Source organism: Salvia splendens, chromosome 19 (assembly GCF_004379255.2).
Source record: "Salvia splendens isolate huo1 chromosome 19, SspV2, whole genome shotgun sequence".
In the NCBI taxonomy this organism is placed as follows: Eukaryota; Viridiplantae; Streptophyta; class Magnoliopsida; order Lamiales; family Lamiaceae; genus Salvia; species Salvia splendens.
Genome location: NC_056050.1, coordinates 4,729,983 through 4,796,143, shown reverse-complemented (window position 1 = coordinate 4,796,143; position 66,161 = coordinate 4,729,983). Strand labels below are relative to the sequence as shown.

The following is a 66,161-nucleotide window of genomic DNA, read 5'->3' as shown; positions in this document are numbered from 1 at the left end:
CAAGAAGAACATTGGGAGGCAGTATTGAGAATAATACGCTACTTGAAGGGTACCCCGGGTCATGGAGTATTGTTCAAAAAACATGGGCACTTGGAAATACACGGTTATACTGATGCAGATTGGGCAGGGAATCCAAACGACAGGAAGTCGACAGCAGGATACTTCACCTTTGTAGGGGGGAACTTGGTAACTTGGAGGAGTAAGAAACAAAAAGTGGTAGCACTGTCAAGTGCAGAGGCAGAATTTAGAGGGATTAAGAGTGGATTGACAGAAGTTCTATGGCTCAGAAAATTGATGACCGAACTTGAACTTAAGTCCACACAACCAAGCCGATTGTTGTGTGATAACAAGGCTGCCATTAGTATCTCAGAAAATCCAGTCCAACATGATCGGACTAAGCATGTGGAGGTAGATCGACACTTCATAAAAGACACAATTGATGCAAAAATAGTGGAATTACCCTATGTCAAGTCAGAGGATCAACTGGCGGACATCTTGACAAAGGCAGTAAACTCAAACTCTTTTCGAGGTGTATTGAACAAGTTAAGTATTGGGGATCCCATCACTTAACTTGAGGGGGAGTGTTGGAAGGAAAAGATTGTGGAAGATCAAGATACCGATTTCCTACAATCAAAATAAATAGGAGATTAGCAAATTGATTCTTACCATGTATATGAAATTAGGGTTAGGGCAATAGAACTTACCTTATGTGTATTACTCTTGGGAGCCTATATAAAGGCGTGTATACTTGCATCATTGTGAATAAGATCGACTGGAATCAATTCCCAAAACCTTTGTCTTAACCTATTTTATCAGAATGCACTTGGCTCTGGCAGAGCTTTTGAAACTGAAGAGCCTATGCAAGGGAACAGCAGCCATTATTTGCAACTCCATTGAATCTATCTCCATAAAACAATGCCCAAGATTGATGAAGAAACTTCCTGTGGTTGTGGATTTGCCTGTACCTCGATGCTATAAGATAGAGTTGAACCCAGAATTGTGGGAATCATTGGAGTCGGACGATCACCACTTCTGTCGCTTCTTCTGTAGTACTACCCAAGGCTGATCCCGACCTCTCTCCTTACTATTACTATCATCAAACAAGAAGCTTTTGCAATATGCAAATTGAGGGGTAACCACTCATACAAATTGTTTCATCGTTGTTTCATTTGCGTTTCATTTTAATAGGTATATTAAAATGTCATTATTAACCTTATGCCTACATGATGTTACAAAATAATGAAACAACGCCCATCCACTTCCTCATTCCACCCCCCAAAGAAGAAGAAGAAGAAGATGCGATGTGAAACAAAACCAATAGCAATGCAACGTGAGCCTACACTTCAAACCTATAAATTTTTTTGTGTGTGGATAGTTATTTCTTGAATATCTGAACTTAAATACCTTGTGTGCAAATTGGGCATTGTTTCTATACTTTCTTGTGTGGAAATTGTTTCATTTCGCTTTGGTTTCTCATAGTCAAGTTTAGAGTTTTGAATCTTTTTGCTTTTAATTTTTAATCAAATACTAATATATTACTAATTTTTATAATTTTAAATTTGTCGCTGTATTTGAAGTCTAAGTTATGAGTTTTGAGTATTTTCACTTATAATATTTAATCAAATGCTAGTGTTTACAATTTTCAAGTTATATTTGAAGTCAAGTTTGGAGTTAAATCTTTTTACTTATAGTTTTTAATCAAATATTACTCTCCCCCTCCCTTTAAAATTTGTCATGCGTACGGATTTTAAGAAAATGTAATAAAAAGTTAGTTGAAAAAAGTTAATGGAATGTGTGTCCTATTTTTATATATTATTAGTTTTATAATAAAATATTAGTGAGAATGAGATAGTGAAATTTGGAGCCACTACCACAAATTGTAAAAGTGAAATGTGACAAACTTTGTAGGACGGACGGGTATGGAAATAAATGATAAATTTTCAGGGACTGCGGAGTAATATATTAGTTTTCATAAAATTGTCATTATATTTTAGATATTACGATAAATATATGTATATTAAATGGGGTCCTCTTATATTACTTATAGCATCTAATCCAAAATTAAGACCAAATCTACACCTTATATTTTAAAATAAATGGATGAGATTAAACCCCAAATAGTAAACAAAATATCAACAAAGGGGTAAGATCGTCATTTAGTTAACATATTATAATTTTCGTTGTTTTTTTTATATCAACATTGTATATTACAAATATCAACTCTATGACATGAAAATCTCAATACAAGTATCAGAAAATATCAACACAGTTTTATTGATATTGTACATGTATTATATTGATATTGTACCTGCATTATATTGAGATTGTTTAATGCATTTATAAAAATCTGTTTATCAACGTATATAAAAACTGAAATAAAAATTATCAAATTTCATTATTCGAACGTCGTCGGAACGTATGCAATTGAGATCTCGTTAGAATCCTTATAAAATTATCTTTAATTTGATATATTTTTTTGCGAAAAATTATTTCAATCGAGAAAGTTACGTAAATTTAAAGTTTTGAGATGATTTTGAATAGAGAGATAGAAGTTAGTTTTAACTACAATATTTATGAATTGACTTTAATACCCTTTGACTTTATTTAATTATTATTTAAATTTATATTATAATCCACTTCGCATTATTTCAACCACTAGATCTCTTCATCTAACGATTAGAAATTGGTTCAATTTTGAATTAGTAATTAGTTAGCAGTTGATCAGTACCCTTATATATGATATATGAACTTATGACTTATCTATGAACTTGTAGATTTGCTAATTTTTTACTTCCTCTGTCCCTAAAGAGTATGCACTATTTCCTTTTTTTCGTCCGTCCCCAAAGAGTATGAACTTTCAATTTTGAAAACTATTTTCTATCTAATGAGGTGAGACTTATTCTCCATTAACAATACTTCAAAAAAATTCTCTATCTATCTCTCTCTTACTTTATCAATAATGCATTAAAACTCGTGTTGAACCCAAAGTTCATACTCTTTGGGGGCGGAGGGAGTATGTTATTAAGATTTTAAAGTTTTGTTTTAAATAGTTTTGTTTATTATCCATTTAATTTTGATTAATGTTTTATATTATACAATGGCGGATCTAGAAAATAAAATCTGTGGGGTCGGATATAATAAAAAATAATACTCTCTTCGTCCCACAAAAGATGTCACACTTGTAGAACGGCACGAGATTTTAGGTGGTTTTGTTTTGTATGTTAACTGGAGAGAGAAAATATAATATTTATATTAATGTGAGAGATAACTTTTTCAAAAAAATGGAAGTGTGACATCTTTAATGAGACAAACTAAAAAGGAAAGTATGACATCTTTTATGAGACGGAGGGAGTACTAATATAGTATAATATTTAAATAATTATTTAAAAATCATTATATTTTAATTAGTCATGAAATAACTTTATATGCAACATCAATTCAAAAAATATAGCACCAAATATTTTAATAATGTTTTAAAAATTTAGTAAGTAAAATATAAATATAATGAAATTGTAATTGATGAAACAAGAAAATTATAATATGCTTAACTAATCCACAAATGAGGCAACATATTTAAATAAAGTAAGCCCAAAGAATTTCACTCATTTACACTATTCTTTCCAACATCATTCTGTGCGACTCTTCCCTTCCAATAGTTTTATATCTCTCCTATATTTTATTTTTCCCTCCATCCCAATTAAGTTGAGACATAACTTTTGGAATAAAGTATGAAAGATAAAGAGAGAGTAAAGTAGGTGATGGAATAAAGTAAGAGTGATTAGATGTTTTATTTTTTGTCAAAAGGAGAAATGACTCAACTTAGTTGGGAGATCCTAAAAAGGAATGCGACTCGACTTAGTTGGGACGGAGGGAGTAGTATCGTTCCTCTATCCTCTTACTTTTTTGAAAAAGGCTGAAAGTTTAGGGTGAAATTGAAGCTGTCGTGGGGTCGGAGGCGGAGCTGCATCAGATCAAATGTCAAAGATGATGTTTTCCGGCAGCGCTCGGTGGACCGCTTGTAGGGTCGGCCGACCCCACAAGCGGTCCCACCTGGGTCCGCAGCTGATATTATATACTAATGATTATTAGGGTGACACCATATTTAGAGTGACACCATAACAATAATCATGGCCCTTAGATCTATAAAATGGATGTCTAGGATTGAATTGATGAAATAGAGTTTGGATTGCAGTCTTATGTGTTGGATATTGCAAGGGTGGGTATTTTAGTCAATTCACAAAAATTTAAATCAGAAACGGATTTGGCATATCCCACATTTTAGCCGCATTCTTGAAATTGAAGGAAGACTGCAGTTTTAGCCACATTTTTAGAAATTGACTAAACTACCCACGCATGCAATATTCAACACATAAGATTGTAATCTGAACTCTATTTCATCAATTCAATCCTAGATGTCCATCTTATAGATCTAAGGGCTAAGGGCTGTGAGTAGTGTTATGGTGTCACTTTAAACATGATGTCACCTCAATACACCCCTATATATTTATAAAACTGACTGAAATCTAAGCGTATATCCCTTTCATTTTTATTAAACAGAGAAAGTAATAAAAATCCTAAAAATGAGAAAAATAATGTAATTTCTTGCATTCTTATTTCATAGCTTTGTTAAGTATTCCTCCGTCCAACAAAAAATAGAATAGTTTTACTATTTTGTATCGTCCCCAAAATTAGACCAAGTCTAAATATCATAAAGTTTTCAACAAATAATAATTCTCCGCATCATTTATAATGTGAACCTCACAATCCACCAACACTTTTTCCACTACCTTTTCCCTCCATTGCTCTTACTTTTTCTCATCTCTCTCATACTTTATCAATTTTAAATTAAATTTTATGTCATTTACAAGTTTGTCTATAATTTAAGACGAATGGAGTATTTTTTTCTTGGTTTTAGGCTTCTTAGCATTTAGATATTTAATAGTATTATCTCCGTCTACAAAAAATAGACTAATTTTACTATTTTGGACCATCCATCAAAATTAGACTAATTCTAAATATGAAAAGTTTAAAATATATACCTTACACATCATTCTAAATATTGATCCCACAATCCACTAACACTACTTACACCATATTTTCTCTTCCTCTTTCTTACTTTACCAATTGCGCATTAAAACTCATATCATTTACAACTTTGCCTATTTTTTATGGACGGAGATAGTGTTATACTTCCTCTGTTCATGAATAGGAGTCTTGTTTTCTCATTTTAGTCCGTCCGCGAATAGAATTCCCGGTTCATAATTACCATAAATGGTAAAGAAGGCCCTTATTATTCCACTCACATATCATTTAAAACTAATATATACAAGTGAAACTCATATTCCACTAACTTTCTTCCACCCACTTTTCTTAACATTTCTTAAAACTCGTGCCCGAAAGAAATGAGACTCATATTCGCGGACGAAGGGAGTATTTTATTTTATACAAGTATACTAATAATCATTATGATATTTATTTTTATAATGAATATTATGATTATTATTATTATGATTTATATTATTAATTAATGAAAAAATCTTTATATAGTATTTTAAATTACAAATAATATTTTATTATAATAATAATAACTATAAAGATATTTTTCTTAAAAATTAGATACTTTCGGTGAATGTGGTGTGATAAATTGCTAACTCACCCCTTAATTGCTAACTACAACTAATTTAAGATTATGAGATTTAGAGATTCAATGGTTTATAAATTCTCATGTCTAATTTCGTTTTTCATTTTTCAATATTAAAAAGATAAAAGTAACTAGCAAATTTAGAGTTTTGGATCGCGTGTCAATATAGTATATTAAAATATCAACACAATGGCTTGAATATATCAACACAATTTAATATTGATATTATACATATTGTGTTGAAAGAGGAATGATATGTTACATACTTACGTGAGCTCCTTATGTAAGCATTACTCTCATTTGACGCACGTTTAGTGTTGTTCGTTTCGATTTATATATTTTGTTTGATTACAATACATTAGAAAATGTTATTGAAATTTTTAATTTCACAAAATTCATAAACTCAAAGCTTGATTTGTAATTTTATTAATTTATTTGAAATCATAGAGAAAACGAGCACAAATTACTTTGAGAGATTTTTTCATAAAAAAATATATTCCCTCCGTTCATGAAAAAGAATATAATTTTGTCATTTTAGAATGTCCACAAAAATAGTCTCATTTTTAAAAGTGAAAGGTTTATATCTCATACTTTATTTACTTTTCTTCTCTTCTCTCTTATTTTATTAATTTCTCATTAAATTTTGTGTCATACAAATGGGACTATTTATTTTTGGACAAAGAGTACTCTATTTTATTATTAGAAAAATGCAAGACTAAGTCCAAGTCAACTTCATATACTATTGTGAATCTCTCTTTCGCTTCCTCGTTTTCTCTTTCTAGATCTACAAATCTATTCAATTCAATCTCAGCTCAGACTTTTACATCTCTCAGGTAACAATTCTCATACTTATTACATCTCTGCTTTTATTTGTTCGTTTAGAATTTAACAAGATCTTGCTATTGTTACCGCAAGGCTTGGAAATGAAATTTTTAGTTTCTTGTACATGTAAAATGAAGGAAATTTTGAATAATTATATTAAACTCTAACAAATTTTGCTTGTAGATTGCTAGCGCTTAGCATCATGTTCGTATTTTCAGCATATATTGGATTTATACTTTATTCATTACTTGCAAATTCATTTCGGACTGGATAGATGCTCGCTAGAAAAATGAGATTGTAGCTATTTTTCTCATCGAATAATTCTTGTTTTTGTTTTATGTTTACTCTGGAAAACCAAAGTGGTGAAAATGTTAAGCCGGATTTTAGAGTCGATTTTGACAAAGCTGGGAGAGTCATTTGTGTCAAAGTTGGTGGATCAAACGGCAGATAATGCACACAACAATGTGAAAAGTATAAAGGACTTTGAGCTCATTCTAAAAGCTCTGCAGAAAAAGTTGAAGGCATTGGGTGCTAAGGCATTTGATGTTGAGGAGGAAATCAAGAACTCAGAGCTTTCTGGTCAAAAGAAAAGGAAGCGCGAAGTTGAGGAGTGGTTGGAAGAAGTCAGGTCCATCGAAATGCAAGTTGTTGAGTTGGGGATTCAAGTGGAATCCGAAGGATTTATTACGAGATTGATGGATGGAGGGTTACCAGCTAAACTAATTGATGAGGTTGACACACTTGTTGAGCAAAGTCGGAATTTCGGTGAACTTGTCCTTGATGTTTGTGGAAGTAGGGGAGATAAGTTGTTGACAAATGGAATGGTTGGTGAAGCTTTTAATGAAAATTTGGAAATGGTTTTGAAACTATTAGAGAGTGGGGAAGTGTCCAGCATTGGTGTTTATGGCATGGGTGGTGTGGGCAAAACGACACTGGCAAAGCACATTCACAATCGACTCCTCCAACACTCTCAGGGACGTGTGATTTGGGTTACAGTCTCTCAAGACTTTAGTGTAACGAGTTTACAAGATAAAATAGCTCGTTTAATAGGTGTGTACTTTCTGGGTGAGGATAATGAAGTTATAAGGGCGGCAAGACTCAATACAGCCTTGTCTCAGATGAAGAATTCAGTGCTGATATTAGATGATGTGTGGGAAAATATTGATCTATTAAAGGTTGGATGTCCCATTTCTGTTGAGTGTTGTAGGCTGATTATAACTACTCGCTCCTTAGAACTGTGTCGTCAAATTTGTTGCCAAAAAAAGATTCAAGTGCAAAATCTAGAAAATGATGAGGCATGGGAATTGTTCAAGGAAACTCTAAGAAATGAGAGAGAGCTTGATTTTTCAGCAGAAGAGAATGCCAGATCTATGGCAAAATTGTGTGGTGGTCTGCCCCTAGCAATTGTTACAGTGGCTGGAAGCATGAGGGGCGAGAGAGCCATTCATACATGGAAAAATGCTTATGAAGAACTAAGAGAACGTGTCTCAGGGAATGATGGCATGGGAGATGGTGAGGTTTATAAAGTATTGAAATATAGTTTTGATCGGTTGAATAGGAATCATCATAGTCTGAGTAATGAGTTCAATACATTGCAACATTGTTTTCTGCATTGCGCGTTATATCCAGAAGATTATAAAATAATGAGAGAGCATTTGGTTAGAGAGTTCATTTCAGGAGGGTTGGTAGTAGAAAGAAAGACAAGGAGAGCGCAAGTTGAGCAAGGACATTCCATATTGGATAAATTAGTAAATGTGTGCCTGTTGGAAAGTTGTGCTGTTCCCGGTAGGTTTGATCCTACGGAATGCGTGAAGATGCATGATCTGGTAAGAGGTATGGCACTGAAGATATGTGAGGGGAAATATATGGTAAGAGCAGGTGATAAGTCTTTGAAGGAAATTCCCAAAGAAGAAGAATGGGCAAAGGATCTGGAGAAGGTGTCCTTAGTGGACAATGGCATAAGGAGAATTGAAGAAGGAATGTCTCCTAATTGTCCTAAGCTCTCAACATTGCTTTTATGGGGTAATTATTGGTTGGAGTTTATCCCAGATTCATTCTTTCCTAAAATGCAAGGACTATGCACTCTTGATTTGAGCCGTGCTAGCATAACAAAGCTGCCAAACTCAATCCGTGCCATGAAGAACCTCAAGGCATTGATCCTTGAGTCATGTTATAAGCTAAAAGATGTTCCATACTTGGGAGGGATGAAAAAACTCAGGGAGTTAAACCTCTCGCATACAGCCATCAAGAAAGTCCCTCGGGGAGTTGAGGAATTATTCAATCTCAAATTCCTAGCAATGGATGCGGATAACTTGAGGATGATTCGAAGCGGATTGTTTACTAAACTTGGTAATCTTCAGCACTTAGAATTACCATTCCGTATACAAGTAGTATTTGAAGAAATTGAGAATCTGGAAATGCTAGAGGAGTTTAGTGGAAGAGTGAAAAATGTGAATGATTTTAATTCTTTTATTACAAGCTTGGGAAGTCGGGTGCATAACACTTACTACAAAATAGGAGTAGGATCATATGATAAAGGTATCTATGCAACAAGAGGAGTATGTTATAATAAAGAGCTGTTCCTGTCCAAATGCAACCTTAAAGATGAGAGAGTATTAGCAGAGCGAATTGTGCAGCTAACAATTAGTGAATGTGAGGGCCTGAGCGTATGCTTTGTGGATGGATTGAAGAGATTGACAATTCAATACTGTGGAGGAATAGAGTACATTTTGAAGAAATGTCAAATGTCTACTCTTGAAGAAATTGAACTGGTTAAGGTGGATGCTATGAAGGGGTTGATCAACAAGGGGGAAATAGGAGCATCATCTGCACTTGCACAACCTGTGTTTTCCTCTCTGACAAAGTTAACAATTGAAAAGTGTAACAAGATGAGGATACCACTATCAGGAGTTCCTAACCTTGAAGTTATTGATATAAGCAGGTGTGAAGAAATAGAAGAGATATTTGAAGATGAAGGAACAAGTTCCCTCACCCTCCCTAAATTAAAATCCTTATGGTTACGTAATCTGCAAAGACTGAGGAAGGTGGGGATACTATCAGGAGTTCCCAGCCTTGAAGTTATTGATATAAGAGAGTGTGAAGAAATAGAAGTGATATTTGAAGATAAAGTGTTGGTAGATTGTGATAGCTTCGGTTTTTGAGCTCGGTGATGGTGTTCGGTGTCAGAGCTCGGTGTTACGAGCTTAATCGAGTTCGGTGTTAGAGTTCGGTAGTTCGGCACCAAGTTCGGTAGCTCGGCAGCTCCGTGGTCTGGAGAGAACGATCAAAACATGAAGAAGAGTTCGGCTGTTATAACAACTCGTTTCAACAGCCGTTGGATGTACTTAGTTAGTCATGTTTAATCCTGACCGTTAGATGGAAAATAGCCGTTAGTTAGTTTTGAGCTTTTAATAGTTTGTTATTCTGCTTTATTCAGTAATTTTTCATCTTCCGTTTCTGGTGAATAAAATTCTCTTTCGATTTCCAAGTCTTGATTTTTCCTCTCCCAACATTCGACAATCTGTAGCTAGGATTAACAATTGGCGCCGACTGTGGGAAAGAGGTGAAAGGAGGTTGGTTTGCGGACGATTCAAACGATCTCGATGGCGACAAGGCTTGAGGCTGAGAAATTCACAGGCAAGAATGATTACGGTCTGTGGAAGATGAAAATGAAAGCGATTCTGATCGATCGTGGTTTGGCGGCGGTTTTGGCTCCGGTAGATAAGGAGAATGCGCCAGTTCTTGATGAGAAAGCACAGGCGAAGTTCGATGAAATGATACAGCGAGCTCACAGTGCGGTTATTCTTTGTCTCAGTGATAAAGTTCTGAGGGAGGTTCAAGAAGCGACCACGGCGGTTGAGGTGCTAGCGAAGTTAGATGAGGTCTATTTGGCAAAATCCCTGGCCAATAGGCTCTATATGAAGAAGAGACTGTATTCGTACAATTTTGTAGCCGAAAAATCGATCGTCGAACAATTGGAAGATTTTAATAAGATCATTGATGATCTTGGGTCCGTGGATGTGAAGATCACGGATGAAGACAAGGCTATACTGGTCTTGAATGCGTTGCCAAGTTCGTATGATCAGCTAAGCGATGCAATAATCTACGGCAGAGATAAGCCAATCACATATGCCGAGGTTCATGCTGCGTTGATGGCGAAAGAGATGCTGCGATTGACAGGTGGGAAGGCATTGGAGACACAGGCTGAGAGTCTCAATGTCAAGAAATTCAAGAATAAGAGTTTCAAGAAAAACCAATATAATGAGTTTAAGCCTTCAAGCTCGGAGGGGAGAGAAACTCGGTCCTGCCACTGGTGCAAGAAACCAGGGCACCTCAAAAAGGACTGCTTCGTGTGGAAGAAAAAGCAAGCGGTTGAGGGAGGAAAAGCTGTCAACACAGCAGAATATTGCGAAGAGGATGAAGTTTCTGTTGCTTTGAATGTGATGGAGGAAAAGGGAAAGGAATCTTGGATAATGGATTCAGGGTGTAGCTTCCACATGAGCCCGAATCTGGACTGGTTCGAAGACATTAAAGAGTCAACAGGAACTGTCATTCTAGGCAACAACCAAGTGTGCTTGATAAAAGGCATAGGTACCATCAAGTTGAAGATGGAGAATGGGTGTATGGTGACTCTGAGTGATGTTAGGTATATTCCTGATGTTAAAAGGAATCTAATATCCTTAGGCTCTCTTGAAAGAAAGGGATGCAGATTTGTCTCTGAAGGTGGGCAGATGGTTGTTAGTAAGGCAGGAAGATCTATCTTGAAGGCAACTAGAAAAGGCAGTCTATATTACATGATGGCTGCTGTTCAGAGAAGAGACTCAGGGCATGCACACAATGTGGTTGGTGATTCTTTGAGTCTGTGGCATACCAGATTGGGGCACCCAGCAATTGGTAGTATAAAGGAACTGGTCAAGAAGGGTGTATTGCAATGCTCAGATCAGACTGATACAACTCAATGTGAGGAGTGTGTGTTAGGGAAAGCCAAGAAGTTGCCATATCCCAACAGCACACATTCTTCAACAATGCCTCTAGATTATGCCCATAGTGATCTTTGGGGGCCTGCACAGGAGAATTCAATTGGAGGTGGCAGATACTACATGAGCATCATAGATGATTTCAGTAGAAAGGTCTGGATTTACATATTGAAGCAGAAGTCAGAGGCTTTCAGCTGTTTCAAAACATGGTGCAGTGAGGTTGAGGCAGAGAAAAGGCTGAGTTTGAAATGCTTGAGGACAGATAACGGGTTGGAGTTTCTGTCCAAAGAGTTTGATGAGTTTTGCAAATCAAAAGGCATCAAAAGACACAAAACAGTTCCATTAAATCCGCAACAAAATGGAGTGGCCGAGAGGGTAAACCGCACTATCCTTGAGAGAGTTAGATGCATGATCTTGGCTGCTGGGATGAAGAAGCGGTTCTGGGCAGAGGCTGCATCCACAGCTGTTAAACTGATCAATAAATGTCCTTCTTCCAGCATTGGAGGGGACACACCAGATTTCAGATGGTATGGGAAGCATAGTGGCTATGATGGCTTGAGGACTTTCGGTTGTAAAGCTTTTGCTCATGTGAAGCAAGGTAAATTGGAAGCAAGGGCCCTAAAATGTGTTATGATTGGATACCAATCGGGTGTGAAGGGCTATCGGTTGTGGTGTGTGGAGCCAGGAAATGAAAGAGTTGTGATAAGTAGGGATGTAACTTTCTGGGAAGGTGAGCTGCCTTTTAAGAAAAATTCAGAGACTGCAGTAGATAGTTCTGGATTTGAGGTGGAGATTGGGGGAGTTCAACAGGAGCAGCAGGATGAAGATGAAAGAGAATCTGAGTTTCCTGATGCCTCTGATCTTGGACAACCAACTCAGACGGCAGCAACACCAAATGAGCCAGGAAGCTATAAGCTGGTTAGAGACCGAGGTAAAAGGATCAGAAAGCCACCAGAGAGATACTCTGATGCTGAGTTCCTGTTTTATGCATTACTAGTAGCTGAGGAAATAGAGTTCTCAGAGCCAAGCACTTATGAAGAGGCTATGGACAGTAAAGATGCAGAAAAATGGATGCAAGCCATGATTGAGGAGATTGATTCACTGCTTAGAAATGGGACTTGGGTGCTGGTGGAAAGGCCCAATGGTAGAAGGGTAGTGAGTTGCAAATGGATTTTCAAACAGAAGCTGGAAGGAGCTGATGGTAAAAGTGTCAGATTTAAAGCAAGGTTGGTTGCTAGGGGTTTCACACAAGAACATGGTATTGACTATGATGAAGTGTTTTCACCTGTTGTGAAACACACTAGTATCAGAATCTTGTTGGCTATTGTTGCAAGAAGAGATTGGGAGCTTGAACAACTTGATGTCAAGACAGCCTTCTTGCATGGAGACTTGAAAGAAACCATCTATATGGCACAACCAAAAGGCTTTGAGAGGCCAGGTGATGAGGGAAAGGTGTGCTTGTTGAAAAGGAGCATATATGGTCTGAAACAAGCAAGTAGGCAGTGGCATAAGAAGTTTGATGATCACATGGTTAAGAGTGGTTTTCTGAAATCAAGCTATGATGAGTGTGTCTACATTAAGAGTGTAGGTGGAGCTGCTGTGGCATACTTACTCTTATATGTGGATGATATGCTCTTGGCTGGAGCAAGTTTGAAAGAAATTCAGAAAGTTAAGGCTGATCTCAGTAATGCTTTTGAGATGAAGGATTTAGGCTCTGCAAAACGAATTCTGGGTATGTCTATTTTCAGAGATAGAAAGAAGAGAGAGATTGTGTTGTCTCAAACTGATTATGTGCAGAGAATACTCAAGAGGTTCCAGATGAGTAACATCAAGGAAGTCTCAGTTCCTATGAGCCAACATTATAAATTGTCTGCAGACCAGAAACCAAAATGTAAGGCTGAGGAAGATGAGATGAGACAGATCCCTTATGCTAGCATCATTGGTAGCATCATGTATGCTATGATTAGCACAAGGCCGGATGTGGCACAAGCTATTTCAGTAACAAGTAGATATATGTCCAACCATGGTAAGGAGCATTGGGCTGCTCTGAAGTGGTTGATGAGATACTTGAAAGGAGCATCGGATGTTGGTATTCTGTTCAAGGGAGGAGAAGACCATGAAGGGGATGCTTTGGTTGGCTGGTGTGACTCTGATTTTGCTGGTAACTTAGACACCAGGAGATCTCAGTCTGGGTTCCTATTTACTTTGTATGGATCCGTCATCAGCTGGAAAAGCAGCTTGCAGGGAGTGGTTGCATTATCAACCACAGAGGCTGAGTTCATGGCTATGACATCTGCTGTGAAAGAAAGCAAGTGGCTAAAGGGGATTTTGGAGGATTTTGGTGTAAAGCAATGTAGTGTGAGCATTGGTTGTGACAACAACAGTGCATTGAGCTTGGCTAAGCATCAAGTGTATCACGAGAGGAGTAAGCACATAGACGTGAGGTTGCACTTCATTAGGGAGGAGATTGAAAGAGGCAATGTGAAAGTCTTCAAAGTTCACACTTCAGAAAACCCGGCAGATATGTTGACTAAGCCATTACCTAAGGAAAAGTTTCTGCTATGTTTGAAACTGGTGGGACTGGAGAGGAGGAGTTCTGGTTGGTGACTCCGCTATCACAGGTGGAGTTTGTTGGTAGATTGTGATAGCTTCGGTTTTTGAGCTCGGTGATGGTGTTCGGTGTCAGAGCTCGGTGTTACGAGCTTAATCGAGTTCGGTGTTAGAGTTCGGTAGTTCGGCACCAAGTTCGGTGGCTCGGCAGCTCCGTGGTCTGGAGAGAACGATCAAAACATGAAGAAGAGTTCGGCTGTTATAACAACTCGTTTCAACAGCCGTTGGATGTACTTAGTTAGTCATGTTTAATCCTGACCGTTAGATGGAAAATAGCCGTTAGTTAGTTTTGAGCTTTTAATAGTTTGTTATTCTGCTTTATTCAGTAATTTTTCATCTTCCGTTTCTGGTGAATAAAATTCTCTTTCGATTTCCAAGTCTTGATTTTTCCTCTCCCAACATTCGACAATCTGTAGCTAGGATTAACATAAAGGAACAAATTCCCTCACCCTCCCTAAATTACAATCCTTATCCTTATATGAGCTGCCAAGACTGAGCAAGGTTGGAATACTATCAGGAGTTCCCAATCTTGAAGTCATTAATGTGAGAAAGTGTCTAGAAATAGAAGATGTGTTCGTTGATGAAGGAAGTGATAGCCCCATCCTCCCCAAATTAAAAGAGTTGAATTTGGATGAGCTTCCAAAACTGAAGAGCTTATGCAAGGGAACAGCAGCCATCATTTGCAACTCCATTGAATCTATCTTCATAGAAGAGTGCCCAAGTTTGATGAAGAAACTTCCTGTGGTTGTGGATTTGGCTGTGCCTCGACATTGTGAGATAAAGTTGAACCCAGCATTGTGGGAATCATTGAAGTCGGACGATCCCAACCTTTCTCCTATCTTCTGTTCTACCCGTTACCCAAGGCTGTTCATGTTTTAATGTAAGTTTTCTGTATAGATATTTTGCAATAACACGATATATATCCTTTGCTTATGCGTCTAAACATCCATATTTCCACAAGTTCAGAAATTGATATAGACAATAATGACTTGTGCTCATCTATCATCATATAAGAAGCTTTTGAATATGAAAATTGAGGGTAATTACACCAATTCATACAAAAAATATTTCTTCATTGTTTCATATTGATATAAAAATTGGAAGTTTAAGGAAAAATAGGGAAGCTTTTGAATATGAAAATTGCTCCCTTGAAGTTATTTTCAATGTGAAAATAACTAATTCAACGAGAGCATTTTAGATAATTGGATCTTCTCTTGAAGTTATCCAGTTTTAAAACGCTTTTAATTATTGTCATTACTATTCTATTACATTGAAGTGTAGGTTAAAAGAAAATCAAATGCACCCAAAATAATGATAGCAACTCATATTACTCAGGAGAAGATGTTATTATCACTGTACTCATTCAAGAGTTGTATATTAAAGGAAATCAATCTGAACTATTTTACTTAATAATATATTCAAGACTTCCATAATGACCTTTTGTTTGTCTGAAGAAAATTCGAGATATATATGCCTAGTTTTCAATCAGAATGCATATCAACATATATGCCTATTCGAATCGAGTTGTTAACAAAGCAATGTTAAAATAAGATTAGATCTATGATCTGGGTTTCCTCATAAACTAATTTTCTTAAAAATTAAACAATGAAATAAGAATCTAGTAGATTCAGCAATAACGTTAAGTAAAAAGTGATATCAAATGGTAATCCATACCCAAAGTGCATATCGATGATCTTATAATAAAAGATGGCATACAAAATAGAGTAAACTATCAGCATGGAAGGAGTCATCCAAAGCATGCTGAAAATCTATACTGCCAAATAATAAGAACCATCTAATTTTGCACTCGGCACTAGCAGGATATAATACTAGCCAAATCGACAAAGAACCATCCACTTCCCGCACAAATTTTAGAGCAAAACCTCGACAAAACCATGTTTAAAGCGTTCAAGGTTCGTTATAATTAAAGGTAAAAGCCGAAGCTTGGGTCGCACGAGATCAGGAACTGGATGAAGTGGAGCACGTCAAAAGATGAGATTTGAACTTATCCAGCTCAGCTATCACCTCCTCTTCTGGTCGATAAATTAGGTCAATCATCCGCCAAATCTAAACCACCACCAAGCAGAAGATCAGATGGACGGACAGTGTATTCAAATTGCGCTTGTAATGTATAAAGCATGTGCATATATTGCTGATTTGTAAAACAAAAAAAAAACAATCATAGATATAAAACACAAAGCGATATGAAACTAAGTGAAGTTTTCATGTGAACTAATGATGGAAATGCAAATCGGTTTGAAAAGCAAGTAAACTTCATATTACCTGCAGTGTGCCTCCCCCACCAGTCTTTTCTCCATCCTCAGACACGCTAACAATAGTCCACGGATCTGCTGCATTCCAGTGAAAATCAACCACCTTGTCCCTGTCATATGTTTGAGTAAATATTATTTGAAGTTGAAGGCAAAGATAGCAATGACATTTTTTGGTAACACCAATGCAAAGGAATGGTGATTATACACGAACCTGTGACCAGCATGTTTAAAAAATAAGCCAGGGGGATAGCTTGAATCTCCTGATCCAACATCATTTCCTGCCTTTCCGATCTGCATAGTACGCAAAATTTTCAGAATGCAAAAGACCAATAGTACTTTTAGGTGGTGTTCGGTTTCCTAGATAAAATAGTACCAAGATACAATCTAGGATTGAGTTGTGAGACTATTTTAGTTGGAGGGGATTGCCTATGACTAGTTATCCCATGATTATCCATCTAGGATTGAGTTGTGGGACTCAATCCCATGATCCAAACACACTACATATTTAATCTCAAGATAGAATCTTGCAAACCGAACAACCACTACTAAATAATTCATACAATTCTAGTCAATGGTTATATGCCAAAAGAAGGTAAGGCAGCAGCATTTTTCACACTCATGGAATTTTAGAAAGGGAAAATATATGAATGGCCACTATGGACAACAAAAGTATTACGGTTCACTAGAGAGTTCCATTCCTTTGTTTGGACAAGTCTTTTGAAGGATTAGTGTTTGGGCTTGGGCAACCAAGGTTGCACAACAAATAAACATTTTCGTATGTTTGGTTTGTAGCAGTTAACTAAATCAACTATTGTATGTTTATGTGTAGCAGGTCACACGAACCAAGACTCATCCTTTCAAACATACACCTATTAAGTACCACTTCTTCCATCTGCCTTTAATTTTTCATGCTTCTGATGATAAAAAAAAGTTGGAAGGTTGTGATGTTTGTTTTAGGAAGAAAAGGACAGAGATAGGAGAACAGAAGACAAACTTTGAAAGTTGTGGCTGTTATTTAAGTTGGTTCACAGAGAACAATCATGTTGCACGGAGAGTAAGTGTCATGGTGCATGGAGAGTAAGTAAACCAATTGAAATAACTTGAGATTTCTCACCTTTGCATGATCCCATATATTTAAGATGCCATCCTCTGCAGCACTGCCGAAGACAGATGCTTTAGCCGGAGACCACTAAAAAATTATATGTCAGTCATCTTTGCTAGTTAAAATAGATCTAAAGTGTCCTGGGAAAAGAATATATAGAAAAGGAAGAAAAAACAGACATAATAACTAGAACTCAAAAGGTGGCTTGTAATCAGGCTCCAATACCTGGACACAAAGCACCGCAGCAGAATGGCCTTCAAAAATATGAACAGGGGCTCCGACTCCCCCAGACGTAAGATTTCGGCGATCATACATGTGAACAGTATTATCAGCAGACCTGAAAAGGACATGGGATATCCATCCCCTCGGTCATTGATGCGTGATTAAATGTTTTTGGTGGATTGGAAGTGAACAATTACCCTGTCAAAATCAGATTCACGTCATTGGGATTCCAATCAACACAGTGAAGGTCGGCATTGTGGGCTTTTTCAACCTGTCCGTGAAAAATCAAAATCAAGAAAATTACCTTTTGTATAAATTGAAAGAGATAAAAGGTATTAGTGAATGTAATGTTACGTAATAAGGAACAAAACAACAAGCAAACCACACCAGAATAGGTTACACGGATGTCTGGCAGTGTTGTTAGGGTCGCGGGTCGGTCCGGGGCGCTGAGGCTGGACCCCGGGTCGCGGGGCGATGGGGCGCTGGGGCGAGGGACCCACGAATCGGGGCGCAAAATTATTTATTATTTATATATTAGTAATAATAATGATTAAATATAATTCACTAATATATAAATAATTATACTTACATAATAGGAAGAAAAAAAATTAAATTTCAAAGTTTATATTGGCTAAAAAATAATTATTAAAGGAATTACAGTCTATTTAGTTGTTTTGATAATTAAAATGAATTTTATAATTAATTCATTTTGAGGAAAGCTGAAAAGTTGGCAATAATAATAAATTAATATTATAGAAAATTGAAAAAGTAAAAGCTGAACGATTGTTGGTAAAAAGAGGCGGTGGTGTGTGCCTAGGTTTTATCAAATGAAGTTACATTGTATTAAAATATTAATAAAAAGAAAGGATCAGCTTCCTCTCTCTTCCTCTCTCTTTACACAGAAATTTCGTCGCTCCACCGTCGCCTCAGCCGCCCCAACCGCCCCGGCTCGCCCCAGCCCGCCCCAGTCGCGCCCCAGCCCGCCCCATGAATATCGTTCGGCCCAGGGTGGCTGGGGCGACTACAGCCGCGCCCTGACCGCCCCACGCCCCAAGCGCGCCCCAAGCGCGATTTTCACAACACTGATGTCTGGGGCGGCTATCAAGCCGGTGATTTTTCACTATATATTTCAGAAACAATTACAGGAAGGAAGCTATTTATACAGGGAAGAATTGCCCAAATCTTACCTTAATTAGGATTCTTTCAAACTGACTAAAACCACTACGTCAACCAAACAATCCCAAAAGTTAAAATGTAACAGCACAAGAGAGCTAATTGTATATGTAATATACTAACCGAGAGGGAAAAGAGTAGGTAATTCAAGCAAATTTTGTGTGTGTGGGGCCTAGCTGGAGACAGGTGTCAAGTTCGAATCCACCGTGGCTGTGGCGCGGTCTTGTGAAATTTAATGTCGCAATTATAAAAGAAGGGAAAATTGCAAAATAAATTGTTATTGTAAAAATGAACAATTATCAGAATCGAGTTGAATATGTCAATATTACTTTGATATAATCCCTCCATCCACAACCAATAGTTCTATATTTCCATTTTGGTTTGTCCACAAAAATTTGTCCCCTTCCATTTATTGTAAGTTTCTCTCTCAAATGAGATGGGCCTCATTCTCCAGTCTCCACTAATAATGCTCCAACCATCTTTTCTCTCTATCTCTCTCCTACAGTCCTACTTTACCAATTTTCCATTAAACCCCGTGTTGTCCACTACAGTCCACTACCAAGTCTATTGGTAGTGGACGGAGGGAGTATTGGTCAGGCAGGCCAATACTTTCCATGAAACCTTCAATTTATACACAGATCTTAACAGAGATGAATTTTTTGTCATATTTTACAGCTTGTGCAGATTAACACATTCGGGCATTCATGTAAAAGTGATAACAATAAAATAAAAACAAGAGAATTTCTGTGAAAATTTTGTAAAGCACTCTAGAAATTGATGAAATCTCAAGATACAAAATTACCTTGACAACAGGAGAAGAGCCAGTTCTTGCATCCCACAGAATCAGGCAAGAATCATCACCAACACTGCAGAACTCCTGTGCACTATATGAAGAGTTGATAAAAAACTATTGTAAATCATTTATACTACTACAGATGCTTCATAAACCAGATGAACTTTTAGTAAAACATGACAATAATTCGTGACATCAGAGATGGAATTTCAATCATGACAAGAAATCGCATGAGAAATGACTTTTATATATTACTTACTTTCCCTACCAAAGTCAATATCAGGTTTTGATTTTTAAATAGAGTACATCACTACCTTGATGGGTTAAATTGGACATCTTCGACAGTGTCCCCATGCCCCTGAAATATGCCACGTGCTTCAACAGCTGTTCCATCACCAGCTTTGCCATTAGATAAATTACCCTTAGAACCTGGAGATTTATGAGCCCCCTGATCTGCAGCCAAAGAAGATATATGGTCGTGGATGCTCCACAACACCACGGACTTGTCCTTGCCTGTCACAAATGTTACATTTATTTTCAATGACATGATGAACTAGGAAATTTTTGCACAAGCGAAGTAAAACAGATGGGGGGAAAAAGCTAAAGAAAGAGGTACTAGAACAAATTTTGCTAAGATATCTACCGACTAATACTATTTACCACATTTTATAAAGATAAGATGGTTTCCTAAAGTCAGCAACTTTGTCACATTGTCCCCAGTAAATTGCTATTGAATCCCACTACTACTTTGCAAAATGTACTAACTATTTATATAAGATGAACCTGTACCAATTACCAATAGCTGATTTATGTGGATAGCTGAAGATTTTTAGCATGCAAAACCAATTGAGTCTAAAAGATCTTGGTCATAACAAGCCTCGACACTAATTAAGTCAAAATCCATTGTATTGATTTGTTCAGTTCTTTCAATAACCTATCTTGTTTGCCATATATATACGGGATAGTATTGCTAGAAAAATGAACATCAACCAAAAACAAGTATGGGCAGACATTATGCTTAGGCATGAAAGAGTGATTTGGTATTGATGTCGAGCATCTTCTATATCTAGATGATAATGAGTACTTCTTGGAGCAGGAGGACAAAGCTAAGTACAGATGAGTTGTACCAAGCTGGACATGATCAATATGCTCTCCAGTTTGAGGTGAGTATTGTAGAATATCCTTTGTATCAAGGTGTTCCTTATTTATTAGTAGTTGTTATTTATAACACTAGCAATACAAGTATTGCAGGCATATAGGAAACTCTCTTCCCATGACAATTTATTCTTTTCTCCAATCAATGTTATCAAATAGCGGATATGGCAGCGCCATGGCGCTATGGCATGGCGTTCCGTGGTGGAAACGCCATAGCACCGCCATATCCGACATTTGACAACATTGCGTGTGTACTGCATTTAGGAATAGGGCATTATGCAAGAGACATGGTGGTTAGAGTGGTATATTATGCTTTATTAATTGTTTAAAGTATTTTAGATGTTATATTTTTAATATTTTTTAATTTTTGAATTATATATAAATATATAAGTATTATTTTATTTATTTAATTTTTGACCGCCATATCCCTGTGGCGGTTTTTAGGCAAACCGCCATAAGCCGCCATACGAGATTGATAACATTGTCTCCAATATGGCTCTATACTTTAGAACATTACAAGTATTGCAGGCATATACGATGAAATCTGAAAGTATAATTACAGGAACATGGATGCGCGGCACACATGCAGACACATAGAGGTATGAGAGTCTTAACCTCCAGAGAGCACAAATGGTTCTGTAGGACACATGGCTAGAGCAAATTCAGCATTATCTTGATGTCCAGTCAGTATCTGCAAGAATGGGAACAATGTATAAAACACCATTATGAACTGAATCAGAAAATAATTATATCAACAACGGGTGCATTTTCTTTGGTTGCAAATTTATCATAGGAAAATGAGGGATATAGAAAATCATCTTCCTTCACTCTTCTTATTCATCTTTTTCACTCCTATGGGACTTGATAAAGAAGAATAAGAAAGGCTGCAATTCTTTTTTTAATAAAAAAATTGGGAAAAGAAAGGAGAAATTTAAATGGAGAGAATGTTCTTATCTCTTATTTTCTCATGATAATTTTGCAACCAAAGAGAATGCACCCTAAAAGTCTAAAACTATCAGGTCACTACATGGAGAAAACAATAGAAAACTATAAGATTCCTATGCAAACCTACACATTTAACCATTATCAACAGTGGTACAAGATAGAATTGGATTCAGTGGCCAGATTACATACAAGCAAGATAACCAATATCGCAATTATAAGATCCAACTTCTTACCAAATCAGGGCGTGATGGTGTGGCACCTAAAACGGGTTGACGATTAGGCTGACTTTCGACATCCCAAATGAGAACCTAACCCCAATTCAAGATTAGTTCATATAACTGTTCTCTGAATTTAATGTCAAGTCAAGCAAAGAGAAGAAATGTAACATATTACTACAGAAAATTGGCAAAAATAAAAACTATTCAAACTAAAGCTTACATCGGGACTATCGGTGTGAGTTGCCACAATATTGCTATTCTGTGGCAGTTCCCTGATTCGATTCACCTACAATAAAAAACATCATTGCACCTTTTTTTTCTTTTTGGGCTTTTCTTGTTTCTTTTGAATTCAAATCAAGAAGTTTTAAAATATACAATTTGATAATGACATGTTAGATGTTACACAAATTCTGACACAAATTACAAACAAATGATGACTTTGTGAGTAGGGGTAGGGTATTGGGGACACTTAAGTTATAAACGAAATCCAGTAGAACATAAATAGCTGCTTGTTATAAGCGGACATCCCACCTAGTAAATTAAGCTATTTGAGAGGACTAACAATTTTAATATATTTAATGTAACTATCACATCCCCTCAGATGCAGAGGGAAGCTATAGCTATTACAAAGGAGAACTAACATTTTAGCATTTATTGAATATCTTCAGCGGTATGATTCTCAGCTCACTGAAATTGAGGTACCCTCATTCAGACAAAAAGGACGAACTATGGAGTGGGTAGATACAGCCCATAAACCAAAAATAAAAGCAGTGACGCTAAACATGTAGGACAATTTGCTGTATGATGCTTAGACAACAGTATGTAAGATACCTCGCCAGGATGAATGATGGTCTTGCTCTTCTTCACAAAAGGTGATCGTGATTCTTCATTAAACTGAAACATTGGTGAGTATTTAAAATGAAGGATCTCAGTGAGTCACAAGCTTCAATTAAGCTGGAAATTTCTGAAGCTGATTGTATATAATTGCATGAACACTTATACATTTACATATGTAAACTGTTAGAGTTTCATGCATTCAACTCTTTAACAAATTCATCACCTGTGATATGTGCTCTGCAGCAGCAACCCTAGCTTTTACAACTTCAACATTTGCTATGACTAGCGTGTTTGGAACGCTGCCATCTGTCTACAAGAGGAAAGAATCATGGGAGGGGGGGAAAGTTAAAATTAGATATTAACAAGATTAGACAATTGATGAACGGCATGATCCAATACAACTAAATTCAAACTTGACTTTTACAAACAATGATACATGTCCTAAAAAATGACATGAGAGGAATAATTCACGAAGTATACATAATAAATATTTATATACAGAATGAAAATAAGAATGAGATGGTCATAATACATATTTATATACAGAATGAAAATAAGAATGTGATGGTCAAAAGGATGTGAACCTCACCTGTTCCGAAAGATATAGCCTTTGACGATTCTTGTATGTTGCTTGCTCTATTTGAGGTCCCCAACTGCAATGGTGATGGAAATATAAATCATGAATTTTTTCTATCTTAGCAACCAAAAGTGGGAGCACCTTTACAGAAAGTGAAATCCCTGCTTAATTTTCACTACTTAAAGAAAGGCTATAAATCAAGATTCTCTGAAAAAGATACAAGCATGTAGGTATACAGAACATGTCTTATTGTTGGGTAGTAACTAGTAAGAAGACACTATAAATTGTAGCTAAAACTACAACTACAGGTAGCAAATCAGCTCATCACACATTAATGAATTAAAATCTCTCCACACTTTCTACTATCTCCAGATAGAATCCCCATAAGACTCAGCATAACATTAATAGCCCAACTTATACGAACTAATCTTAATATCAATACTGTGAATTGTTATCTGAAGAATAGTTGGTATAACATGAAGGTTCTACGGAGCACATTCTCAATCCAAGCTCATTTCATCATCCTCCGATCCCTTTTTAACAAGTTGTATTGTTGTGTATCAATGGATATTACTATTGTTACTATTAAAAATCTATATGTAGCATACCAGGTCATCGTACATAAAAGAATTAAAAGCTCTCCGCAATTTGTACAAGTCTTATGTCCTGTAGTTAACGGATACTGCAATTGTATGATTAATAATCAACTGTTACAGGTAGCAACCAGATCATCACACATTAATGAATTAAAAGCACTTCACAATTTCGACAATTTCCAGGAAAAAATATCAAAACTGGGTCAGTGTAACATTCACAGCTCAATTCATCAAATAGTAGTCTTAAAATCAACGTATTGGTTTATTATTTGCTGAATCGTTGATATAACGTGAAAGTTCTAAGGAGCACACTAATAATATCTGACTATGACTGATTAAGCAACAAGTACTTGTAAGGACTTGGCTTTCATTTTCCTGGAAAGGATCTCATTCCAGTCTTTCTAAATTCAGTCTCTCCTAGGGACATTCTATGAGGGTTATCACAGAAAAGAATGTGCACAAAGGAAACTATGCACACAATGGGGTATAATGTACAGCAATTAGCAAACAGTACTAAAATTCCCAAATCAGGCGAAGAAAACGTGAAATCATAGCCACATAATAGCACACCGTGAGTGAATCAAACACTACAAAATTCATCCGTGACCGGAAAAACAACCTCCAGAAGTAGAATAAGCACAAACATAACGAAATTTAAACCCTAGGAACATCAAAAGGGGGGGAAATAAGAATAATTATACCGGCATGAGAGGGACGGCCAAACGAGATTGTGATTGGCCAACCAATCGTAGAGAACTGGTACGAGCGACTTCCACTGCGTGTAGCGCTCCTCTACCGTGCGCTCAGCCGCTCTCTCCTTCATTCTCTCTCTCTCTCAGCCGATGCTGATGCTGATGCTGATGCTGATGCTGATGCTCCGTAGAGTGAATGCCTCGGTGTGTGTATAAATGATGGGTTTTGGGGGTTTAATAGTGTAGAGGTATATACTATATAAATTGACTCATGTTCGAAAAACAAATAGGGGCACTTAATTTTATAAAGAGAAATAATTGATACTTCAATTACTCAATTTTGGATTTTATTGCAAATTCAGTAGTAGTATAATTTTGCAATCAGGATCCAATTTTGTTGCAAATTCAGTAGTAGTATAATTTTGCAATCAGGATCCAATTTTGTACTCCCTTATCCTCGATAGTGGAGCCGTTTTTTTCTCATGATTTAAAAAAAACTGTGTTAAGTGATATAAGTTAAAGAAGAATAAAGTAAAAGATAAAAAGGTTGATAAAGAGAAAATAAAGTGAGGTAGTAAAATAAGAGATGAAAACTGGGTTAATTTTTCTAAAAAGAGAAATAATTTTACTACTATTCTATAGAAGTATGAAAAATGATTCCATGACTATGGAACCAATGGACTAGTCACTAGTAGCAACTTAAATTCCTTTACTAAAATTTCCAGTCAGTGATTAATTTCCCACTAATTTCGTGGCATAGCAAATTAAATCCCCTACTAAAAGTTTCACATACTAATGAATCGATGTGACGTGATTTGCCTAGTACTTTACTTTTATTATTTTCATTATAAAATTAATATTATATAAAAAGTTATTCCATTATCTTTTTCAACTCATTTTTCATCACATATCTCAAAATTTGTATACATTGGAAACTTATAAAGTTCTTCTGCCAAACCCCGATTGATGAACCTACAAAACCCTTCAAACTGTATCTTCCAAATCGATTTTTCTATTTTTTCTGGCTTGGCTAGGTGGGATAGCCGAGTCATTAGGGAAATCCTATTGATTGCAGCTTTTTCCAGACCTCCGGGAAAAGCATGAAAAAAAACGGCTCGAATGGTACGATCCCTCCGTCACCCCAGAATGAAGGGGGTGATCTCGTAGTTCTTGGTCTGTGAAGATGCGTTGTTCTTCCTGAAAAGGAGGTGATCTAGCCACACCTTCCAGTACGGCTACCTTGCTACGACTTCATTCCAGTCACTAGCCTTGCCTTCGTCATCCCCCTCCTTGCGGTTAAGGTAACGACTTCGGGCATGGCCAGCTCCCATAGTGTGACGGGCGGTGTGTACAAGGCCCGGGAACGAATTCACCGCCGTATGGCTGACCGGCGATTACTAGCGATTCCGGCTTCATGCAGGCGAGTTGTAGCCTGCAATCCGAACTGAGGACGGGTTTTTGGGGTTAGCTCACCAAATAGTGAATGGTCTTATCAATACACAAATGTATAACTCCCCAGGAATTTCAATTGCGGTTGAAGGACGGCGTCCATCCGTCCATGCCAGCGGCACGGTGCCTGTTGTCCGCCGCTGCGCTCTCGCCGCTGGCGCGGTGCTGCTCGATGCATCGAGCATGTCCGTGCCAGCGAGCAGCTGACGTGGCACGTTCTGATTGGCCAACGACATTTCCGTTGGAAATTCAATTTTTTTAATTGAAAATAATACCAAAAATAAAAAAAAATCAGATTCCCAAAAATATGGCCGTTTTTTTACCGTTTTTCTAGAATTTTTTTGATTTTTTTTATTCCCAAAATAATCTATAATTACACACATTTATCATTCATTTTTCACATCAAATCATCCCTCATTCATCTCTCATTCATATTTTTTCATACAACTTATCTACATCTTCCTCCCTCACTCAAACCCTCTCAAATGGATTTTAATTATGTACTTTTAAATTTTTAGGATTTTAATTATGTACTTTTTAATTTTTAGGATTTTAATTATGTAATTTTTAATTTTTTTGTAATTTGTAATAGTATTCCGGATATTTTTAATGCATTTTAATTTTGTGGAAATGTTTTTATTTAAATTGAATAATAGAATGGTGGGACACTTGAACTTGTCCTTGCGGAAGAGCACGGATGTGAGTGTTGTGCTCTTGCCTAAGAGCATGGATGGGGATGCTCTAATATGCATAAAAATGACAGTTATATAAGCGAGAGAAAGTTTGGATACTCAAAACCAAATCTTATACTTCCCTTTTTCCATTAAATAATGTCTTAAATGTCCTTTTGTTATTCTGAGTGATCAATTTGTAGTGCCAATCAAATGAAATTTGTTTTTTTTTTCAAAAAAATAAATTAGATAAATGAAATTTGAATTGGAAGGAAAGAAGACTGAAATGATGTGAAAGTAAAAAGAAATAGGTGAAGATAAAAAAGAATGAGAGGAAAAAAGATAGACCAAAGCAGTTTTTATTTTAAAAAAAACAAATAATTAATCATACATGGTCACTTAATTAGGCATGGACTAGTACTTTAATTGGGTCAAAAAGGGTTGACTAACGGTATTGTCAAAATAGGCAAAAAAAAAATAGAACCGATTTCATAAGCAAGATATACAAAGGTACTAAGAGCATCCACAATCGTGCTCTGCCAACGAGCAAGGATGTGGGCCTGGCCCCACTTTTTCTGCCTGCTCTTAGGTAAGAGCACAACACACACATCTGTGCTCTTCCGCAAGGACGAGCACAAGGGTCCCACCATTCCATTATTCAATTTAAATAAAAACATTTTCACAAAATTAAAATACATTAAAAATACCCGGAATAATATTACAAAATACATTAAAAATTAAAAATTACATAATTAAAATCTTAAAAAATAAAAATTACATAATTAAAATCCTAAAAATTAAAAATTACATAATTAAACTCATACAAATTAAAAATTACATAATTGAACTCCTAAAAATTAAAAATTAAATAATTAAAGGCTAAAAATACCCCCGTGGAAGACTATTCATCCGGCGGCACTACCCCCAATTGTTTTTGGAGGCCCAATATCATGGCCTTATGCGATCGAAGTTGCGCGGGGTCATAGTTGACCTATCGGCCATATTGAGTCGGGCCAAAATCCCCCACAACGAGTTGGTGGGGGTGGAGGTGGCCCATAGGGAACGGGAGCGGGTTTGGGAGCATCGCCGGATGGAGTCGCGGCGCGACGGCGGTTGGCCGCCGCCTTCTTCCTTCCTTGCGGTCGGCGTTAGGAACCGCTCGGGCCAACGTCGGGGCTACCCAAGTTAGCTCCGGCAAGTTGGCTAGCCACGTCTTCAGAGACGGCGTCGGATGCGGATACCGACCTTGACCGTTTGGAGGAGCCGCTAGAGGAGGATGTTACGCCTCCCCTATACTTAGGATGCGACCGCGTCTCGTGCCAAATGTTGAGGTACTTGAACGGCTTGTAGTTCATGGATTGGTAGGTCGACAAGGCGGAACTGATGATGTCGACCTCGCTCCGGCCGCTCCCCGCCGACCGCTCTTCCTGAAGGTAATACCCCTGGAACTTTTAGATTTCTTCGTTGGCTCTGTATACGGCGTTGCGCACCATACTCTCGTTGCTCTTGATTGTTCCCGCCGGCGCGGCGACAGATGCGCCACCAATAATGATCGCCGGATTGGTTCGTGCCAACCTCCGGATCTTCGGAGATTGACAAGAACGCCTTGAACAATTGCTCCATCTCTGCCTGAGTGTACGGTGTGCGGACACCGCAAGTAGGAGGAGTCGGAGTTTGGGAGGGGCCGCTCGAACTCGCTCTAGGCTCGGGTGTCCACCCGTATTGCCCTTCGGGGGCATCTTGGTCATCGATCGGGTAAGGCCGGTAGCCACCCGGAACTCCCGAACTTTGGGTTTGAGGAGGGGCCGAATATTCCGTTTCCGGACTAGGAAATGGTTGTGAACCGAACTAATCGGGGTTCCAACCGTGGGAGCCCGGGGGGTGATCGCCGTGGCCGGACATTGTTATGTTGTAGGAATGGAGGAAAGATTGAGAATGAAAATGAGAGAATGTAGATGAGAATTGTGTAGTGTGGTGTGAATTTTTTGGTGTAAAAGTGGGGGTATTTATAGATGAAAATGTGTATTTTTGGGGGAAAAAATTAAAAAATAAATTAAAAGTGGGTAGAAAACGGATATAATTTTTTAGGAAGTGGGAAAATATTTTTTTTATTTGTAATCGGTTTTTTTAATTAAAAACCGATTTTTTATAAAAAAATCAAGCCGTTGGCCAATCACCGCCTGCCACGTCGCCTGCTCGCTGGCACGGACGTGCTCGATGCATCGAGCAGCGCCGTGCCAGCGGCGCGAGCACAACGGCGGACAGCGTCTCCGTGCCGCTGGCATAGACGGACGAGCTGCAGCTCGCCGTTGTGGATGCTCTAAACATAATGTTCAGGACTAAGATCACAAAAACGACAAATAGTTATCTGAAGTACCCCTCCCTCTTTCGGTTTTTTGTTCTCTTCATAAATTGTGTTTCTTTACATTACTTTTAGGTCTTTTAGGTTTTCCTCTAGTTTGTAATGAATGTTGAGGTGAAGTTATTCAATGCGTGATGTTGATGACATGGTCAAAAATAAATATAAACTCTAGAGTAAATGCCAAAACTGGTACTAAACATATGTCCATTTTATGATTTTGGTCCTATACTTTATTTTTAAAATTTTTACATCCTGAACATTTCAACTCGGATCACAGTTGGTCCAACACTAATAGTTCTGTCAATTTATAAATGATTTTAACCCTATTTTTAAACGATTTTAACCCTATGAGACTGTTAAAATCGTCAAAATCGGGTTAAAACAGTTTAACAATCGACGGAACTGTTTTTCTAAATGAAACTATAGTTTAGTTATTCATGCATTAGAATACCACACAAGAAAACTTTCAAGTAATACTTCATCCTCCCATAAAAATTTGTCACACCTTTCTAATTATGTTCATCCACCAAAATTAGTCATATTACTAAACATGAAGAGTTACAAGCTTTATTTATAATAATAATTTATAATTTATTATCCTTCACTTTAATACTTTTTCTATATTTTCTTACTTATTTTATTCCTTTCTTTTATATTTTACTAATTTTGTATTAGAATTAGTGGCAGATTGGGGCAGGAGGGGGCGGTCGCCCCTCCCCGGCGGCCAAGAGGGTCGAATTTGTCCTAAGGGTTGGCCGGAAAAAGCCATGGTCGCCCCCTCCGTCGAAAAAAATTGAGGAGGAAGAAAACCTGTGATGAAGTGAGTGGCGGTGGAGAACCTTCCAAGATGAGAAGGTGATTTGAATAAACGACGCCGACGGAAATAGAATTGGGGTTCGTTCAGTGAATTGGGGATGGAAGCGTTGGGAAGAAGATGAGGGCTTATTTGGGGAAAGATAGACTGGGTTTAATAAATTGATCATTTTGGGCTAATAAATCTATAGAAGGGCCCCAAATATTTTACTTATTAAATGTAAAGTATAAGTAATTTATAAAATTGGAGACACACTTTTCCGACAGAGTTGCTGAGGCTGGAGATTTTAGAACCTAAGGAGTCAACTCAGGTGGAGGCTTCTGGAACTGACAGAGTTGCTGAGGCTGAACAACAATCAAAGGCTCATGATGAACAAGAGGAGACAAGCACCGATGCTCTGCATCCTGGGGAGGATCAGCAAGACCTAAACGATTATGTCCTAGCTAGAGACAGGATCAGAAAAGTCCCTAAACCATCAACTAGATACAGTGAGCCAGAGTACTTGCTCTATGCACTTTGTATTGCAGAGAATATTGAATATGCAGAGCCTGCAAGCTTCAAGGAGGCTATGAGGTCAAAGGAGAGCAAACAGTGAATGGAAGCTATGATAGAGGAAATACAGTCTTTGCTCAAGAATAAGACTTGGATACTTGTGAATAGATCATCCACACAAAGGCCAGTAAGCTGTAAATGGATATACAAGAAAAAGGTGGAGGCTGGGAACAAAATCAGATTTACAGCAAGACTTGTGGCTAGAGGCGTCACACAGGAGGAGGGAATAGACTACAATGAGGTATTTTCTCGAGTGGTGAAGCATGCCTCAATTCGAATTCTACTGGCCATAGTTACACAAAGATACTGGCTTCTAGATCAACTTGATGTGAAGACAGTTTTTCTTCATGGAGATCTTGAAGAGACTATATATATGGATTAGCCAGACGGATTTGTGATACATGGCAGTGAGGATAAAGTGTGTCTGTTGAAAAAGAGCTTTTACAGTTTAAAACAAGCAAGCAGGCAATGGCACATCAAATTTGATGAGTACATGCAGAAAATGGGATTTGTAAATTCCAAGTATGATAGCTGTGTTTACTTTAAATATGATTCTGAGGGGCCAGCGGTGTATCTACTGTTGTATGTGGATGACATATTACTTGCTGGACCAGATAGGCAAGAGCTGGGTAGAGTGAAACCTGAAAGAAGGCTTTGAAGTAAAAGATCTGGGAAGTGCGAGGAAGATACTGGGTATGGACATATTCAGAGACAGGGACAAGGGAATTTTGTGGTTGTCTCAAGAAGACTACATCAAAAAGGTCATACAGAAGTATCAGATTGAGCGGAGCAAACACAACAACGTGAGGTTACAATTCATTCGAGATGAGGTTGAGAAAGGTTCAGTCAGAGTTGAGAAGGTAAGCACCGAACACAATGCAGCTGATGCACTTACAAAGGCCTTGCAAAAGTCTAAGTTTCGACATTGCTTAGATTTGGTTGGGGTGGTTCAGAATTTGTAAGTGAAAGGAGAAAGGTAGAGCTAGATGTATGGGATCATTGGATCGCTCAAGGTGGAGGATTTAGTTATTTTATTGAGCTGATCAAGGAGACATCGCGGTGAAGCTACAGCTTGATCAAGGAGGCAAGCTGATCAAGAAAAAAAGGGAGATGCGACTTGATCAAGAAGTATAGATACAGCTTGACCAAGGAAAAGAGAAAGCAGTTTCCAGAAACTAGCCGTTGTGCTAAAAACGAGAGTGACCGTTGAATTAGCGGTTACAACAGAATTTGGAAGGCGGTTGAGCTGAATTGATCGAGCCTAATTCCTTTAAGTAGCGACGATTCTTCCACTCATTCAACAATAACATAATTCAAGAGAGATAGAGTAGATAGGAGAAGTTTTTCCAACTGTGCATTTGTGCTCTCGAAGCAAGTCGACTTCGAGCGAGTTGAGAGAGTTCTTTACTTGTAAATCTCCGAGAGAATTGAGTGTTCTTGTAAATCCTTTTGAGTGATCAATAAACACATACACTAGTTTTCTGCCCGTGAACGTAGGCCTAGAGCCGAACCATGTAATTGTTGTGTTTTTACTTTTCTTGTTGCAGTTTATTCAATCATGCAACTGGTGTCTCACAACTATTCGATCCACATTCACAACGTGGCGTCGTCTGTGGGAATGTCTTGAGTAGTCATGAAGGCATAAGGGGTTTCTCTGGAATTCTTTCTTGGTATTCATTCTCTGTCATTCGAGGAAGGCACCCCATCCGTTTGAGATTCGGCTACAGCGAGGTTTGATGTTGAAAAGTTCACTGGTCGAAATGATTTCGGTCTGTGGAGGCTTAAAATGAAGGCAATCCTAATGCAGCATGGCTTATGGGAAATCTTGAATGGTGAAGGCGGCAGTGAGGAGAAGAAGCCCGAGCTAGAAGAAAAGGAAAATGAGAGGGCTCAAGAAATGGAGTACAAGGCATATAGTCCTGTGAAAAGTCTCAAAGGAAGATACAGCGGCTGGAGTCTGGTCCAAATTGGAGTCATTGTACATGGCTAAGTCACTGGTCAACCGGCTACATTTGAAGCAGAAACTGTTGACATTCAAGACTGCTGATGGAAAAGGTGTGTTGGAGCAGCTTGAAGATTTTGGAAAATGTGTTGATGATCTTGAGAACATTGATGAGGAGATCAAGGATGAAGATAAGGCTCTGATATTGTTGAACTCTTTGCCACCGAGTTATGAAAACTTTAAGGATGACATGCTTCTTGGGAGAGAATCCAAGATCAAGTATGAGGAAGTCTATTCTGCCTTGAAGCTCAAGGAGATCCAGAAATCTAACTCTAAATCTGTTGATACAGTGTCTGCGAGCCTGAATGTTGCTGATTTCAAGAAGAATGGAAAGAAGAAGTTCCAAAAGAAGACTTGGAAGAATAAAACAACTGATGCAAAGGAGACAAGATCATGTCACTATTGCAAGAAACCTGGCCACTTAAAGAAGAATGTTGGTCTTGGAAGAAGAAGCAGGCCGAGGAAGAAGTTCGGAAGAACACTGCTGGTCTTGCAGAAGAGTTGGAAATCCCAAAGGCTCTGTGTGTATCTGAAGAAGTGGAAGGGCTTCCTTGGATCATGGACTCCGGTTGCAGCTTCCATAGGTGTCCATCCAGAAGCTGTTTTGATAAAATCGAAGATGCAGCTGGATCAGTCTTGTTAGGATATAATCAGATATGCAGAATCAGAGGAATAGGGAACATCAGACTCAGGCTTTATAATGGATCTATAAGGTTACTCACTGAAGAGAGAGTTTTTGCACATGTGTCGTGTGCACGTGTTCCTCCTTTTAACAAGATTTATAATTTTCCCCCTATTGCAACAAATATTACGAAGTATAAGCGGCAAGAGCGGGGTCGAACCACAGAGACTAGGGACCTACTCGAGATTGTTTCTACGACACAATCGAAAAAGTGATCGGCTGCTGCCACGCAACGAGAGGGTTGAGTTTTAACTACTAGACCTGGGAAATTAAACCTAATATGTTCTATCTACTGGGTCCAAAGAATGGAAATTGCTTGAAATATAAATGCATGCATGATTCGAAACTGAATTTAACTTTGGAACATTCACTGAATTTCCTAGGTCAAGCAAATAAGTTTCCTAAAACAGTCAGACAACAGATCGTAAGAAAAGCAACAGAGCAGATTTCCCTAAATAGCTACTGACAAGAAAGCTGCAACTAACAAACTGAAGCAGATCTGATTCTAACTACCAGCAAACTTCATCTTCTTCATGAATCCAACGGGAATTACAGAAGAAAACAGAGCATTAAACACCATAAAAATAGAGCAATCTTAGATCTAAATTTAAACATGAAATTAAAGCCTAAACTAACAGATCTAAGCTACTGGGTCTAGCAGATGTGAGATCGAACAGTAAACAGCCATAATCATGCAGAATAGAAACAGAGAACTTCAGATCCACCAACACAGATTCAGATCCACCACAATCCAACATCGAAAACGAAACGTAAACACGAAATTCAAGCTAGAACTGCCAGATCTACTCTCTTGGGTCAAGCAGAAAGCGGAATAAACACGGATTAACCTTACATGTATCACCTAAACTAACAGATCTCAGAAATCGAGCACGTGAATAACAAGATCTCAACCTCTAAACTACTGGAAATCATGTAAACATCATGGATCTAAACATCTAAGCCACCAATTGCGAAAAGCATCCAAGAAACATGAGTAAATAGTATCATCAACATGAAAATAAACACCAAAGCTTCATAAAACTAGAAATAAGTCGAGATCTAACTACATCGTCTCAAAAGCGGTAAAGAAAGCAAGGATCCAACACCGGAGTCGTCAATTCCACCGTTGAAACCATTGAACTAAGCTAAGAAAGCAGTGAACTATCTAAACTAAGCTAAGGAATCAGCAACTCAACTCAAAGCTAAGAAAGCGGTGGCATTAAGCGCCTATGAGCGTTTCCTACCTAAACTATGAGAATGGTAGCGTTAAGCGCTACCAAGAACTTCCTACCTAACTACAATAGCATTAAGTGCCCCCTTCTTCATTCATGTTGGTCCCTTTATATAGGGAGGCTTCAAGCTCGAATCCCTAGGGTATGCTCTTCATGATTTGACGTTTGTACCCTTAAATAGGATATTTTAAATATGCTCTTTTCTTCACTTTTTCTGCTCCATTTTCCCGCCCCGGGTAATTTGTGTGCGTTCCTGGGTCCGACAGATTTTTCACGCACCTGCTCTCCTGATAATTCTCTTTGACCTAGCGGATTTTTGATACTTTTTACTCCTTTTCTGCTCATTTTGCATCTGCTCGGTCAATTTGCAGCATCTACTTGACCCAGCAAATAGCTGCACACTTAATCTCAAATTTTGTACATTATCTCCCCCAAAAAGCATGTAATATCACCCAAAATCAACGCATGAAACGAGCCTTATCAAACTACTCACAATTAAACTATACTTGTCCTCAAGTATGAAAGACAAGAAAAAGAAATAAGGCAAGTTTTAATGCATGTTTCCCCTTTTAACCGACCCTAAGAAAAGAAAACAAAACACGAACTCCTAGACCTAGACACAGAAACAGATACAGAACAGAAAACATAAGACAAAGAAAAAATAAAACACAAAAGTGCATAAACTGATATTTTTTTCTAGCAGTCATCCCCACAAGTTTAAGGTCGATCCAAGCATTTACAGTCTCAGATTCTTCCCCCTCCCTTCTTCTATCTAGTCAAGCTGTCAGTTCGTTAAGTTAGCCTAAAATTTTACTTCCTGTTGGATTCACTCGATCGCTAATTCTCACTAGGGACGTAAGAAATAATTCACTCTTCATTTTGCCATACCATTGATGCCTTAAGATTGATGCCACAAAATAGTTCCTTAAGGTCTTTCAATGGGTTGTAATGGGGCTAGGGGATTATAGTGTATATCGGTGAGAATCCTAAGGGACCTAAGTTCATAAATATAAGTAAATACATGATGCGGACATGTGAACTTGGGGACAAAACTTAGCAACAAACTCCCATGTATGATTTTATCTTTCCCAACCTTATGGAGATGTTTCTTGGGCCATAAAACTTTTTGTCCCTTCTTATATATATATATATATATATATGTATTTTTTCTTGGGTCAGGTAACAACTGTTCCTGCCCATTTTCTTCTTCTTTTTTCCTGGGCCTGATAACATGTATATATTTTTTTCTGCCCATATTCTAACTTTTTTCTTGGGTCAAGTTACAACTTTCATTGCCCGTTTATTATTTCTAACATTTTTCTCATTTTTCCCTTGTTTCTCAATCTATCTTCTACCCATACCATCGAGCTACTCCATCCCTGCCCCCTTGTTCACATGGCATGAAGGCTAATGGTTCCAAAAAAATGGAGAAAGTTTAGTACACGCCCAACGTGTTCACTAGGGGATGCCCTTCAAATGAGGCAGGTTCAGCAAGTTCGAAAGAATTAAGCTCAAAATGATTATCCCTATTGCCTTTAGTCCTTACTATCTGTGTCACTTTTCTCTTAGCATCAATGGCAGCCACTCTATTCTTTTTATTGTGTTTAGTAGAAAGTATTCTATTCTAGGCTTATAACTCACTTTTTAAGAGGGTTTCACAGTTAGTTCAAATTAAGGCATTTTCTATCGTTCTTACTTCATCCAACTGATTTTGATTTATTAAGAGAAAATGATTCACAAATTAGCATGTATTCTCTCTTCAATTACTCTCCATAAGGGGTTTTTGCTATTTATTATACCAGTTATGCAAAAACACAGAACCTAAAAAAAACTTCTACTGACTCTTAGACCTAAAGAATTATTTACATGCTTGACACTGACTGCACTAACTCCTCCCCCCCTCCCACTTCATTCATGCTTGTCCCCAAGCAATCCCAATGAGGTGGAAAACATGGCAGTTAGTGGCGACAACAAAACAGAGATCACAGACACAAAGAAAACATAAACTTCTCACACTTTGACCAAGAATTGGGCTAAGTGGGAGAAGAAACAAACATCAACTAACAGAACGTATATACACAACAATCGTCTCACACTTAGGCCAAGCAATGGGCTAAGTGGGAGAAGATATACACAGAAAACACAGATACCAAACACATGTTATCTTAACAAAAACTTCTCACACTTAGACCAAGAATTGGGCTAAGTGGGAGAAGGCACACAAAAATACATTTATACAGACACAACGAAGCATGAACGATAACAGAAACACAACATGCATATCAGACATCTTAAAAAAATAAAACAAAAACTGAAAATAAAAATTACTTGGTCATTTGGGGTGGTTCAATTTTGCTTCTGCCTCCTTTTGGAGTCAGCCTTCCTGGGGGTGCTGGTGGTGCTTGCCTTCTTGGTCCTCTTGCTGGTCATGGGGGTTGCATCTTCTTTGGGGATTCCTTGCTCTCTTGCTGGTACATCAACATCGACAGTTCTGGAGTTTGTAGAGTAGATTTGGCCACCCCCTGCTGGGCGGAATCCTCTGTTTCCCCTGTTTCTGACTTGTCATTCTGCTGGGTCAGGTAGTCGTCTTCCTTATTTCCTGAATTGGGAGTTTCATCCTTGGAATTCCTTGGAGGTCCCTTGTACTCTCTTAATGACCTACGAAACTAAAACTTGAAATTCTTAACAAACTGGTCAAGTGGATGTAAGATCCAAATTTATTTTTCATTTATAAACTTCTTTCCCAGATTTACTTAGAATTTCAAAAATATTTTTTGGGATTAATTTTTTTCTTTTTTTGGATTTTAATAAGGAATTTCAGAAAAACATATTCACACTATGTACAACTTTTGCTAAAGTATTCTTGCGAGTATACTAGTTCAGTCCAAAAATTTTCAAATTCCTTCCTATCTACCTGACCCAGCAGATTCCCGAAGAGTACTTAGCAAATTGACCAGGTAGGCAATAATAAGGTGCATGCGTAGTGGAGTTTCTTCCATTACGCGTAACTCCAAATTATCCCTAATTTTTTTGAAAATAAAAACTTTTTAAATAAACTTAATTAGAAAAAGGGATTTTAAAAAAACTAAAAATCTTTTTTGAAATTTTCCAATTTTTTTAATTTTTACTTTTTTTTTAAAATGTTTTTGGATTTTTTTTTAGAAAACTATTTACAAGAATTAGAAAAACTTAAAATCTTTTTGTAATTTTCTAATTTTTTTAAAAATGTTTTTGGTTTTTCTTTAGAAGAATATTTACAAGAATTAAAACTCAATTAAAAGTATTTACAAAATGAGCTTCTAAAGCATCCAAGGATCATATATGCAACCATTAATTATAAAATTGAAAGAACAAGAAAACTCCCTTGCCCCATAGGCATTCTTTCAGCCACATGTAATCGGAGAGCTTTCCTTCTCCACTTCAGCCTTGATTTTTTTCAACCTTGAAAAACACCTTGGATAAGAAGTCATGCCTGGACAAAAGAAAATGATAAAAAAAACATAAATTAAAGAAAGCCGAAAGCTATTTACAGTGTCATAGAAACAAAATCAAGTAGATAACGCCATAGTCCCTGGCAACGGCGCCATTTGAAGAGAGAGTTTTTGCACGTGTGTCGTGTGCACGTGTTCCTCCTTTCAACAAGATTTATAATTTTCCCACTATTGTAACAAATATTACAAAGTATAAGCGGCAAGAGCGGGGTCGAACCACAGAGACTAGGGACCTACTCGAGATTGTTTCTATGCCACAATCGGAAAAATGATCGGCTGCTGCCACGCAACGAGAGGATTGAGTTTTAACTACTAGACCTGGGAAATTAAACCTAATATGTTATATCTACTGGGTCCAAAGAATGGAAATTGCTTGAAATATAAATACATGCATGATTCGAAACTGAATTTAACTTTGGAACATTCACCGAATTTCCTGGGTCGAGCAAATAAGTTTCCTAAAACAGCCAGTTAACAGATAGTGAGAAAAGCAGCAGAACAGATTTCCCTAAATAGCTACTGACAAGAAAGCTGCAACTAACAAACTAAAGCAGATCTGATTCTAACTACCAGCAAACTTCATCTTCTTCATGAATCCAACGGGAAATACAGAACAAAACAGAGCATTAAACACCATGAAAACAGCGCAATCTCAGATCTAAATTTAAACATGAAATTAAAGCCTAAACTAACAGATCTAAGCTACTGGGTCTAGCAGATGCGAGATCGAACAGTAAGCAGCCATAATCATGCAGAATAGAAACAGAGAACATCAGATCCACCAACACAGATTCAGATCCACCACAATCCAACATCGAAAACGAAACGTAAACACGAAATTCAAGCTAGAACTGCCAGATCTACTCTTCTGGGTCAAGCAGAAAGCGGAATAAACACGGATTAACCTTACATGCATCACCTAAACTAACAGATCTCAGAAATCGAGCACGTGAATAACTAGATCTCAACCTCTAAACTACTGGAAATCATGTAAACATCATGGATCTAAACATCTAAGACACCAATTGCGAAAAGCATCCAAGAAACATGAGTAAATAGCATCATCAACATGAAAATAAACACCAAAGCTTCATAAAACTGGAAATAAGTTGAGATCCAACGGCGGAGTCGTCAATTCCTCCGATTAAACTCGAGATCTAACTACATTGTCTCAAAAGCGGTAAAGAAAGCAATGATCCAACGCCGGAGTCGTCAATTCCACCGTCGAAACCATTGAACTAAGCTAAGAAAGCACTGAACTATCTAAACTAGCTAAGGAATCAGCAACTCAACTCAACTAAGCTAAGAAAGCGGTGGCATTAAGCGCCTATGAGTGTTTCCTACCTAAACTACGAGAATGGTAGCGTTAAGCGCTACCGAGAACTTCCTACCTAACTACAATAGCGTTAAGCGCCCCCTTCTTCATTCATGTTGGTCCCTTTATATAGGGAGGCTTCAAGCTCGAATCTCTAGGGTATGCTCTTCATGATTTGACGTTTGTACTCTTAAAATAGGATATTTTAAATCTGCTCATTTCTCCACTTTTCTGCTCCATTTTCCCGGCACCGGGAAATTGTGTGCGTTCCTGGGTCCGGCAGATTTTTCACGCACCTGCTCTCCTGATAATTCTCTTTGACCTAGCTGATTTTTGATACATTTTACTACTTTTTTGCTCATTTTGCATCTGCTCGGTCAATTTACAGCATCTACTTGACCCAACAAATATCTGAACACTTAATCTCAAATTTGCACATTATCTCCCCAAAAAAGCATGTAATATCACCCAAAACCAATGCATGAAACGAGCATTATCACTCACTGGTGTGAGATTCATTCCATAAATTAAGAGAAACCTGATCTCCATTGGAGTCTTGGATGTTGCGGGATATGCTTACATATTATCTGATGGAGTCATGAACATCGTCAAGGATGGTGAAATTGTCATGATGGTTGAAAGAAGAAGAAGTTTGTACTATCTAAAGGCAAATGTGATTTCTGGATTAGTAAATCTAGTGCAAACAATGGATCTGAGGACTTGGTATCTAAGACTTGGGCACCTAGGGGAGGCACGAATCTAAGAGTTAGCTAAAAAGGGCCTGATCAAGCTGGAAAATCCCAGTGAGCAGCTGGGATTATGTGAGCAATGTGTGCTCGGGAAAAGCAAGAAATTTCCCTTTGCAAGGGGCATCCACAGTTCAGCAGCTCTACTTGACTATGCCCACAGTGATTTGTGGGGGCCAGCTACACCAATCACATTGGGTGGAGATAAATATTTTCTATCCATCATTGATAATTTTTCAAGGAAGCTGTGGGTGTTTATTTTGAAAGAAAAGTCAGAAACCTTTGTGAGGTTTAAAGAATGGTGTAGAGTAGTTGAAGTGGAAAAGGGCTGTTCACTGAAGTGCTTGAGAACTGACAATGGGTTAGAGTTCATTAGCAATGAGTTTGACTCTTTCTGCAGAGATAAAGGGATGAGAAGGCACAGGACAGCTCTAGGCAATCCCCAGCAAAATGGAGTTGCTGAACGCATGAATAGAACCATCTTAGAGCGGGTTAGGTGCATGTTGTTTAGCTCTGGAATGCCTAAGAGGTTCTGGGGTGAGGCTGTCAGTATGGCTGCAGTCCTCATTAACAGAAGTCCATCTTCGGCAATAGCATTTGATACTCCAGATCAAAAGTGGTATGGAAGGGCTGTGGACTACTCAAATATGAGAGTTTTTTGTTGCATGGCTTATGCTCACATCAGGCAAAGCAAGCTGGATCCAAGAGCTTTGAGATGTGTGATGATTGGATACCAGAAGGGAGTGAAGGGCTATAGGCTATGGTGTATAGAACCAGGGAATCAGAAGGTTCTCGTATCTAGAGATGTGCAGTTTGAAGAAAATAGGATGCCATTTCTGGAAAAGGCACAGAACAGTGGGAGGTCATCTCACCTAAGGAAGGAGCCAGAGCATGAAAGAATGATGAAGATGGAGATTTTAGAACCTGGGGAGTCAGCTCAGGTGGAGGTTTCTGGAACTGACAGAGTTGCTGAGGCTGAACAGCAATCAGAGGCTCATGATGAACAAGAGGAGCCAAGCACTGATGCTCTGCATCCTGGGAAGGATCAGCAAGACCTAAACGATTATGTCCTAGCTAGAGACAGGATCAGAAGAGTCCCTAAACCATCAACCAGATACAGTGAGGCAGAGTACTTGCTCTATGCACTCTGTATTGCAGAGAATATTGAATATGCAGAGCCTGCAAGCTTCAAGGAGGCTATGAGGTCAAAGGAGAGCAAGCAGTGGATGGAAGCTATGATAGAGGAAATACAGTCTTTGCTCAAGAATACGACTTGGATACTTGTGAATAGATCATCCACACAAAGGCCAGTAAGCTGTAAATGGATATACAAGAAAAGGTGGAGGCTGGGAACAAAATCAGATTTAAAGCAAGACTTGTGGCTAGAGGCTTCACACAGGAGGAAGGAATAGACTACAATGAGGTATTTTCTCGAGTGGTGAAGCATGCCTCAATTCGAATTCTACTGGCCATAGTTACACAAAGAAACTGGCTTCTAGATCAACTTGATGTGAAGACAGCTTTTCTTCATGGAGATCTTGAAGAGACTTTATATATGGATCAGCCAGAGGGATTTGTGATACATGACAGTGAGGATAAAGTGTGTCTGTTGAAAAAGAGCCTTTACGGTTTAAAACAAGCAAGCAGGCAATGGCACATCAAATTTGATGAGCACATGCAGAAAATGAGATTTGTAAATTCCAAGTATGATAGCTGTGTTTACTTTAAATCTGATTTTGAGTGGCCAGCGGTGTATCTACTGTTGTATGTGGATGACATATTACTTGCTGGACCAGATAGGCAAGAGCTGGATAGAGTGAAACGATTGCTGAAAGAAGGCTTTGAAGTAAAAGATCTGGGAAGTGCGAGGAAGATACTGGGTATGGACATATTCAAAGACAGGGACAAGGGAATTTTGTGGTTGTCTCAAGAAGACTACATCAAAAAGGTCATACAGAAGTATCAGATTGAGCGGAGCAAACACATCGAAGTGAGGTTACACTTCATTCGAGATGAGGTTGAGAAAGGTTCAGTCAGAGTTGAGAAGGTAAGTGATAAGTCGCATTCTAGGCCTTGGTTACTGGTCAGTATAAGGTGCTTTATTGGATAATATCTGCAAAATAGTTGTTAAAGTGTGCAGGTTGAAGTACTAAATCAGGAGGGAAGGTTCAGAAGGAATTCGAGTGAAAAAGCTGCGAAGAGTGTGCAAACTGGTCAGTATGAGCAGAAAATACGCAAACTGGTCAGGATGGATGCTACAGAACTGGACACGAGAAGGAAGGACTTGCTTGGAATAATCACCTATCTAAAGAATGGCAAAATTGTCATTCCACATGAAGAGAAAGCCCTAGAAATTAGGGCAAGCCACCCTATAAATAGGAGCTGAACATAAAGAAAAGGAGGAATCGACACACCACTTCACTTAGGACTTATCATCACTACTACATCACTTTTGAGGAGAATAGCTCCACTAGCTTTTAGTTCCATCTAAATCCAGCAGCGTGACTTGAAGATTCCGGCCACCTGCCGGCCAGGAGCATCATGCCTGATTCATTCCAGCCGCCGTAGTTCCAGAAATTCCTCCAGTTTCAGTTTCCGATGAGCCAAACAATCTTTTACTTGCTTGTTTTTAAGATTTCTTAGTTTAAGAACTTGTTTTTGCCTGCCTTTGACTTGGATTCCAGTAGCTACTTAGTTGAAACATCTTTTGGGTGATAATCTTGAATGCAATGAAGTTTATTGTGGTTTTATTTTATGTTTCAGCTTGCTTATTATTTCTTTCTGCCAAGTAGCTAGATCTGGTAGTTTTACGTTGATTTCCGTGGTTTAAGTGCTTGAATCTGCTTTGCTTAGTTAGATCTAGGTTTTCTTGGAGTGTTTACAAGTTTTAATCGAGTTAAGTTTCTAAAAAATGCATGGGAATTGTTTCTGCTTGCTTCTGTCACCTTGTCTCGCTGACCAGTTTGCGTAGATCTCAGTTTTCTTAGCTTTCGTTCTCGATTTCAGGTTAAATATTGCATTTTCAAATTTTCAAGCTTGATCATTCATCAATGGAGTTTGTTAGATCTTGTTTGTTTAGCTTGGTGAAGAAGATAATGTCACAATCAAAGAATGGGACCACTTGTGTTGCTTTTGTTGCTTTTTGCTTTTGTACTTGCACATTTTCAGCTTTTCTGCACACCCAGGAGACAGTCTGCCAGCATGTCCTTTGATTCTCTTTACCTTTTGTCTAGCCATTTTTAGTAAGTTTTGTCTAGTAGCTTCTCACATACACACTCGTACCCTAATTTACACACGCACTTTAATTTCTCTTAGCACGCAGCATTTAGAGCCCACCCTAACCTATTGGTCAGGAGGGGTATAGGTTCCATTTCATTTTCCGACTAGGTAAAACTCAACCCCAAAAAAGCGTGGTAGCTAACCAACCGCTCCCAGAATGTCATCGCAAGTGTATCTCGCCTACATCCATCTCTGTGGGATTCGACCCTTACTCCACTATACTAGCCAGTAGAAGTGGGTTGAGGTATTTTTTTGTTGATAGGGAAGATAGACACAGACCCAACAACACAGCTAGGTCTAGGTACCCTCCTGGCCAGCTGACACACACACAGAGTCATAGTCTCATCTTTTCCCTCCTATCAAATGGCGCCGTTGCCGGGGAGGGAAAAGATGAGACTATGACTCTGTGTGTGTGTGTCAGCTGGCCAGGAGGGTATCTAGACCTAGCTGTGTCGTTTGGTCTGTGTCTATCTTCCCTATCAACAAAAAAATACCTCAACCCACTTCTACTGGCTAGTATAGTGGAGTAAGGGTCGAATCCCACAGAGATGGATGTAGGCGAGATACACTTGCGATGACATTCTGGGAGCGGTTGGTTAGCTACCACGCTTTTTTGGGGTTGAGTTTTACCTAGTCGGAAAATGAAATGGAACCTATACCCCTCCTGACCAATAGGTCAGGGTGGGCTCTAAATGCTGCGTGCTAAGAGAAATTAAAGTGCGTGTGTAAATTAGGGTACGAGTGTGTATGTGAGAAGCTATTAGACAAAACTTACTAAAAATGGCTAGACAAAAGGTAAAGAGAATCAAAGGACATGCTGGCAGACTGTCTCCTGGGTGTGCAGAAAAGCTGAAAATGTGCAAGTACAAAAGCAAAAAGCAACAAAAGCAACACAAGTGGTCCCATTCTTTGATTGTGACATTATCTTCTTCACCAAGCTAAACAAACAAGATCTAACAAACTCCATTGATGAATGATCAAGCTTGAAAATTTGAAAATGCAATATTTAACCTGAAATCGAGAACGAAAGCTAAGAAAACTGAGATCTACGCAAACTGGTCAGCGAGACAAGGTGACAGAAGCAAGCAGAAACGATTCCCATGCATTTTTTAGAAACTTAACTCGATTAAAACTTGTAAACACTCCAAGAAAACCTAGATCTAACTAAGCAAAGCAGATTCAAGCACTTAAACCACGGAAATCAACGTAAAACTACCAGATCTAGCTACTTGGCAGAAAGAAATAATAAGCAAGCTGAAACATAAAATAAAACCACAATAAACTTCATTGCATTCAAGATTATCACCCAAAAGATGTTTCAACTAAGTAGCTACTGGAATCCAAGTCAAAGGCAGGCAAAAACAAGTTCTTAAACTAAGAAATCTTAAAAACAAGCAAGTAAAAGATTGTTTGGCTCATCGGAAACTGAAATTGGAGGAATTTCTGGAACTACGGCGGCTGGAATGAATCAGGCATGATGCTCCTGGCCGGCAGGTGGCCGGAATCTTCAAGTCAGGCTGCTGGATTTAGATGGAACTAAAAGCTAGTGGAGCTATTCTCCTCAAAAGTGATGTAGTAGTGATGATAAGTCCTAAGTGAAGTGGTGTGTCGATTCCTCCTTTTCTTTATGTTCAGCTCCTATTTATAGGGTGGCTTGCCCTAATTTCTAGGGCTTTCTCTTCATGTGGAATGACAATTTTGCCCTTCTTTAGATAGGTGATTATTCCAAGCAAGTCCTTCCTTCTCGTGTCCAGTTCTGTAGCATCCATCCTGACCAGTTTGCGTATTTTCTGCTCATACTGACCAGTTTGCACACTCTTCGCAGCTTTTTCACTCGAATTCCTTCTGAACCTTCCCTCCCGATTTAGTACTTCAACCTGCACACTTTAACAACTATTTTGCAGATATTATCCAATAAAACACCTTATACTAACCAGTAACCAAGGCCTAGAATGCGACTTATCAAACTGCTCACACTTACCACATGCTTGTCCTCAAGCGTGAAGAACAAACATAAAGAAATAAGTCGAATTCTGGCCTGGTTACACCCCTGACCGACCTAAGACTCTAAAACTTGGACGCAAAGAAAAACACATAAACGACGGACAACACACATAAACAGACTCACAAGCACTTAAACACATTGAACGGGCTATATTTTCAACCATCCCTCCCCTTGGGATTAGGTGCAATCCGGCCTTAGACAGCCTTGAACTTCTGCCGCCCCCCTTTTCCTTCTCAGTCAGTATATCTGCTCGTCAAGATCACCCAAACTCTCGGCCAAACACCAGATTCGCTCAGTCGCTCATTCCTCACTAGGGATATTAGGACTGTTTTCTCTCAAAATGCTGAACCACAGATGCTTCGGACTCAGATCTCACGTGCGGCTCCTGAAGGGCTTTAAGGTTTGTAACGGGGCTATTGGTTTGTAGTGTATGGGGTAGATGTTCCTAAGGCTCTAAGGTTCAAAAACTACTACTTTATTTCGATGTGGGGGAACTGTGTGCATTTGAGCTCTTGGCTGTTGCTTCTCTTTGGCTGGACGTTTTCTGATATTGGACTCCAACTGGTCAGTAGCTTCTTTGTGGCTTCGCCACCCTTATTCCTTCTTCTTTCTTTTTGTGGTCAAGTGTTTTTGACCATTTTCTTCAACATTTCTTTATGTGGCTTCGCCACCCTTATTCCTTCTTATATTTTTTTGGACCTGGAATTTCTCCTGATCGATTTTCTCCTTCCTTCTCGATTTCTTTTTCTAGTTGTTTTTTTTCTTGTATGTCCTCCTGGCCAGTCGCCTTCTTGCCTTATGCCTCGCACACACAGTCCCAGTGGCTAGTGGGTTATATATCTGGGTATAGATTTGGCTAGAAAGAGAGGTTCTAAAGGATGGTTTTTTTTTTTTTTTTTTAAGATGGGGGGTTTCCTACTGCCTTCAGGACTTGCTACACGCAGTCACCTTACCCTAGGCATCATGTGGCAGGCACTCTTTTCTTTTCTAAATTGGTGGAAAGTGGTTCCACTTAGGCTTATAACTCACAATTTAAGAGGGCTTTTGTATCTGGCTCTAAGGATGAGTTTTTCTCTCATACTTGCATCATCTATACTGACTAGGAGATACTAAGGGGGGTGGTTTCCATTGTCCAGCATGCCTTATCTCCCTCAATTCCCCTCACCGTCAGTTTGAGGCAGTTGAGTTTTAAGCCCGTGTTTTAACACATGTCCTAAAAAAACAAAACTTAACCTAAACTGACTTACTAGGGACTGACACAACACATGACAACACATATATACAATTATACTGGCCATTATCTCCTCCTCCCACTTCATCCTTGCTTGCCTTCACGCAAGTTTAATGAAGTGGAAAACAGGATGACCAGTATCCAACACATAGAAACACAAAAGACCAGAAAGCACATAATACATGGAAAACATATTATATATGAAACTTCTCACACTTAGACTATGTAATAGGCTAAGTGGGAGAAGAATAACGAACATAGAGAACACATAGACAATGTGGAACAAGAACTAATATGCAAAACATACTATGTCAACAAAAACTTCTCACACTTAGACTATGCAATAGGCTAAGTGGGAGAAGGTATAGGACTCACATAAAAAAAAATACAAAACAAAGACAACTTCTAAACATCCTAAACACATATAAAGTTGTAAACCATCTTCTTCTCACACTTAGACTATGGAATAGACTAAGTGTTATGAATGAGGGTATACGCATGCTAAAACATGTACAAAAAAAAAATAACACAACTAGAAAAAAAACTCAAGTTTACTGAAAATAAAAAGAAAGCTAACTGGTCAGTTGGTAGGGTCGGTCATCTTCTCCTTTGGATCCTCTCTGGTTAGGAGCCTTGTGCAGTTTCCTTCTCGGATTCCTTTGTTGGTACACATCAGGGTGTCACTCTTTTTCTTATGATTCTTGAAAGTCCCCTTGATTTTCCTCTTTTCCATGAGCCGCAGATGATGGTTGTTGGGGACCTTGCTCCCGATCAGTTTGGGCACTTGTCCCAGCTTCTTGATCATAATGGCCGATAGGACCACCCTGGGCTTCTTGGTCTCCTTCTTTTGCTTTGCTGCCCCATTGTCTTTCCTCTTTCTTTCTTGGTTGCATTTTCCTTCTTTGTCTTGATTTTCCTGTAAGTCAGTTTCTGGTACTGGTGTCTCTTTCTGGGTAGCAGGGATGGCAAGTGGATTGTCGATGTTGGCCTCCTGTACTGGCTGGGCGAAAGTAGCAGTCGGGTTCTCCCCAGGTTTTGTAGGAAAACCCCATTCTTGGATAGTAAGGGTCGATGACGGATGTCCAGCAACAGTTGTAGTATGTTTTGGATCCTCCCTAGGTTTTGTAGAAGGTCCACTATCTTCCTGGCCAGTATCAGTGTCCTTGCTCTCCTTTTTGTTGCAAGGATTCTTGTCCTCCTTGTTTGAGATCTCTACAAGATCATGAACCTTGCTGGCCCCCTTCTTTTTCTCAATCCTACGCCCGATGATTCGCCTCGATGCGCGCTTCATCCCTTGTTTTCTCTCTGCATTCTTCTCGGCCAGTAGGTGAGCCCAAGTGGCTCTAGCGAATCTTGACTTCCGACAAATAGTCTCTTCAATATCCTCTTCATCAGGTTCTTTGGTGGCTTCCCTTGAACTCTCTTCCAGACCCTGGTTGATTTGAGGTTCAGCAACTGGTTCAGTTTTATCAGGACCACTCCTCTTGATCAGTATGTCCTCCATATCCTTCGTCTTGCTTGATTCCCCAAATGACTCATTCCCTTCAAGCTCCTTGTAGGATGTTCTTGACCACAATGTCACCTTGCTAACATTAGGCTTGTCATGTATGTGTACCATAACTGGGAGCCTTTCCGCATTCCCACAAATCTCATTCATCGAACTGGCCAGGTAGGACAGTTGCTTATTCAACATGTCCATATTTTCTTTATGCTCTTTCTGGGCGTTTTGCATGCCTTGCACCACTTCATTATTTGACTGAAATTCACTCCTCATGGTTTGTTGGTAAGCAAGCATCTCTCCCATCATCTCTTCCATAGATCTTTCTGACTTGTTTTGGTGTGGGAAATGGTTAGGGTTTTGCTGATGGTGGGGATTATACTGGGTGTTAGGGTATGGGTGGTAGGAATAGTTTGGCTGATTTTGATGAGAGGGGTACTGGCCGAATTGGTTAGAGTTGTGGGATTGACTGTGATTGGGATTCAGGTGGTGTTGGTAGGGATATTGCTGGTGATGGGAGTTATACTGGCCGTTGGGATACGACTGGTAGTATGGATGGTTTTGGTTGTAGGGGTAGTTTGGCTGATTTTGGTATGAAGGGTACTGACAGAACTGGTTGGGGTAGTGATGCTGGTTAGGGTTAGAGTTTTGGTTTTGTGGGTTTTGGTTTTGGGGTTGTTGGTTCCTTCCTGACCAGTTAAACTGGTGGTCAGGGTTTGCTAGGCCACGGTTTGGGTTTTGGTTCGGATGGGAGTTATATTGGTTCTGACCTTGACCTTGGTTTTGATTCTGGTTCCCATCTCCCCAACGAAAGTTCGGGTGATCCCTCCATGGTGCATCCCGTTGCCTACCCTGGATCCAATTCCCACTTGAATTAAAGTAGCCGGCAGCATTGACCTGCTCCATACTGGCCAAGTCGTTTGGCTGATCATAGGTCAACCCTTGATTCCCTTGCTTTGCACCCTTGTAGCTCCCAGTTGAGGAAGGTGGTGGAGTGTTTTTCTCAATTGCACTCAGAAGTGTCTTCTTCAACTCCTCCATCTTCAAATCCATCTTCTGTTCAAGCTTCTGCTCCTGATCAGTAAACGAGGCACTTGCAACCCTTTCTCGGCTGTATCCATCCCTTGAATTGTCGTACTCCTTCTTTGCACTCAGTAGCTTCCCTAGGACCCTCTTCGCTTCGCTGACCCGTAGTTGCGTGAAGCTTCCTCCGGACGATGAGTTTACAAGATCCTTGGTTGCCTTGTTCATCCCCTCATAGAAGGTATGGTGTATCTCAATATCCGTCATGCGATGGTTCGGACATGCATCCAACAGACCCATGTATCTTGACCAGTACTGAGTAAGGGTCTCATCATAACTTTGTGTAACTCCTAGAATTTTTTCTCTTAGTCCGCTTGTCCTGGCCGCTGGGAAGAACTGATCCAAGAACATCATCTTGAAGTCAGACCAGGTTCTGATACAATTTGGTGGCAGCCTCTTGAACCAAGTATTCGCCTCCCCTTTAAGGGCAAGGGGAAGGGCCTTCAGTCTGTAATCATTTTCGCTCGACCCCGCTGGCCGCTTTTGAGCCTTGCAGATTTTGCAAAATTCATGCAAGAACTCGTATGGGTTGTCACAACTCCTCCCCAAGAACACAGGCAGGACGGCCATAATACGAGGCTTCACGTAGACTGCTTCTTGTCCTAGGGTCATGACGATTGCTTGCGGTGGTTCACCATCCAAGTGGGCGTACAATGAGCTTATCTCGGGATCATCTTCCTGGTCGTCAGCCATGTTGGCTTTCTCATCTTCAGCTGCGGATATTGATTCCGGTTCACTCTTGATGGCTGTGCTGCGATCCTCCTCATCGCTCGCATCCAAGTCAACAGGCAAGGCAGTGGTTAATTCTGAATGAGTGGTGACTGGATTCACCCCTTCTTCCTTTGGCCAGTTGGACTCAGTTTCATTTAACTGCGGAACACAAAAAATAAAGAAAAGTTTATCTACAATATTTACACCAAAATTCTTAACAAAACTCCTCATAAACTAATAAACAAAAGAAAAGAAAAATAATTAACTATATGTACACCAAAGTGTCATGCAACAAATGTATGCAAAAACGCCATCCATCCCCGGCAACGGCGCCATTTGATAGGAGGGAAAAGATGAGACTATGACTCTGTGTGTGTGTGTCAGCTGGCCAGGAGGGTACCTAGACCTAGCTGTGTCGTTGGGTCTGTGTCTATCTTCCCTATCAACAAAAAAATACCTCAACCCACTTCTACTGGCTAGTATAGTGGAGTAAGGGTCGAATCCCACAGAGATGGATGTAGGCGAGATACACTTGCGATGACATTCTGGGAGCGGTTGGTTAGCTACCACGCTTTTTTGGGGTTGAGTTTTACCTAGTCGGAAAATGAAATGGAACTTATACCCCTCCTGACCAATAGGTCAGGGTGGGCTCTAAATGCTGCGTGCTAAGAGAAATTAAAGTGCGTGTGTAAATTAGGGTACGAGTGTGTATGTGAGAAGCTACTAGACAAAACTTACTAAAAATGGCTAGACAAAAGGTAAAGAGAATCAAAGGACATGCTGGCAGCCTGTCTCCTGGGTGTGCAGAAAAGCTGAAAATGTGCAAGTACAAAAGCAAAAAGCAACAAAAGCAACACAAGTGGTCCCATTCTTTGATTGTGACATTATCTTCTTCACCAAGCTAAACAAACAAGATCTAACAAACTCCATTGATGAATGATCAAGCTTGAAAATTCGAAAATGCAATATTTAACCTGAAATCGAGAACGAAAGCTAAGAAAACTGAGATCTACGCAAACTGGTCAGCGAGACAAGGTGACAGAAGCAAGCAGAAACGATTCCCATGCATTTTTTAGAAACTTAACTCGATTAAAACTTGTAAACACTCCAAGAAAACCTAGATCTAACTAAGCAAAGCAGATTCAAGCACTTAAACCACGGAAATCAACGTAAAACTACCAGATCTAGCTACTTGGCAGAAAGAAATAATAAGCAAGCTGAAACATAAAATAAAACCACAATAAACTTCATTGCATTCAAGATTATCACCCAAAAGATGTTTCAACTAAGTAGCTACTGGAATCCAAGTCAAAGGCAGGCAAAAACAAGTTCTTAAACTAAGAAATCTTAAAAACAAGCAAGTAAAAGATTGTTTGGCTCATCGGAAACTGAAACTGGAGGAATTTCTGGAACTACGGCGGCTGGAATGAATCAGGCATGATGCTCCTGGCCGGCAGGTGGCCGGAATCTTCAAGTCAGGCTGCTGGATTTAGATGGAACTAAAAGCTAGTGGAGCTATTCTCCTCAAAAGTGATGTAGTAGTGATGATAAGTCCTAAGTGAAGTGGTGTGTCGATTCCTCCTTTTCTTTATGTTCAGCTCCTATTTATAGGGTGGCTTGCCCTAATTTCTAGGGCTTTCTCTTCATGTGGAATGACAATTTTGCCCTTCTTTAGATAGGTGATTATTCCAAGCAAGTCCTTCCTTCTCGTGTCCATTTCTGTAGCATCCATCCTGACCAGTTTGCGTATTTTCTGCTCATACTGACCAGTTTGCACACTCTTCGCAGCTTTTTCACTCGAATTCCTTCTGAACCTTCCCTCCTGATTTAGTACTTCAACCTGCACACTTTAACAACTATTTTGCAGATATTATCCAATAAAGCACCTTATACTGACCAGTAACCAAGGCCTAGAATGCGACTTATCAGTAAGCACCGAACACAATGCAGCTGATGTACTTACAAAGGCCTTGCCAAAGTCTAAGTTTCGACATTACTTAGATTAGAGCTAGATGTATGGGATCCTTGGATCGCTTAAGGTGGAGGATTTTGTTAGTTTATTGAGCTGATCAAGGAGACATCGCGGTGAAGCTATAACTTGATCAAGGAGGCAAGCTTATCAAGAAAAAAAGGGAGATGCGACTTGATGAAGGAGTATAGATACAGCTTGACCAAGGAAAAGAGAAAGCAGTTTCCAGAAACTAGCCGTTGTGCTAAAAACGAGAGTGACTGTTGAATTAGCGGTTACAACAGAATTTGGAAGGCGGTTGAGCTGAATTGATCGAGCCTAATTCCTTTAAGTAGCGACGATGCTTCCACTCATTCAACAACAACATAATTCAAGAGAGATAGAGTAGAGAGGAGAAGTTTTTCCAACTGTGCATTTGTGCTCTTGAAGCAAGTCGACTTTGAGCGAGTTGAGAGAGTTCTTTACTTGTAAATCCCCGAGAGAATTGAGTGTTCTTGCAAATCCTTTTGAGTGATCAATAAACACATACACTAATTTTCTGCCCGTGGACGTAGGCCTAGAGCCGAACCACGTAATTGCTGTGTTTTTACTTTTCTTGTTGTAGTTTATTCAATCGTGCAACTGGTGTCTCACAACTATTCGATCCACATTCACACCAGCCATGGCTAGTTTATTTGTTTTCCATTGAAGTTTTTGGTTAAGAGTTTATTCAATCTATTTTTAATGATTCTTTCTTATATCTATAAATGTCCTTATTTTTTCTTATTTATATTTGACTTGAGTTTGATTCTTAATTTTTTTTTACTTTTTAATTAAACATTTTGAGAGTTCGATTCTTACTATAAAAACAATTACTATATTTTCTTTCAAATTTTTTTACTTTTTAATTAAACATTTGAGAGTTCGATTCTTACTATAAGAACAATTACTATATTTTCTTTCATCTTACATTGATTTTTCTATTATATTTTTTTTACTTTTTAATTAAACATTTGAGAGTTCGATTCTTACTATAAAAACAATTACTATATTTTCTTTCAAATTTTTTTTACTTTTTAATTAAACATTTGAGAGTTCGATTCTTACTATAAGAACAATTACTATATTTTCTTTCATCTTACATTGATTTTTTTATTATATATTTTATTTGTTTCTATAATTACTATATTTTCTCTCATCTTACATTGATTTTTCTATTTTCTATTTTATGTGTTTCTATTTATATCACTTTTTTATTCTACTTGTTATATTGCTAATATTAAGAAATTCTGTTTAAATCTATCTTTTTTTCAATAATTAAGGTTTTATTTTATTTTTTTAACTCTCTTTTTCAACATATTAAGTTGGGTTTTTTTTACGTTAACGTTGCATCTATCAACAATCACTTTACACATACCTCTAACTTTTATAACTGATACTCTTAGTCATCCGTGCTAAAAAATACCACAGTACTAGAAACACTGGTTTGGAACCCCCATCATAAAAATCCTGCGTCCGCCACTGAGTAGGACTCATATCCCACTAACTTTTTTCCATCTACTTTCCTTAACATTTCTTAAAACTCGTGCCGCCAATAAATGAGATTCCTAAATGGCGGACGGAGGAAGTATTTGGTAAGTTAGAAGTTCATAGACGCACCTTGAGATGTGTTAGTCGCATTCGGCCAAGGATGTAGACTCGAGTCGCGATCCGTTTCTTCGACTCGTATGCACACTAGTGATTAATTATGACCACTTGCGTGCTCCGTCATCTACAATGCGGAGTCCCACCACGCGGCTGTGCGCCCACGGCTGCCGAGTGCGCGGGTGCCCCGCGTTGGTAATGCACTTGATGAATTATAATGGACCCATCGCTGTCATGCGCCAGACAGCAAGTAGCCTCTCTCACTCTCTCTCTCTGTCATTTATTTTGTCAATTAATGTAATTTGTGACATTTATTAATTTCATTCTATTATCTTTCATATTCATTCACCCTATAAATATGCAAATAAATAAATTAACATAAATAATTGAGAAAAAGATCCCATTTTTATACTCGGTTTTGTAAAATCTTCACTCTCTGGATTTCTTCGCAGCTCGTATTTATTCGCCGGAAAATCCCTTCGCAATTGCAGATGCGTATTTTTGCCCGGTGATTTCTTCGATTGAGATCGATTCAGATCTGTATGTATATATTTCCGTGCGTAATATTTTATATGGCGGCTGCGACCGTTTAGCAGCAGTAAATGCGTATGATTTTGTTGATTGGAGTTTCCATAAATTACTCCATTTTTTACCTTTCAGTTGACTGCCTTGTCGATAGATATTATTGACTCTTTGGTGAAAGTGTGCTGATTTGTTCGATTTATTCGTTGTTTATTTCGAAATGTTATGGTAAATTCAATACAGTGTGAAAGGAAATTTTAATCTCATCTTTTTCTGTGGAACCTCTTCAATAATGTATGCCTTTTTCTCTTTGTCGTTTTGTGACAACTTTTGTCTCTGTAAGATGCTTCCTTTTGTTGATCTTAAATGCTGCCGCATTGTAGATGAGATAATCGATTTATTTGAATTGTTTTGGTCACTGGAGTTTTATTTTTGGGGATAATTTGGAATGCAGTTTTTGTTGTTATATTGAGTTTGCATCTTGCTTTTGTCCTTCTGTGCCGTGTTGTAGTAGAGTTTAGAGGTTAAATTTGGATGCTTTTGAGATGAATTTAGAGGTGAATTATGGTGCAGAAGTAGGTGGGATGGTGGTCAGAATCAGATGAGAACAACTGGTGTTATTGGCAGTGGAAGGAGGTTTTTTTTTCTATTCTTCAGCTTCTGGAGATAGTAAGCGATTGACTCTTCGTTTATCGGGTCGGAAAAAAACGAGAAGGAACCCATGAGAGTAGCGCCGTGGAGCCAGTACCAGTTGGTAGACCAAGAGACTGATCTCCAGCTGGCTCCTGTGAAGAACCGGCTAGTCCGCGGGTGCGCCTCCTTTGTGTGCATTGGTCGCCATGCCGCTGGACGTGAAAAATCGTTTCCTCTTAAAGTTGGACCGACTCAAAACCAAGAAGTTTTGCCGGAGACTGTAGTTATTGATGAGAGTAAAGTTCAAGTGAATTCTGTTGATGATCCAGTTAATTACAATGAAAATATTAGGGCGATAGTTAGTCTTAAGAGTAGCCTGAAGAAGTCAGCAAATATTGGTCCGGTTGCTCGTGCTGCTGATAGTGGAAACTCCAACAAGCATGAAGCGGACACAGGTCAGTTGGAGAGGAGGAAAGTGCAATGGACGGACACAACTGGGGGAGAGCTTTTTGAGATACGAGAATTTGAGATGAGGTAACAGGAGCTTCTGATGCATGATTTTGAACAAAAACATGAATAGCTACCATATTAGTATGTGCCTGTTTGAAAATTTTCCAGATTTTTTCACTTGCTTGCTTGTTTTTTATATGTGGAGGAGTGTGATGTAAAGTCCAAATCTTTCTTGAAATTTGCTCCAAGCATGTTATTATAGAATTTGAAAATTACCTCTACCAAAAGGTGTTTGCTTTTGCTGCCCTCTGTCTCTATTTCAACTGTATTAGTGTGGAAAATATCATTTTGTTAACAATTTGCTAATTTAGTTGCAAACAATGATGTTTGATGAGGGTGTATTTGAAGCATTCTACTGCAACATCAGATATTTTTTTTTGCCTCTATTCTATTGCTCTAGCTTGATCTTATTGTCTATGAGATATAAGGCAGGGAGCAAGGGACAGTTTCATCTGTTATTTTATTCGGCCCCCTTATGCAAACTCAGTTTATTTATGATTTGTTTAGGTGTAGTTCTAGAAAGCAAGGTTGTACGCTTAGGTTGATCTGGTATCTGCTTTCGTGCAAGGTATTACTTTTAAGCTCATCTTTTTGTTAAACGTCTTCATACCATATGTACAATTTATGACAAAAGTATATACTACATGATACAGCACATATGGGTTCTATTCTTCTGCGTCAGATGATGAAGTGGGTTTTACTATGTTTCCTTTTAAAAACACGGCCAGACAAATATTTTAGAGAACTACTTAGCCATACATTATAATTAATTCTGAAATACCTACTTGCACATGGCCATGAGTATTTTCAATGAAGACACAGTGAATATATGGTAGATAGGTTATTTGGGTGGATCAGTAATCTACCTCTTGGATTGTTCTTTGACATGCTTTAGAATGCTGATCTTGTAGCCAACTTCAGTACTCATAAGTCCGGTTCTTTATCCAACTGTCGGTTTTGTCAAGTTTCATGTCTTTCCAAGTTGGGGAATGAATGCTTGACTCTACAAAGATGCCCTTATCTGCATGTGTCTTCTCACTTTCCTCTTTCTTATCAAGTGTGTATTTTCTCAGTGAAGATGGATCGGGCGATGAATTTGATTATTTGACTACAAAGAGTTGCTCATGCAGAATAATGTAGTCTGTCATGTTTCTGACTATTATACTATGACAAGCCTTTCATGTGTTACCTGAAGTCCGAGCAACCAAAGCACTGGTTTGATCTCTGCTAGCCCTGTCATCGGATGACGGGAAAATGGAAACTTTTAGGTAATGCAAGATGCCATGGCGATTCACTAGTCTGCTCTGATCATATTCTTGCTTTGCATTCAGTTGTGGTGCTTTAGGATATGGTGTTTTTGAAGGTTAAAGTACCGTCTTTTGGCATTCCTAGATTGTTATTTTGATTTAGAGAAGCGCTCTTGTCATCTTCAGGTGAGCCGAAAGCATGAATGAGGGATATAGTCGTTTAGTTCTCCTCTGTTAAGGACATCGGTGATGAGTTATTATTTGTATTTTGTAGTTGTCAATATGAAGTAGTAGAATTTTATTTGAAAAGCTGTGTATATTTATCTTTGATTGATGCTATGGCTAACAGTGACATTCATTTTCCTTTTTCTTTTGGGAAAACCTTTCCTTCATTTTAAAATTTTTGTATGGGTGTGAATCGTATAACTTTAGTGATATACAAGGTTTAGTATCATGATTTTTTGGTAGTGAAATCAATCATGTTAGTTGTGATTTTGGTTGAGTGATGAAGCCTGATTTTGGTGTACTACTGTTTTACCTACACACACAAACGTGTAGGAATTTCAATTATTTTCAATTATCTAACTCCTTCAGCTCCTAAGACCCAAGCCCTCACAACTGATGCTAGTTCAGTCCATAATTGGACCGATAGTTCCAATTTCTGAACATTAACCGTCTCTAACTAGCTGGATCAAAATCGGTATACTGATTCTTTCGATATAATTAACATTTTGTGTATTTAGAACCGGAACCGATAGTTAATCGCATAGTGACTGAAGATTGAGAAACCCATGAAAAAGATCACTTCAACTTACCTCGATTCGAATAATTTCCTTTTGTAGGTCCGATTACTATTCCATTTCTTTAGGAACTAGATCCATCCATATTCATACTCAAAAAGATTAAATTTATGAATGCAAAGGCATAGTGAGAGGCAAAGAATTAATTACAAGTCAAAAGAATTTAGACGATCCAACAACACCCAAAATGTGATTCAACTGCTCCACCACTTGATTCATGGTAGGCCTATTCTTGATGTGGTGATGCGCACACTCGAGCCCAATCTTGACAACCTCCTCGACCACGCCCTTCTCCAAATCCTCCCTCGCAATGCATCCATCCACCATCTCCACATACCTCCCCTTCCCCGCCATCGCCTTCGCCCACTCCATCAGCCTCACCTCCCTCCCGTCCTCCCCGGGGAACGGGAAGCTCGGCCTCCTCCCCGTCACCACCTCCACCACCAGCACCCCGAAGCTGTACACATCCCCCGCCATCGTCGCCGCCGCAAACCCCTCCACGTACTCGGGCGGCATGTACCCCATGGTCCCCGCCACCTGCGTCGACACGTGCGAGTGGGGCCCCTCCACCCGCCTCGCCAGCCCGAAGTCCGCGATGTGGGCCCCGAACCCCGAGTCCAGCAACACGTTGCTCGCCTTGATGTCCCTGTGGATGATCGGGATCGCCAGCTCGTGGTGCATGTACGCCAGCCCCTCCGCTACCCCTCTCACCAATCCCATCCGCGAATGCCACGTCAGCGGAGCGAATTCCACGTCAGCGTCATCATTATCCGACGTGTCGTATAGCCATTGGTCGAGGCTGCCTTTCTCGATGAACTCGTAAATCAGGACCCGATCCTGACCCGTGGCGCAGTACCCGAGGATCCGGACTATATTCGGGTGGCGGATCTTGGCTAGGGTTTCGATCTCGGCTTGGAATTCGCGGAGGCCCTGGAAGGCGTCGGGGGAGAGCTTCTTCACGGCGACGACGGTGTCGGAGCGGCGGAGGTGAGCCTTGTAGACGAGGCCGAAGCTGCCGTCGCCAATGATGAGGTCTTTGGAGAAGTTCTGCGTCGCGGCGACGAGCTCCTGCATCGAGACGTGGGGGAGGCTCGGGTCGAAGCTGTCGAAGAAGGAGGGGCTCGGGTGAGAGCGGTGGCGGTAGTGCTTGGATTCGGTGTTGCAGAAGATGAGGATGATGCAGAGGATTAGGGTGACGACGAAGAAGCTGGCGATGGCGGCGAGGATTGCTTGGAGGGTTTGCTCCATTTTGGGGATTGGTTAATTGAGTTGAAATTGAGGTGCGTGGGTGGCTTTAGAGGGGGGATGGAGCTCCAGGAGATGGATGTTTTGACTGGGGAGAGGGGATGGGGGAGTCGCCATTAACGGTGAGGAGAGAGAAAGAGGGAGGCGTTCAAAGAGAAGACTTGCCTGCAGTGTAGACTAAGGTGGGGGACGTCAACGGTTTGATCTATTTTGTTTCTTTCTTACTGCGTTTTTCTCTATTTTTATAATAGGGAACATTTTTTTTGTCCCCGAACTTTACCAAATTATCATTTTAGGTCCATAAACTTTGAAAATATCATTTAAGGTCTATCAACTATGAGTTATTATCATTTGAAGTACTTTTTACTATTTCTAAGCTTTTTAACGAAAATACCCTCAATACCTTAAAAGGTGTATACTTTTAATAAATTTATCATATACTCATATTTTTTTATAAATATCTTTACAATATATTTTTGATAATTTTTCTAAATATAATTTGACCTTCAATATTATCATTTAATTTTGTGACATCCAAGAAAAGATCTTTATTCAATTTTTTATTATTAAAAAAAGTTCTTTATTCAATTTAGAAAAAAATTAATATAAAACATTGAAGAAGCAATTTTACTTGCATGTCACAAAATTAAGTGATAATATTTAAGGTCAAATTATATTTAGAAAATTTGTCAAAAATATATTGTAAAAATATTTATAAAAAAATATGAGTATATGATAAATTTATTAAAACTATATACAATTTAAGGTATTGAGGGTATTTTCGTCTAAAAAACTTGGAAATAGTAAAAAGTACTTCAAATGATACTAACTCATAGTTGGTGGACCTCAAATGATATTTTTAAAGTTCACGGACCTAAATTGATACTTTGGCAAAGTTCATGGACCAAAAAAAATGTTTCATCTTTTTATAATTTTAATTAATTAAAATGTTGAATGAGTAGCTAATTATTGAAGCTAGTATTGTAATGTTCCAAAACATGTAGTATTATACTAGTATTATAAACAATAGTAAGAATATGCGAGCTAATTTATTTTGGGGGGATATTTGCCAAATTGTACTAAGAGCATCAGCAGTGGCGGACGTCACCGCGGAATTCCCACCGGCGTGCGGGAATTCCGTGGGGACATCCGCCATTGTGCGTGGCATGCACGGATACGGAATTCCGTCAAGGAATTCACAATTCCGCAGCGTTCCGCGGAATTCCGTGCGGACGCCCGCCATTGTGTTGACTCGCACGGACGTCCGCGTGGAATTCCCGTTTATTGCATTAAATATTTTTTTAAAATTTCTGTAAATACGTCCCGTTGAACTTCATTTCATTCGCACCACTTGTATTAACGAGTATCTCTCTCTAAAAATACCTTTCTTTCGAAGAACAATGGAGCACCACGATAGCGATTCCCCCGCCTCGAGCGAGTCACCGACACCGCATTTTCCCATCGGCGGGAGTACGCCGATGTCCGCTGCGATGCCTCAAATGCCGGGGATGATGCCCCAATCTCAAATGCCAGCGGGAATGATGCCCGGGTACTACAACATGTACCCGCAGTGGTATGAGATGATGCCCAGATGCCCGGGGCGAGTATCGGAATGATGCCCCAGATGCCGGGGATGATGATGCCTGGGATGATGCAGAGATCACCTGTCGCTGCGGAGGGAGTAGGCAGGGGGTCCCTCAATCGCCGGTGAACAACGTCTATCGGCTCTATATGGACCTACTGTCGACGGACAACCCGACGAGTTCTCCTCTCGAGACTCAGTTCAGTGGCAATGACATGTTCTCGCTCGAGGAGTTGGGGCTTTCTCCGATCCGGGATTCTCCCACCGACGCATCACCGGCGACAGCGATGAGTGGGATGACCGGGCGAGGGAGGGGCAGGGACGGGGCGTCCCAGTGTACAGTGGTGATGTGGGGGCCGCTGAGGTGGGGGAGGGATCCAGCGGGAGCAGGAGGACCGTCTGGATCATGGACGAGTGCGTCGTGTTGGCGAAGGCGTGGATCAGTGTAGTGGAGGATCCATACGTCGGGGTGAACCAGCACATCGGCCGGATGTGATGGCGCATTAGCCAAAGCTACCTCCAGTTCAAACCGCCAGGGGGGAAGCCTCACAACTCAGAGCAATGTCGGAAACAGTGGGATCGGTTGAAGAGGCAGCTCAGTCGATTTGCCGGAATACACAAACAACCTCCGCTCGGCAACCAGCGGCATGTCTGCCGAGGATGTGAGGCTGATCTCTCATCAGCAGTTCCCCGACGCTGACAAGGGCTTTGGGGGATTCAAATATTGGTCGGTGTATCTTGTGGTGCAGTCCTCGCCCAAGTTCAATGCGGGTGTTGAATCTGGCTAGCCGAAGCGGACGAAGATCAGCGCATCCGGAGAGTACAGTAGCAGTGCTGGTTCCTCGGAACTCCCCCCGCCACCATCGCCCGGTTGGGCAAAAGTACGCGGCGCGGATGTCGAGGGGAAGCACTCCCCAAAACGATCCCGAGAACCCCTCATTCGCCCGCATCGCGGCACATGAAACCTTGTTACGTGCGATGGTTGAATGGCGCCAAGCGATCGACCCCCATTACAAGTGGAAGCTTAAACCCCTCCTCAACAGTATGCAGCGCGATTTGGGGTTCGACGAGATGTCGGATAGCGGCGGCGGGGACGGCGAGGGGACTGGCGACGGGGAATCCGAGGAGTGAGAAGCCGGTTTTTATTTTAATAATAATGTACTTTTTTAGTAATTATGCACTCCCTCTGTCCCATGTTACTTGCACTGTTGCTTTTCGGCTCGTCACAAACTCCTTACACTATTTATAGTTTAAGTTAGAATTAATGCATTTAATTAATATGTTAGTTTAAGTTAAGAGTTCATTTATTAAGTGATGTCTCATTACACTTAAAATCCTAATTTAATTATACTAAAAATCAATTCCAAATTTACGGCCTAAAATGAAAAGTGCGAGTAACATGGGACGGAGGGAGTATTTTTTTTATAATGAAGTATGTTTGCATTCTCTCCGTATTCGCATTGAAATTTTAATTCCGTAAATTGTTTAATTCCGGAAATGGTTTAATTTGTGCATTTGTGAATTTTTTTTATTGTGGGAAGTCCGTTGGGAATTCCGCAGAGAATTCCGCCACTGTGCAGTGGGAAGACCATATGACGTGGCAGTGTAGTGGGAAGTCCGTATGACTTGGCAGGAGGTGTTTTTGGAAATTTTGCGGGGAATTTCGCCGGGAGCTCCGTGCCACTGCTGATGCTCTTACACGGAGTATGTCTAGTGTTCTGACAATACCTAAAACTTATTGGGGGAAATTGGAACTATGTATAGTTAGTACTCCCTCCCTCCCTCCCAAAGGGCAAGGAAGATAACCCCTTTCTTAGATGACACGTGAATTTATGTAACTTTATTTTATATGTAAGTTTCTTAGATGACACGTGAATTTATGTAACTTTATTTTATATGTAAGTGGATAGAGTAAAATAAAAGAGAAGAAATAGAGTGTAGATAAGTGTGTTTCCATTTTAGTAATGGACATCTTAGTTGAGACAAATCAAAAAGAAAAGTAAGTCATCTTCAGTGGGAGGGAGGAAGTGAAATTTATTCTATTTCAATGCAATCAACAATCAAATCCTTCTCAAAACCTAACATTTCAAGGCTAAAATTCTAAGACCAAACATTTCAAGTCTAAATTTAAATCAGAACAAATGGAGAATGCGAGAGACGAAAAAAATTAAATAAATAATACTTCCCCCGCCTACTATTAGGATTCTCATTTTCTTGGTAGCACTGGTTTTAAATGAAATGTAAGTGGAATGAGATGTGAGACCCTATTACTATTTAAAGTAAAAGTGGAAAAACGAGACTTATATTCACAGACAGAGGAAGTACTTAGAGCATCTCCAAGGAAAGGGATAAATGGAGAGGTAAATGTACGTAACTACCATATTTACTTTCTCTACATAAAAAGTTATTCTCTAAGGGAAGGGTATTTGAGAAGATATTATACATTCTTTAATTTTGAGAAGGTATCTTTATCTTTTCTTCACACAAAAAGTAAAAGTTAGTTATTTTTGTTTGGCTTTCAATTTACCTTATTTCCTTGGAGTTCATTACTGCTTTTTAAGAAGGTATAATTACATTTTTTAAGAAGTTAAATGGGAAATATATCTTTTCAATTTATTTTTTCACCTTGAAGATGCTCTTACAAAGAGAAGAAAATGAGAAAAGAAAGAGATAAGAGATGAGAGGGTATTAAACATACAAGACTAAAATATTTATTAAAACTAAAAACTGAAAAAAGGCAAAAAAAAGTTCAAAAATAGTGTAAAAATATCTTAAATGTAATTTTCCAAAGACCTTTGATGATGTATTTTCTTTATCAGGTACTCCCTTCGTTTCCTCATAGTTTGGGTAAAACTTTTAGACACGGAATTTAAGAAATGGATGATTAGTGTGTTATGTAAATAGATAAAAAAGTAAGAGAGAGAAAAAATAGAGAGGATAGAGTAGAAAGTGAACAAAGTAGAAAGAATAAAGTAAGAGAGAGTAAAGTAAAAGTAAGAAAAGTGTTACCGAAAATAGAAATGACTCAACTATGAGAGAATGAAGGGAGTATTAGAAAATGCAAGTACATTTACCAAATCATTTCATTAAAATGCTAAACTACAATTTTGTTTGTAGGGTAAATTACTTTAAAAGTCGTCAACTTTGCAAATAGTTTGGTATTTCCCATAAACTTTAAAAGTTGCATGAAAAGTCATGAACTTTACCGGGTGTTGCAAATTTCCCGTACGACCCGACCTGGTATATTTCCGGCAAAAACTAATCCTACGTGGCTCGCCGGAGGCGTGACATGGCAAAATCTCCGGCGAACAATAAAGTGACGTCGTTTTATTAATTTCAATTAAATTGCTTCAAAAGTCGTCAACTTTGCAAATAGTTTGGTATTTCCCGTAAACTTTAAAAGTTGCATGAAAAGTCATGAACTTTGCCGGGTGTTGCACATTTCCCGTAAACTTTAAAATGTATATTAATTAAGGTTTATGTCTTCTCTGTGACAGCAATCGAGATTTCAAAATCTTTCTTCTCTATTGCGATAAGTAAGTGGTCGCGATTCGTCAATCTACAATCCCATCGTGTTTCCTCCATAGATAGGCTGGCGATTCCTCCATCTGCAATTCCAATCGCGATTCCTCACGATTTCGTCTTCAATCAAATACGAGGTTAGATTTAATCAAACCAATGAATTTTATAACTGGAAAATCTGGATGTATGTCTATTCGAAATCGATTGTTGGATCTAGGGTTCGATTTCGGGTTGGGTTTTCGAATATAGGGTAGGGTTCGATTCCGATTCGATTCGAACTCGAATTGAAGCATGAATTTGAAATCGATATGTTTATTTGTTTGCAGATTTGTTTATTTGTTTACTCGAACTTGAATTGAGGCATAAAATAGATTGTTTGCATATTTGTTTATTTGTTGAGGGTTTGAATTTAGGTTTGCAGATTGTTTGAAATCAGATTTGCAGGTTGAATTTAGGTTTGCAGATTCAAAAATCAGATTGTTGCAGATTGGGTTTTGGTTGAATTTAGTGGTTGAACAAGTTGAATTAATGTTCAGATTTATAGATTTGCATTGACGATTTGAACATAATGTTGAGTCTCTTTGATGATTTGCTGTCTGCCACTGTCCAACAGCTATAATTTGAGCATAATTTATTGAGAATAGCATCAGAGCATTGTGTTGGGGTGAGGAAGGCCCTACCAAATCTGCTCGGGTTCTTGTCCATTAAATTAGCAAAAGCTTGCCCATCTTCCTTCTCTAACTCCCGGCATGCCAATTCATACTCCTGCATGTAGGTGCTTCTAACTAACTTCCAGAAAAGCTGCTTCAGTTTAAGACCTTTGTGAATTTTTTTCCAATTGGCATAGATGTGTCTTGCACAATTTCTATGCTCGGCCAATGGGATAAGCTCCTTCAATGCATTCTCAAGCCCCTACATAATAATCAAAGTCCATCTTAAATTGACAATACAGAGACCATCAACAACTTCAAACAACCAAAAAGCTAGTGTATGCTGAGAGCCTTTAATATAATCTGAAGCTTGAAATGAATTTTATTTATTTCCATTAACTTAATGTGTCTGCTACTGTATAAGATGCAGTACGAGACCGAATTGAGTAATCAAAGAATGCAAAAGTAAAATGTCAATTTAGATTATACCTTTTGTTGGTCACTTATGATGGTAATTCCAACTCCTTCTCCTAAGTTGAGCTCTTCCACTAGAATGTTGATGAACCAAGTCCAACAAACCTCATTCTCAACTTCAACTACTGCCCAAGCTATAGGATACATTTAATTGTTCCCATCAGTTCCCACTGCCGATAACAATATGCCACCAAGATATGTTTTCAAGAAAGCCCCATCCAGTCCAATCACCCTCCTACATCCCTCCTTAAAACCCTTTCTCAAACCACTAAATCCAATATACATTGCCTTGAACACCGCACCTACATCCACATGTAGTTCAAACCTACCTTCTTTGTCAGCTCCACTCAATTCAAGTACATACCTCCTCAACTTGGCATAGTGATCTTCCGCAGATCCCTTCAACAGATCAATAGCTTTTCTCTTTGAATGATATAGCTTCCACTTTGTGGCCTCAACAGCAAACCTCTGCATTAAATCTTTACCCAAATCTGTACAACTCAGATTTGGTCTAAGCTTAAGAACTTCTAAGTATTTTCTAGCAATCCAATTGGATGTAGCAATTTTGTTCCTCATAGCCCTGGGACAAGTGTGAACCCCTTGCTGATTTTTGATTATAAATGCACCGGTCTTAGACACTCGACTCCTATAAATCATCCATTCACAAGGACTCTGACAACCTGCTTCAACTTCCTTCTCACTTGCTCTTTTGAAATGAATCTGCCATCCATTCAACACGGCATTATCGGTCAGTGCGTCTCTAGCCTGGTGACCATCAATAAATCCCATACCAGCAGTGACTGTGAGAAGCTTATGATCACATTTTAGATCATACATCACTTTAGCATGTCGTTGTCTTGATCGTCTCTCTTCATCTTCAAAGTCAGTGGAGTCAGAGTAAATATCATCCTCTTCAGAATTTTCATATTCGGACACATAGTCACTCTTTTGGCCTCCATTGATTATCCCCTGGAACATCTCATCAGTTATTACAAAGGGCTTCTTCCTCTCTTTCATCTTCTTTCTGCCTTGTGCATATTCTTCATCCTCAGACACTAGCTCATCGGCTTCCATTTCATCATCGGTCTCCTCATCACTTGATGGTATATAACTCCCATCACTTTCACTGTCATACTCTCCATCTCCCATCATGTTCTTTTCACCTACATTCTGATCAGTACTTGTACTCACACCATGGCTCACATTCTTACCCGCAGAACCACTCATATTCTCATCCACAGAATCACTGAAACTCTTACTCCCAACTCCACCTACATTATTATCCACAGACCGAGTCACTCTCTTACTCACATTTTCACTTACATTCTTACTAAATGTTTCAAACCCATGCTTCTCTGTAGACTTAACCACCCTCTCATTGCCACCTCCATCAAAAGATATAGCAACATTCTTCTTAGCACTTTCAACAACCCTCTTCTCCACTGATTGAACCACGTTCTTTTCCACACTTTTTTCTACCACACTCTTACCCTTGCTCACAGTAGTGGACTTCCTAGTATTTGTAGCAGACTCAAAGCTACTTTTTTCAACCATAATCTCTCTCTTTTTTACGGTTTCAACCTTATTCACCACCCTCTCATGTTCACCACCCATGCACATACTCCTATA

The 66,161-nt window shown here is 39.1% G+C and overlaps 4 protein-coding genes and 1 long non-coding RNA gene across 9 annotated transcripts; 3 read left to right on the top strand and 2 right to left on the bottom strand.

The window, feature by feature from the left end:
* Positions 1-6,360: 6,360 nt before the first annotated feature.
* On the top strand, positions 6,361-14,992 carry LOC121779313 (probable disease resistance protein At4g27220). 2 transcript variants are annotated; one of them, XM_042176629.1, is made up of 3 exons: positions 6,361-6,474; positions 6,824-9,597; positions 14,074-14,992. In XM_042176629.1, the coding sequence occupies exons 2-3, from the start codon at positions 6,832-6,834 to the stop codon at positions 14,098-14,100; spliced, it is 2,793 nt and encodes a 930-aa protein (XP_042032563.1). In that variant the 5' UTR covers positions 6,361-6,474; positions 6,824-6,831; the 3' UTR covers positions 14,101-14,992. The 2 variants fall into 2 exon arrangements, with proteins under 2 accessions (XP_042032563.1, XP_042032562.1); XM_042176628.1 differs by lacking the exon at positions 6,361-6,474 and having other exon boundaries at positions 6,485-9,597.
* Positions 14,993-15,700: 708 nt separating this feature from the next.
* LOC121779316 (WD-40 repeat-containing protein MSI4-like) lies at positions 15,701-24,869 on the bottom strand. Its single transcript, XM_042176631.1, has 15 exons — positions 24,642-24,869; positions 23,357-23,420; positions 22,991-23,077; positions 22,762-22,824; positions 22,151-22,216; positions 21,946-22,020; positions 21,383-21,458; positions 19,927-20,125; positions 19,622-19,703; positions 17,844-17,917; positions 17,650-17,761; positions 17,437-17,511; positions 16,534-16,613; positions 16,333-16,432; positions 15,701-16,116 (listed from the first exon to the last, which is right to left on the bottom strand). The coding sequence occupies exons 1-15, from the start codon at positions 24,761-24,763 to the stop codon at positions 16,009-16,011; spliced, it is 1,383 nt and encodes a 460-aa protein (XP_042032565.1). The 5' UTR covers positions 24,764-24,869; the 3' UTR covers positions 15,701-16,008.
* On the top strand, positions 20,146-22,751 carry LOC121779329. The gene is made up of 3 exons (XR_006045781.1): positions 20,146-20,775; positions 21,330-21,366; positions 22,599-22,751. It is a non-coding gene; the product is annotated as an uncharacterized LOC121779329 (long non-coding RNA).
* A 28,807-nt stretch (positions 24,870-53,676) lies between the features above and the next one.
* LOC121779322 lies at positions 53,677-56,659 on the top strand. Of its 4 annotated transcripts, none has more exons than XM_042176644.1 (4): positions 53,677-53,887; positions 54,443-55,036; positions 55,520-55,580; positions 56,091-56,659. In XM_042176644.1, exons 2-4 carry the CDS (start codon positions 54,591-54,593, stop codon positions 56,118-56,120), a joined length of 537 nt encoding a protein of 178 aa, XP_042032578.1. In that variant the 5' UTR covers positions 53,677-53,887; positions 54,443-54,590; the 3' UTR covers positions 56,121-56,659. The 4 variants fall into 4 exon arrangements, with proteins under 4 accessions (XP_042032578.1, XP_042032580.1, XP_042032581.1 ...); XM_042176646.1 differs by having other exon boundaries at positions 53,679-53,887; positions 56,086-56,659; XM_042176647.1 differs by lacking the exon at positions 55,520-55,580 and having other exon boundaries at positions 53,683-53,887.
* A 486-nt stretch (positions 56,660-57,145) lies between these two features.
* On the bottom strand, positions 57,146-58,595 carry LOC121779319 (phytosulfokine receptor 2-like). The gene has a single exon (XM_042176640.1). It carries the CDS (start codon positions 58,305-58,307, stop codon positions 57,213-57,215), a length of 1,095 nt encoding a protein of 364 aa, XP_042032574.1. The 5' UTR covers positions 58,308-58,595; the 3' UTR covers positions 57,146-57,212.
* Positions 58,596-66,161: the final 7,566 nt, after the last annotated feature.

What these genes read in the sequence shown, in the direction of transcription:
- LOC121779313 (XM_042176629.1), top strand. Translation starts at nt 6,832, where the DNA reads ATGTTAAGCCGGATTTTAGAGTCGATTTTGACAAAGCTGGGAGAGTCA. An exon ending in TATTTGAAGATAAAGTGTTG is followed by an intron (nt 9,598 to 14,073) that starts GTAGATTGTGAT and finishes TGGAGTTTGTTG; the next exon opens with GTAGATTGTGATAGCTTCGG.
- LOC121779322 (XM_042176644.1), top strand. Translation starts at nt 54,591, where the DNA reads ATGAGAGTAGCGCCGTGGAGCCAGTACCAGTTGGTAGACCAAGAGACT. An exon ending in ATACGAGAATTTGAGATGAG is followed by an intron (nt 55,037 to 55,519) that starts GTAACAGGAGCT and finishes TGATTTGTTTAG; the next exon opens with GTGTAGTTCTAGAAAGCAAG. An exon ending in GGTATCTGCTTTCGTGCAAG is followed by an intron (nt 55,581 to 56,090) that starts GTATTACTTTTA and finishes TTCTCAGTGAAG; the next exon opens with ATGGATCGGGCGATGAATTT.
- LOC121779319 (XM_042176640.1), bottom strand. Translation starts at nt 58,307, where the DNA reads ATGGAGCAAACCCTCCAAGCAATCCTCGCCGCCATCGCCAGCTTCTTC.
- LOC121779316 (XM_042176631.1), bottom strand. Translation starts at nt 24,763, where the DNA reads ATGAAGGAGAGAGCGGCTGAGCGCACGGTAGAGGAGCGCTACACGCAG. An exon ending in ACCATTTGTGCTCTCTGGAG is followed by an intron (nt 20,126 to 21,382) that starts GTTAAGACTCTC and finishes CATTTGTGACAG; the next exon opens with GCAAGGACAAGTCCGTGGTG. An exon ending in GTGGGGGAGGCACACTGCAG is followed by an intron (nt 16,117 to 16,332) that starts GTAATATGAAGT and finishes GTGGTGGTTTAG; the next exon opens with ATTTGGCGGATGATTGACCT.